The 72,089-nt window shown below is 42.3% G+C and overlaps 3 protein-coding genes across 5 annotated transcripts in view; all 3 read left to right on the top strand.

Annotated features, from left to right (window-relative positions):
* The window catches only part of LOC306706189 (lysine-specific demethylase 4A-like), a 14,967-nt gene extending 11,275 nt beyond the window's left edge, over positions 1–3,692 (top strand). For both annotated transcript variants that reach the window (XM_079173146.1, XM_079173147.1), the window contains exons 19-23: positions 684–875; positions 1,973–2,143; positions 2,316–2,435; positions 2,896–2,988; positions 3,141–3,692. In XM_079173146.1, coding sequence (XP_079029272.1) covers positions 684–875; positions 1,973–2,143; positions 2,316–2,435; positions 2,896–2,988; positions 3,141–3,278 — 714 coding nt within the window. In that variant the 3' untranslated portion in view covers positions 3,279–3,692. The remainder of the gene's footprint in view (positions 1–683; positions 876–1,972; positions 2,144–2,315; positions 2,436–2,895; positions 2,989–3,140) is intronic.
* Positions 3,693–18,253: 14,561 nt separating this feature from the next.
* LOC306706545 (CMP-N-acetylneuraminate-beta-1,4-galactoside alpha-2,3-sialyltransferase-like) lies at positions 18,254–54,094 on the top strand. Its single transcript, XM_079173666.1, has 13 exons — positions 18,254–18,381; positions 20,798–20,945; positions 26,478–26,540; positions 27,040–27,111; positions 28,278–28,320; positions 29,645–29,737; positions 33,302–33,396; positions 37,632–37,695; positions 37,791–37,886; positions 38,088–38,274; positions 48,090–48,236; positions 49,866–50,012; positions 52,664–54,094. Exons 2-13 carry the CDS (start codon positions 20,837–20,839, stop codon positions 52,751–52,753), a joined length of 1,206 nt encoding a protein of 401 aa, XP_079029792.1. The 5' UTR covers positions 18,254–18,381; positions 20,798–20,836; the 3' UTR covers positions 52,754–54,094.
* Positions 54,095–61,600: 7,506 nt separating this feature from the next.
* LOC306706664 (uncharacterized protein) overlaps positions 61,601–72,089 on the top strand; it is a 16,056-nt gene continuing 5,567 nt past the window's right edge. For both annotated transcript variants that reach the window (XM_079173815.1, XM_079173814.1), the window contains exons 1-2: positions 61,601–61,713; positions 62,638–62,950. In XM_079173815.1, coding sequence (XP_079029941.1) covers positions 62,836–62,950 — 115 coding nt within the window. In that variant the 5' untranslated portion in view covers positions 61,601–61,713; positions 62,638–62,835. The remainder of the gene's footprint in view (positions 61,714–62,637; positions 62,951–72,089) is intronic.

Here is a 72,089-nt window from a genome sequence, read left to right as displayed (position 1 = left end):
TTCCACTGCCAAGTAGTTTGGACCCATGCACAGATACACAGATTGGATTCTTGGTAAACAGAGTTGTGCTCTGTGATGGCATCTGTTTGTGGTTCTCACCGAGGACACGCATTTCACAACACTGAAACTGCTGTGGCGCCTGTTTGGCTGTTCTTACCCACTTTCACTTCTCAATCGGGCCCCTGCATGTTTCCGAATAATGGATGCCGTTTCAACTGCGTAATGGAGCTGTGACAGTCTGACCACATTTGGTATATATTTATTGTTAAAGGCGTAACACGCAGACAGTGTATACTTGTATTAGTCACGGTCAGTCTGGAAATAACGCGGGACTCTGTTCTAACAATGGTTGGCCTTGTCTCCATTGTTATAGGTCTGCATCATAATGAATTTACTTCTAAATAAGTACCTATGATGTCAGAACCCTGTTAAATTCCCCAAAGGAAGTTGTGTAATATCCCTCTTAACATGTCTGTGTTCCAGTTCATGTCAGGGTCTGCCTGCCTTTTACTCCCTTTGATAACTTTAAAAAAAAAATCTTTCTTCCTCTTATCCTCCCCACATGGCTTGTTTCCTTTCTCCTCCTTTCCTTCCCCTGTACTTCCTTTGCTTTAACCCGCCACCCGTAACTTTACCTCTTGACCGCTATGCCTGATCCGCGCTTGTCTTTGTCACTCTGGTAGAAGTGTTCATACTGCAGGAAACGGATGAAGAGGGAGGTGAATGGCTGCTGTGTCCAGTGCTCCTACGGGCGCTGCTCGACGGCGTTTCACCCCACCTGCGCTCAGGCAGCTAGAATGATCATGAACCCGGATGACTGGCCGTTCATAGTGTTCATCACCTGCAACAGACACAAAGCGCCCAGCATACCAGAGGTAACCTAGTGGAACACAATCAGGCCAATAGTAATGAGTTGAATGCAAAAGGTTACATACATTATACATACTTTATCATACTTTTTCTTTTAGGAAAAGTGGGTTAGTGTGCACCATGTTGAGGCACACTAACCCACTTTTCCGATATTCTGATACGAACACGTTTTATTCAGCAATATAAAAAACAGCACTTTTAGCTTTTTGAAGTGTGAATGCGATTGCCACAAGTACAAAAGCTAACGTGAGGCTATAAAGGAACTACACCACGGTCGAAGTATACACACCGAGGATGTGAAGGCAGACTCGTCGGCGTGTTTTGTAGTCTCATGTAGCCACTTGCTAGCAATCGCCTTTTTAAAGACATATATGGTAGAACAAAACGTTAAAATCTCTTAAACGTTTGTTAACCACAGACCTTATTTCAGGCATCTAACCAAAAACAAACATTGATTGGATTGAACAGGAAGTGCAGAAATGCAAACTGATTTATGGATTACAGTTACATCAGATCCCAGACACGTCACGTATGTCAGGAATACGTTTGTGTTTATACTCATAATTGAAGTGTTTTTACGCTGCTGTTAAGAACGTTGTTTGTTTTTGTGCTTTCTAGAATGTGACATATAACATATGATTTCTAGTCACATTTTAATGATTGATAAATACACCTAATTTGGCGCCAAGATCTCTCTGTGTTATTGTAGTTTAACTTTTCACACTCCTAAACTCTCAAACTACCGCAGGGATTCTTACTATTGTTCGTGCTGCTCTGCTTTGACTCACTAATTGGCGGAGGGAGACGTCTTTTTGTTTCTGTCAAGAGATAAGCAGCAACAAAACTAATGTGTCACTGAATGTAAATTTACTTGCTGCTGTGGTATCATCTTTGCTGCTGTGGTATTGAGCTTTGTGACCGCAATCTATATTGTACCATAAAGTAGTTGTTTCAGTCTTTACAGTAGACTCATCGTCGCTGAGTTATCTTTATAGACTCCTGCTGTTTGTTTTGCTCTACAACCGCTTCTCTCTCCTGTGACTGACAGCGCTGTGGAGTGATAAGCTTTCAAGATTAACGCTCAGTTTCTGTCCTCCCCCAGCGCAACAAGGCTTCCATGCGTGAGCTGGCAGTCAGGCAGAGGGTGATATGCAAACACAAAAACGGCCGTTACTACCACAGCGATGTGGTGGAATTGACCGCAGCCACCTTCTACGAGGTGGTGTTCGACGACGGCTCCTACAGCAACAACCTCTTCCCAGAGGACATCGAGGTTAATGGAGTTGCTTCCAATCATTTACTCTGTCAAGTGCAAAGATGTTTGGGGATGACACTTAGTGAGACTTTAACAATGTTTGTCAGCGGATATAATTGAAGTTCCCCATTTTCAGAGAAGTTTTCCAAACTAATGAGTTTAGAAAGCTCACCTTTCGCTCTCTTTTCAGAACCGTGACTGCGTCCGGCTCGGTCCACCCGCCGAAGGAGATGCTGTTCAAGTGCGATGGACAGATGGGTTGATATACGGCGCCAAGTTCATGGCGGCGCACTCCATCCCGATGTACCTGGTAAACCCGCCTTCATGTCTCTCTTTCTGCCTCACTGGCATAGACTGTATCTAACAGGCTTACTCGGTTTCTTCAAACCACATCACGGAGTTGGGTTTCTCAACCCTAAACTGTGGGTGGTCTTGTATGGTGAAGAATAGGAATGACTAAATATGCTCATGTGATATGTTAAAGGGAAGTGAGGGAAGTGCTTTCATGCAGTTTCACCTCTTATGTCTGGTGGTCTATGAGAGAGAAATGATGATGTGACACAACAGCCTGCTTGTTATTGTCTTATTACCACCCAGTTAAACAGTTGTGTAAAATGTACATTGATTGCATGCGAGTAAAAATGTAATAAAGAAACTATTTAAAGCAACATTCATAAAAATGTAGATGAAAGGGATTTCCATCCACGTGATATGTATATTAGTGGTTTAACTTGCTGTGTGTGTGTGTGTGTGTGTGTGTGTGCATTCAGGTGGAGTTTGAGGATGGATCACAAATCACTGTCAAGCGAGAAGACATCTACACTCTGGATGAGAATCTTCCCAAACGAGTCAAGTCACGAATGGTAACGTACAATCCCCCATTTTATCAGAAGGTCTCTGAACCTTTTACGCTCAGACGAACGTGTTATGAAGTGTGCAAGGTGTGGCTTATAACACTTATTCTATGTTTGAGATCTGCAAGCACTAATTTCTATTTCTGATGTTTGCTCCACAGTCGGTGGCGTCAGACATGCGTTTTGAGCTCTTCTCACAGAGCGACGTCAAACAGAACTCCAAAAGGCAAAGAGTCATCAACTCTCGATACAGAGAGGACTACATCGAGCCCGTCATTTACCGAGCCATCATGGAGTGACATCCATTTCCGTTTCTCTCTCTCCTCCTCGGCCTCATCGACTCACCGCAGAGAGAAGCAGCTCCAGATCTTTGTTTCTTCATCTGGCCTCTCTGTTTCTGGCTACTGCTGATAGAAATGACCCTCCTCCTCTTCCTCCTCTTCCTCCTCCTCCTCCTCCTCCTCCTCCTCCTCCTCCTCCTCCTCCTCCTCCTCCTCCTCCTCCTCCTCTTCTTCCGCTGCCTGTCAGGCTACATATTTATAAACTACGGCTGGGACTTTAAATTACTTCTGTGTGCATTAAATAATATTCTTTCACTTGCGTTTCCCATCACACTCTGTAGATTATTTTTTCTTCCTCCATTTCATTTAGTTTCTTTCTTTTCTCATCTAGAAGCCATCAATTGATTATTAAAAATGGAAAAGGTTGGACTATCTAATTGGGGAAAGATATTTATTTCTCTACCACCACATTTAGCAGCTCTAAAGGAAACTTTACACGTTATACAATCGGCAGTTAATCTATTTTTGTGACATTTTTTCCATAAATGACCGTTTGCGCTTGATTTACCGTCTCATGTTTATTTTCATAATAATTCATCATATTTTGCAGGGATGAGAAGTTATGCTTGTGTAGGAGGTTTTAAAGGAAGCATCATTTTTGTTCAATGTTTTCACTCATGAACGTTAAAGGCTAAACTATGAGCCAATCAGCTGTTGACCACAAAAACAATTTGATTAATCTAGAACTGTGTTAAGTTGTTACCCCAAAGAAATTAAATCACATCTCACGGTCCCCTTTTGACACATCTTTAGGTTGTACTTATGAGTCATGTGACGCGTTGCATATTGCTTCTCATTGGTGTGTCAACGTGCATCTACTGTGAAGATGGAAGGAAAATCCACATCTTTCAAAGGCCCAAGCCTTACATTTCAAAGGGCCAAGCATACTTGGTTTTTTTTGTAAAACTCGGAAGGTTATTATAACTATTTTAATTACTCATTATCACACTTTAATTATGCGAGTGCATTGAGTTTAAGAACAAAGATATTTTTGTCATGTCCTTTACACAATCTGTAGAAAACCTAAGATGTATTTATATTTATTATATTGATAGGTTTTCAGACATCCTGTTTAAATTGTGAGACTCTTCCTGAACTGGGATTGAAGGCTGTGATTGCTAATCTGGTTTAAATCCCCCTCTAAACAAGAAGCACTTATTTTCACCTCCTGCCTCGGGAGGTTAACATTTTGTCGACACATGGCCTCCACTAAGATTACATTTTTTTTTTGTGTTTTTGATAAAAGCTAGCTCTAGAGGTGAACATTGTAACCAGGTTCTAGTTTGCTCACAAATAAATGAAAAGGTGGTAAGTGGGTCATTTTAAGAAGTTTTCTGAGTCCTTTCTATCGGCCATGTGAGTAGAGAAAAGTTGCAGCGTTCTCAGGAAGACGTCGCGTTCAGACACGTTTTATCTACACTTCAAACTGCCTTATTGGTTTCCATACGGGCCCATGTGCAAGGCCGCTTTAAGTCTGTAGCCTACTCTCTCTGTCATTGAGTGTTTCTATTAGAACTAGTACACAGTTTTTCATTAGGCTGTCATCTGCCTTTCTTCCCTTGCTCGTGTTTTTGAGCTAGTGTTGGATGTCTCAGCCAGAGGGCTTGCAGCTGTGCCAAAGCAGCATGAGTCGTGTGAGCTGGAGACCACTGCTGGAATTTGACTAGATGGATGGCTCCTGGCTCTCTGTATCGCTGATCCCTTTAAACCTCTATGAACGTCAGGTTATTCGACGTCTCAGATTTATTAGGGCTCTATTGGAGTCTGACAGAAATATGTCACAGTATTTAAGACAGGAACCTGGTAGTTATCCGGTATTTAACCTTCAACTTTTGTGCACACTAATGCTTGGGTGGTTGCTCATAATAGTATTTTACAGTTGAGCATGTTGAGTGGTATCCATCCAAAAAACTACATTCCACTAAAGCCAGACCAAATGTTCACGTGTGGCGGACAAGTCATCACAAGAAAAACAAGTTATATAATAATGATAGCAATTTCCCAAATAGTAACAGCTGGAGTTTTTGGTCACTATAAGTTTGTGTCGGATCACATCTGTAAAACACGGGATGAAGGTTTGCCATCGCCATCATTTCAGTTCCTTAGAGATAGGGATCTCTTATCACATGTACTTCTTCCATTCTTATGATTTAAAAAGGTCTTGATCACTGTTTTTGCAGAAAGGGTTAGATACGTACTGCTGAAGTGCGTGTTTCGTATAGTTTAACAATTCAAATGTTCAGATTTTCAGATAAGGCCTTTGATTACATTTTTGAATAGTCACTTGTCTACGTTTTTTTAATATCTCAGCCACTTTTCCAACTGTCACTTGGACAATCTATTTATTTTTCCTCTAAATCTCTACTTCAGCCTCTACTTCAGCCCAGAGAAGTAAGTCGGTTTCTTACACCCTCTTATGTTACGCTTGTACGACATTGATAATATATATTTTGTGTATATATAGATATACACACACACATGTTCAAAATTGGACAGGAGATTTGCTAAATTCAAAGTTGAACATTTGAGATGTACTGTAATCCCCTCCCTCCTGCTCTTCAACGTAAAAGAGGAATCGTTTTCTCTCCTCACATCACAGGAGCAGGTGATGAAGGGGGGAAGTTTCCCCTGGGCACAGGGTTGTCAGCTGAGTTCTTTCATAATGTGTGTGCCCTGAGGAAGTAAATAGTTCTTTAAAAATGTATTCAGGGATTCAAGTTGCTGTCCTGAACTTTCTGACATTTCAATTAAATGCCTCCGGGGAATTTTTGTACCGACCGAGCTTCAATTTAAGGAAATGCCCCGAGAGTGGCATTTCAGTTTCCTATCACGTAAACTCCATTAGTGTAGCCTCAGAATTCTGCTTAAAGTTTGATAGAAGTGTGTCGGTTTGATGTGGTCATTCACTTGTGGGCTGGTATAGTGAGAAATGAGAACTAACATCCTGCCATCTTCACTTTCATGCAGTGCTTTTGCCCTCACTGTTATTGCCTTCGAATCACTTATGACGGGGAAGAAACGCCTCTGTAGAGCAGTAATTCCCCTGCTTTGGTTTCACACCTTTGTTGGTTTAAGAGTGGCATTGCTCAGCAATGTTGGTTGGTCTATTGGTCGTCAGTCGGCTGGAATCGGATGGATTATCATCACATTTTAGAAATACTTTGACCCCCAACTTTTCCTGTAGTGCCACCATGAGATTCATTTTTTATTAAGATTGAAAAATCTTTAGCAACCACTGGATGGCTTGTCATGAAACTTGGTCGAGACATTTACTTCTCATTTCAGATGAATTGTCAGGGTGAACACCTGATAAATCAAACAATTCCACAATCAGGTCAAACTTTTCATTTGTCCTTTATTCCCAAATACTTTTACCCCATCAGCCTCAGCTGTACTTTGTGTTTAATGCCAATTACCAAATGTTAGCATGCTAATGTGCTAAGTTAAGACGGTGAACAGTATACCCTCTAAACATCAGCATGTTAGCATCGTCATTGTGAGGGTGTTAGCATGCTAAAGTTAGCATTAAGTCATAGCTCCACTGTGCCTAATTACAGCTTCACATAGCCGCTAGCTTCTTGTTTTTTTACTTAATTGTGACTTTAAAAATATGCGTGACACATCAAAATGATGGGCTGCAAGGTGGTGTAGTGACTAGCGGCTAGCCTCACAGCAAGAGTAGCCCTGGTTCGGTTCCTGGGCTGGACTGCCCCTCTGTGTGTTTGCATGTTCTTTCAGGCTTCCTCCCAAAGTCTAAAGACAGGTTCCTTCGGTTAATAGGTTACTTTAAACTGCCCGTAGCCGTACATGTATGCATGAATGGTTGTCTGTCTGTATGTGTTAGCCCTGTAATCATCTGTCGACAAGACCAGGCTGTACCCTGCCTTCGCTCAATGTCAAACTTATAATTATTTTTATGGTTCTTCCATAGTATTTAGGATTTAATCTGATTTAATCAATGTATGTACTGTATCTCCATTTTATGTCATGAAAAGAATCAAGGCTGAGATAGGAAGGCAAGGCCCATCACCACACAGACATGTGGCAGGAAAGCACAAACCTGTTGTTCGTGAGATGGAAGGGTATCTCACTCATGCACACGCACAGGAACAAAGACGGTCAGTAAACTACCTGCAGCCAGATTCCTCATCCACCACGTCGACACAGGGTCATAACAGCTGTTGACAGACTCATGATGGTGCCAGCTCGAGCTTCTTTGTTGGCCCCGTGAGCCTCTGCCAGGTGTGGGGAAGTCAAAGCTACCGTGTAGGCCTCCTAAATTTAAAATACTATAACAGTAACATCAAGTTTTCAAAAATTTCCCCCTGGGGATGAATAAAGTATCCATCCATCCATCCAAGTTAATACATATGGAAATGTTTGCAAAAACCTTAAGACATGAACCAAATATAAAATAAATCTTCCATAACCTCTACGAAATGTAAAGACGTGAAATACCATGATTGCGAATGATACAACTGAACACGTACACTTCTTCAGAGGTTGGAGGAAAGGCTCAACCATCTTTCTATTATCAGCAGTTGTTGGAGCTTGAATTAAAAGTAAGTGCTACTGTGTGGTTAAGTACTATTCAATAAATACAATGCATGTGCTGATGTGGTCATAACAAAGAACAAAGTGATAGGGCTAATAGAGAAGGGTGTATCTTGCCATGTGAAGAGTCTTGCCTATTCAACTAGACTTGGGCATTTAGTGTAAAAATAAAGCCATACTGCTATCAACAGGAGTCATCTCAAATGTAAGATTTTTTTTTTTTAAACCTTTGCTGTAATATAGTTTAGGGTTGGAGAAACACAGTTTATTCATTATTAACTTGTGCATAAAGATTGTTAATGTTGTCTGACATGCCCTGAATATTCTGCGTTCACCAAATCTTTGTATATATTTACCTCATATATTTGCTCTCTTTCTTGCTTTCTGATTCTTCGTCATCTGCATCAGGCCTTTTGCATTGTTGATTCCTTGATTCACTGTCTTGATAACAATAGATCGAATGATGAATTTGTAGGTATTCCTTGTAGTGAAAAACCGACAGAGACTTGCAGTTCTCTTCAGCCCTGCAGATTATTTTAGCGTCTTTCGGCTCATTGTTTTGCTTCACTGCATGGCCCCTGTGCTGTTTTGGTTTACTCTCACAGCTGTCATCAATGTCAATGTTTGCACCAGGCAAAACCTTCTGTATGCCGCTATCTTCAAACTGCATACAAAGTTAGCAACTAGATAATGACCCCAGTGGAACACCTAGCTGCTCAAGAGGCAGGCCTTAGGACTTGGTGGAGACCAAAACATGCTAAAAGTAGAGGGCATATTGGGTTTGCACTCATTAGGTGGCAGTCTTTAATTTTCAGAACCGAACTGTCTGTTAACATGTTCACCATTTGAACTTAAAACGTTATATTATGTCACTGTGGGTCAGCTTGTTTTGTGGCCAAAAAGAGTGTTGAATACAGGCATTAACAACATGCAAGCAAATGGCTATAGCTTATTGTTTTTACACCAGTGCTCTATCTCTGCACGCCTCCATGTTTAAACTCTCACACAATCTTTCACCCCCGTCTGTGACCCGGCAGCTGTGGCTCCCTCAAATCCCTCTGTTCGTAGGGTACTTTTGTCTGCAATAACTGTCTGCCTTAGACCAGTCACATGGTAGTCAAGTGACAGGGCTCAGGTTGCTTTGTGCTATTGATGTCTGATTGTCAGACCCTGGTGTTAATCAATAATTTGTAGAGCTTGTTTCCTTCAAACAGCAGTGAATATAGTGGTGTCTTTGTCTTTGTCTTGGTGCGCACACAGCTTGTGGAATTCCACTAAGTGTTTAATAGGCAAATAACCAAAAGCTTTGACTTTTTCCATACTAAGCAGTATACAGCAACACACTGATTACGCTTATAAAATGGTTTATAATACATCTTAATGTAGAAGCACATATAAGAACACTGTATTGTGTTTTTGCTCATGTCTTCACACAAGGATTCATTGCTTGCAATATTTTGTTTAAGTGTAAGACTGAGGCAATAATTACATTTAGCTGGTAATATTAATTGCATGTGAAGCGGCCTTGTGTTCTTTTGTCCATTGATCAGACAGATGATTGGTGTAGCTTTTTTATCTGTTGGTTTGCAGCCGTCATGAGACCACAGGGACACTGAGGTTGAATCCGTTTGAAATATTTGATCAGCCTTCTGTAAAGACACTTCTTCACGCTGTTCATGAAAGGTCGTGCTGCATGAGGTTAGAGCAAACAACTGCATGCACGGTTTCCTCAGTGAGGGACCTTTTTAATTTGCAAGTATGTCAACTGCCAACAGTCCCACTTTTATCTTATTCATTGTCACATTGGAAAGTCAAACTACACTGTGTCGTCACATTAAGACAGTGATTACTAGTAAACCATTATAGTTTAACACTTGGAGAGGATTATGATAGTTTCCTGCCTTTTATCAGGAAAGCTGTTAACTGCTTTTCTGTCCACACTGTATGACTCCCAGTCAATGATGAAAAGTCATAAAATGTAACTGATAACTGACCCATAAATACTGTTAGTTAAATTATTCAAATGGTATGTAAAAATAAATATAAAGCCCTACTTTTCCTTTCAACTCCACCTGTGTGGCTGTTTTGTATTTCCTTTTACACTCAATCGCGATTTAACTTACTGCGTACTTTTTTAATGAAGCCAATGGGTTAGGGCCTAGTTTTATGTTTGAATTGGCTAATAACATTTTACAGCCGTCCATGGAAGACTGTGGTTTGACACCTTTTTTTTTTTTTTACTGTAGGCTACGGATATTTTTTATCTGAAGTAGGCCTATTTCAGATTTGACAGGAAGGTGTGGTCCCATGTTGACTGTGGGGTTTGTGGGTATTTCCTGTAATGAACATACAAATGTCAAACTATGTTGGTGAGATTAAGCACTCTTGACACAAATGATACTTTCAGGTTTTATCAAATTTCTGCTGGTGTCTGACATGAAGATAACTCATCAGTTAGTTAATTACAACTGCTGGGGGAAGATACTGTATTTGTACCAATCTTTCTGAATGATATAAGGCCTTTTCTTACCACATGAATAGAGGATTCTTGTGCTGATGCTAAAGCTCTGTCATGGGGTGTGTTGCTTGCAAAAAAGCAAACATTATCCTTCCTCAGTGAAACTCGTTTTAATGAGAGATGCATTTTATGATGATAGACATTTAGAATCCACTAGCTTCAAACAATCATTTTGTATGTCTGTCATCTATGATTACGGTGGACCAGAAAGCTGACTGTAAATGACGTGTTTTACTCAGAACTGGGTATGATACTGGGAACTATACTTTACATCTAAAGGTAAAGCAGTTCCCAGTATAATTTGCTTTACTTTTAAAAAACATTTCTCTCGCTTCCCCTGGTGAATGTTCCTCTTTTGTAGATATTTGTTCATCTTTTAGGTTTCTGATCTGTTATCTGTGCTTGTAAAAGCTTCTTCCACCAATGTTACTCATTACCACATCAGAGACAGTGGACTTTTCTTCCTATAGTCCTTCATGAGATGAAGGATTATTTGTCCATTAGGGGGACACAGTGGTTCATGCCTCACAACCTAAGGCTGTTGACAGCTGACCTACAAGCCACTGTCATGGTTACATAGCTCTAAACTGAGGTGAACTGCAGGTCGGAGCAAACAGGGATTACTGTCAACCTCGTTCACTCCATTTATTCATTCCTTCCCAGGCTGATAATGGTTGCTTTTTGTCTGGCTCAAATTGTATTAAGCCTGCATTATTAATCAACAAAGCAAATGATATTAAAAGGTCAGAGAACTGGGATTGAGAACCTGAGAAGTTCCTTATGTCTTGCAATCTTGCTGACTCACTTCTCAGTTTTGAAATTTCCACAGGAACAAACAAGTGGCTTTAAGTGAATTTGCCAAGCCCAATAACAGATGCAGGATCTATAACGACAGCTCTATAAGACAGAAATCTGTTAGAATGTATGAAATCAGACCATGTGTGATACTGAATTGCTGCTGGCAGAGACCATAACCTGACCTTAGGCTGATCTCTTATATTTTCTACAAGCATCAAGTATGTGCATGTGCACACATACTAGGATGTGAAAGAGAGTGTGTGCATGTGTCTGTGTGTATATGGGTGGTGGAGACAGAAAGTCTAGATGTGTCAGAGTGGGAAAGTGTGAGTTCATATATAGATTGACACATCATGAGAAAACTGGGTGACAACCAGTTTTGTACTGTCTTTTCGACTTTGCTGTTTATGGAACCTGTACTATATATTTCAAATATATTCTGCTGTGTAACTTATTTTTCTGGCGTCATTATTAGCATATTTGTTTCCTACAAATACTCACTGTTTTTACTTTCTATACAAACTATGTTGTGCTGCCATTAAGATACTGTACAGCACCATTCTTATTTCTATCTAATGGGACTTCCTGTTGTTTCCACCCCATTAAGCAGCAGATTGCAGCAATGTAAGCCTATAGGTTTCCCCCAGGCTCTACTTTATCACATGATGGATCGAGCCCATAATCGTCTTAGCAATCTTTTGTCTGCAAACACGCAGTCTTTCCCGGCTGGAAATATAATGTGTGATACTGATCCTTCTACAAATTAAAACTATGGCGGTTTGAGGAAGAGAGGCTGTTAAAATAAGTTTTCATACAGCAATTCTGAATTGATAATGAAACCCACTCTGGTTAGCATGTGGTCTGTATAACTCAGTTCTTTGGCCTCATGCTTGCTGTTCTGCTTTGTGGGTTGTGGACTTATGGCCCCCGGGGGGTAAATGATTGAACATTTTGGAAATGTCATGAGAACCAAAATGCTATTTTTGCTGCAACAAACACATAACTCTTATATCTCATGCTCCTTTTTATGACAGAATAAGTAATATGACTGGTGTGTATCAATGTATTTTTGTTTTGTAACAGTTTGACTTTTGAAAATGTCTTCACATTTGGTTGATAGTAAAACGCATGTTCAGCTTTACGCATTTACATTATCATTTAAGAGACTGATTTGTTAAGTTTTGCACAAAATCTTGTTACTTAGACAAATATACCAGTATTTGTTCAAAGGATCCAAATCCCACAACATATCTGTCACAATATATGCTGATTTACAAAAGTGTGCAGTATACCTCTAGTACAAAGGTCGCATCAAAGTCCTCCATTTGTCTCTGGGTTTTCTGCTACTTCCCCAGACCTGTTATGAAATGAAACTGGATAACCAGACATCAGTTAATTTCTTTGTTTGAAAGCGTAACAGGCTAAATAGAGGTTCCTATCTTGTCACTGGTTTACAATTGTTTGTGTGTGCTGCTTGTGGTTAATTGGGATCATGTTTCTGTTCTTCAAATCCTCCCTGTTATTGGTTAACTAATGTTTGCAGGGAGTGTTAAAAGGACAGAGACCACATACTATTGCGTTTTCGGCTTTCCTCTCTCTTTTGGAGAGACTGCTCTATGTGATCATTTCTTCCAGTGGACGAATACTCGGGATTAAGGACCTGACAGCCACAGCCGAAAAGGTAATTTGCTTTTCTACTTTTTGGGAAATTTTAGGTCATAAACCACAGGCACATATATCATAAGTCATTTGAATAATAATAATCGAATGTGTCACACAAATTCATATTTAAAGCAGGATAATCAGTGTTAAAGGAAGAGTCTAAAAGTCACATTCACAGCCCAGAAGCATCGCTCAGCTGATCATATGCCGATAGAGTCTTACACTATCAGACATGACAAGGGTGAAAACATTTTAAAGGCCCAAATAATGCACATTATATCGTCCCAAAAAAATATATATCCAGCATTGGAGATGTAATCTTTGTTTTTCTGTTTGTGTGGGAATGTTTTTTTCCTTGTAATCTGTCTCCTAAAATACAGTATCTGCATGAACATTGATAGAGGCTTGAAAGAAAAACAGGAATTACTTGTTCGCCAGAAATGAATCCATGACCTTGGTCGTGTGGGACTGTAAATAAGCTCCGCGGTGAAGGTAGAAAGTGACTCGATAAGCAGAGTTTTAGCAAGAGGTTACATTTATAGAATTTAATTAATCCTCAACTTTGGATCTAAATTCACTACTGTTCCATAATTAAAGAAACAATTTGGCATTATTGAATATATACGGTTATTTGATTTCTTGCCTAGAGTTAGACGTGGCAATCGATACCACTTTCACCTATGGAGCTGGAGCCAGCAGGCACCTTAGCTTGGCCAAGAAACAGCTACAGCACATACACATCTGGTCAATTTTATATTTATTTAAGTACAAACATGATAACATTGTGGTATTTATCATTCATTTCGTGAGCTGTAGAGGAGCTGGGAGACTCCTGGTTTTAGCATCATTTTCAACAGATAAGACAACATTTTAGGTGATCAACTTGTTTTCTTGCAGAAAGCTGGTTGAGAAGATTAATACCTAAAAACTCAGTATGGCTGTTTATGACTTAATCTGTTGATTCATTGCTGAATAACCTTGCTTTCTTGTGTTTACTTTAATTGGAGTCTTGAATAGACACATTACTTGTGTTTAATGAAGTCGTGCATGGGCGAGAGATTGGATGTAATTGTTTAAACATGAGGACGATAAACAGAGAGGGAAAAAATGAATGTGAATGAGATCTCTGCCAGGTTTTATACTTCTTTAAGTGTAAAAACTCTTGACTTGAAAGGTGACTACTGCTTTGCACATCACCTCACAAGCTCATCTTGTTGACTACAAGAGTGCATTTGGTTATATTAAAGGGTGGGTATCATTAGTCCAGTGAAAGCCGGACACGCTCACTGTATCGTCTTTTATTACCTTATGTATGAGATACTGCTGACTCAATCAATACCATTAAATGAATGCCTCTTTAGCAACGTCTCGTATGGTCCTATTTAGCCCTCTTGCTCTTTCATTCCACTTTGGTTAATTGCTCTCATGTCTGTATGCTAAATATGTACCGCAGTAGAGCTAGCTTAACTTATCAGCTTAGTTTAGCTAGCCTGGTTCTGTGTGCAGGTAACAAAATGTGCCTACCAGCACCCTTTAAGCTCAATAAGTAACATATTATATCTTGTTTGTTTGATTTATACAAAAAGCGTAAATGTATAAATGTCAAGTTGTGGTTATAGGCTACTACTAAACTAAAAGCGTGACAACCTGCTAAGCTAACCCGGCTCTAGCTTCATATTTAGCATACGGATATGAGTCAGTCCTCTCTTTTAACTTTTGGCAAGAGAGCAAATGAGTGTATCTCTCAAGATGACAAAGTATTCCTTAAATCACTACACAGCAGCAGTTACATTTTGACTTAGTCGTTAATTATATTATAGTTGTGTAAGAACAGTTCAGGTTTCTTGACATGCTGATCACTGAGTAGCAATAAGTGTGTTGATGGGAATAGCAGAAGTCCATTAATATCTTTTTTTTCTCAGAAAGCCATGACCCCAAATTATTGCAGCAATGAAAGGATTTTTAGTTCCTTCTGATAAAGGAGGAAGGACAATAAGCCAATCTTAGACAAGATTCTATTTTGGCTGTGGTCAAGATGTGGCCCAACTCAGTACTTATATTGAAAAGTTGAGAAGTGAAAGTGTTGTTCATTTAGATGCACTCATCTGCGTATGGGCTCTATTAGTAACCCATTAGCACTTGTTTATTTCCTGCTGCCTTCCCGCCAGAGCAAAAGCAACCCTATTGAGCAGATACTTCCGCTATGATTCAGATGACAACAATCAATTATTTATTTTGCCACAATAATATCTGGCTCTGGTCAGATGATGGGATCAAACATGGAAAATCTGCTTCAAGATATCAGTCATTCTGTTAAGCAGTTTGACGTACTGCAGGCTACTGGGGATAAGAATACACTTGTCAATGCCATGGCTCAATAGAATTTATCTGCATGCTAAGTTAGATGATGTGATCGCTTACAAGGTGACGAGGTGAAAGACACAAATTTAGATTAAGTTCCATTAAAGTGGAATTCATGACTCAGCTTTCATGGATAGTAGGGTTAGAAGCTATAGGCGCAGCACAGGTTTTATCCTGTGGTTTACAATCTCTACTTTTGTATAATTGAGCGTTTGCCGTCTCCCGGTATTCTCACTTACATGTGAAATATTTGCCAGTTTGATGGTTAATTACAGCATTAGAAGAATGGGGCCTGACCAAGGAAAAGCAGGAAAACCCCAATTATAAAATGAATGAGTCACGTTTCAAACCCAAAAGGATCAAATTAATTTGGGTGTTGCTTCATCTTGGCAACTAGACTTGGGATGTACGGTGAAGTGAATGCTTGGACGTGTGTGGGCGTGCACATTTAAACAGGGCTTTTCCCTTCAGGAACTCGGCTCTTTACTGGTTGACAAACAGTGTGCTTCCCAGACAGGGTTAGAGAATGGAACATTTCAGCTCCTTGCGTTGTTTTCTGTGGCTGATCATTCCATCTGGTAAGTGTAATGTAAACGAATGATCTGTGGCCCAAGGACCATGAAGTGCTGCCAACTCATCAGGAATCCCACACAAGCTTAGAAAAAGCAACAACTATGATCCTTAGACACTTTATTTAGCGTGTGTGTGCGCGCATATCTTGGTGATTGCTTGTGTATGTATTTTATTCTCCTGGCCCCAGATGGAGAACAGTGGGAGAGCAGATTGTATTTCCTGCTTGATTCAATATTAATAGATTGGTATGCTACTCTGCCACACTCTCTGCAGGGCAAATATGAAAGACTGCCCCCCCCTTAACCCGCCCCCCATCCACCCTCTCTTACATTGGCTCTCAGCCCAACAACTGATTATGTAGGATACAAGGCCCTGTGAATATCAGGGCGCAAATAAAACGTAACATCCGAGAGGAAAACTAAATTAGCAATGTAACCTGAGCAAGAAGGGCAGGACTATGGATCTGCTGCCATACAACAGTTTGCTGTGAGAAGCCACATGATATGTCCCAACTGGTATTGATGATGACATACAGGACCCATGTTTATTAAGTTCCTTATCAGAGTATACGTTATGCACATATTGAAATAGGAACTTCTATTCTTAGAAGCGTGAACCACCTTGATAAACATACATTTGTAGGAACACCAGTGTGTGAATGTCTTATGCCACCTCTCTACGCTGCTCTTGTTATTAGTGCTCTTGGGTTTACAATGAGATTGACAGCGAGCAGTGTGAGGACTACATTAGACAATTGAATCTACTTATACATGACCTTGGCTGTACATGTGTGCACATGAACATGAGGTGACAACTCCTATTTCCTGTGCAGTAATTCATCGCAACGACTAACAGAATGACTCATCAGTCTCCTTAAAATGATTTTAGTAATGGCGGTTTTACTTGGTCCGGCACTGACACAAGAATATTCATAAAATGGTAGGTCTCATTAATAACAGATAATTAGAGGAATTAAGGTATTTATATGTTATCACAAAATAATATTGGTTAAAGTGTCTGAAAACTTGAACGCTTGTCTCTGTTGAGATTATGTTTGAAACATCTATCACATGGCATTTGAAGTGCACGATTTATGGAGAGAGCGAGTTTTGTTTACTTCATATACATGAAAGTGTTCATTGCTTCTCTATGGATGCAGGCATGAGCCTGGCTGATGGCTGATGAGTAGTTTTCCAGTAGACATTAGTGTCAATTGCTCCAGTAGGTGTTTGATGCTTTTCCAACATGATCTTGGACCAATCATAATAGACATTATCATAGACTTAATACAATGTTGTTTTTTTTATACATTTCATACCTACAAAATATGAATTCATCCAATTGATTTCCAATGGCAGCCAATGGGAGGAGTGTCCAAACCCATCCTACTTCGAACCTTTACTCATTCATCATTTAAGAAAGAAACTCAATCAAAACGTTTAACGGACGACTACTTTTGGATCTTTATCAGCTTAGTTCACCTTTGTTTTTTCTTCCCATAGATTCCTGTGTAAGTTGCATGCATTTCTTTCTCTGCAGTCAGTTTTCAGGAGTGATTCTGTTTGACCACCTGTTTTCTGACTTCATGATGGCCGAAACTGTAGAAGCCTCATTGGATACAAGTAATCTATATACGCTCAACAAGAGTCCAAATTACAGCTTGTGACAAACAAGTTTACGGCTTGAGTGGATACGAACATTATCATCCTGGAAGGTATCAGAATGAATCAAGGAGCAAAGGGGCTTACACTTAAGTAATGTTTATCTGTAGTCCTCCAAGGCATAATTAGGGCTGAACATTTCAGAAAGAAAGACAGTCACTTGATGGTGGTGTTTAGACACCCACTTGAAAAACTATTTAAGGTCTGTGGGATAATGATTTTTTTTTATCCCGGACAGACCCCACAGATATATTTTTACACCACTTATAGTTAGGTCCTTGGATTTAAGCAAACTCTAAAGACTACCACTAAAAACAAGCCTCTCACCTGTACAGCCAATCAATAAATAGTGCTGGAGGATCACAAACCATTATGGTGGTTGTTGTACATGGAGGTGTACACATTACTGCATCTCTACTATTACTACTATTATGACTATTACAGTTGGGTGGAGGGTTGACGTGTCTGCAATAAATGCAGAAGCAAACCCAGCTACAATGGGAAAGAGAGGGAGCACCACGTGAAGGACCACATGAAAAGGTGCATTCATTTAAACGCTGTAAAAGATAGAAGTGTGGGGGGGGGGGCATCGAAATTCACAGAGATACCCCATGTGACTGTGGCTGAAAAACTGTGTTGCTGTAGAACAGAAAGCTGCGGCTGCTGCCGCCGCTGATAATGATGACATTAATGGAGGGGGCTGTTTTTATTTCTGCCAGTCTCGACGTGAACTAGAGCTGGTGAGACAGAAGGGGAAACACGCAGTCAGACTGGAGGACTTGTGCTTAACGTTACAGACATCCAGGACACTTCCACGGATTTCATCACGATGGCTTGGAGAGGAGGGAGAACACGGTCGTTCTATCGACCAGTCCTTTATTTAAACTAAGGCTGATTATTGTTTCTGACCCGAGGACTCAGAAGAAACGAAAAGGTAACATCTATGATCCCACCAATCAATTGGAAGCGACAATGAGACGCCGCCGCGCCGTGTTTTAGTCGACAGTGATGGTTAATGTTGGCGAACCGGTGGTCCATGATTCTCCTAACCTCCGCCGGATTACCTCTGCATTGTTCTCTTCTTGTCAAGCTTTGGTACACACTCTGTGTGGTTTCATACTATTATTTATCTTACGTGTGTGGACTGTTTAGGCCACGGGTAGGGCTTGTACCCAAGCTCGCCTCTGGCCACACATTTTCCCAACCAGAGGTGTTCTTTTACGCGGTGGGCCTGCCGACCGGATCAAGGCAAACATCCCACTATGCCAACGTAGCGTTGTTAGCATAGCGACCGGGGCTAAGCTAACGTAACGGTTAGCAGCTTTAAATTCGCTGTTCTTTTTATCTACGTTGATTCATCCGTTTGTACATATCCAGTATCCAGCAGTTGTCATGTATTCGCGTTACAACGGCAGCGCAAACAGAGTTTACGACGAACCCTCCGGTAATCTGAAGTAGACATTGGCGAGACTGAGGTAACCTAACTTTTAGCGTTGTATTGCGGGGACCTCAAAGTTCCGTTATGTTTGTAATGCTAGCTGCTAAACTTCGTTTTGCCGTTAACGTAGCTCGCTCGGTGAACTAACGCGGCACGACTAACGGTAGTAACGGAAAGTAACCTTAGATACCTTTCGACACGGCATGAAATGCAAAAGCTTTTTGCAACTAGAAAGAAGTGTGATGTAGGAGCAGAAAGTCACCGCTGCCACTGAAACCCGTGACACAGTGATGTTGTGATCAAAGCGCTACATTTTAAGCCATTGTGGGACCATTTCAGGCGTTTTTTTCTGCTACGAAATCACATTTCTAGTCTTTTCCTGACACGGATATATATATGTTGTGTTTTCCATTTAACGCTAGTTGCGTAAAGTTATCGTTAGTGTTGGATGATGTTCTGTCTCAAGAAGGCTAGTGAAATGCAGGAATGCAATATCCGTAGCAGGAAATAACCCACCGCTTGATCTCAGCCGCATGTTTATGTGCATTTGGATAAATGATACTTTACAGTAAATACTGTTCAATGTACTCCACAGGTGTCTATTTTTCCATGCCTAGTCTTTTTAGGGTGTTAACAATTTGCAGCTTATTTAGTCAACCTATAGAATTATTGTTTGTTGAGTTGCATTGTTTTGCATTTTATGTGTGAGGATAAGTAGAGTATTAACGAGTTTCATTTTAACCAGGTGGATTGCATCTGCTGGATTGTGAACTGAGTAATGCATGACTTTGAGGTCTTACAGTCTTATCTGAGATCAGCTCTGCTCACACTCCTTGTACTTAAGCTTTACAGTTCCTCATTTGCACTTGCCTGTGTTCCTTCTCACAATGACACAACAAATATATATCTTTATGCAACATCTGAGAAGTTCTGCACTGCATGTTGGGTTTCAACATTTTGAATGAAAGATGTAGATTATGCTGAAATACAAAGCATCTGGGATTGACAGCAGTTGGACAGTGCTGGGTTCATAAGACTGTAGACGACTCGAGTTAATTAGCAGTTTGTTGAAAACATGGGCCACACATCGACACGCTGATGACTAATGGGTTGTCTTGTCTGCTGTCAGGCACTGGACATGATTCACGGTGTGTAGTGTGGCCTGTTTTGCTGGTTCAATACATGTATAATCTGGACAGTCCATATCTAGATCATCTGTGCCTGAGGCAGTTTAGAGAAGTGCGATTCATTGGATGGAAAAGTAATTTTGTATCAAACCGCAAATCAAAAGAACCAGCGACGATAGGGGAGCATTGAGCGCCGTTATCTTGAAACTGTCATGCTTTCTTCAGCACCGAGGGTGTGGTTTCCTGTAAACTGCTAGGAACGTTGCTGTTTTGGAGACAGATATTTTTAACGGATGCTTGGCTAACTGATAAGTAGCAGTGTGTAGACATCATCACCACTCGCTGTCATGACTTCCACAAAAAACGACTTTCTGCATCTCCTTTCTGCTTCTTCTACAGAAACAAGTTCATTAAGATTCACATTTTTTTTTTAATGCCTTCCTCCATATGCAATTGAATACTTTTCAAGGAGAGAGGATGGTGTCTACAATACACCCGCAGGAAGATATTTCAGATTCAACCTAGCTGGAGTCAGACCAAAAACAATCTTTATAAAACTACCTTTCATCCCATTTACCTACATTATATTATCTCATTTTATATATATATATATATATATACCTTTTCCCTCCAATCTGTCTTCAATTGACTCTTCCCTCTTGCCACACTCTGTGACTCTGTGTTCTTCTTTGCTCTCCCTGTATTTTATGTCCTTGTTGCCGCCAGATGAGTTTCTCTTTTGTGATGTATAAATACAATGTCCCTGTGCCCTCTCGTCATTACAGGTGATGACCTGGATGGTGCCATGTGAATGACTGAAGACCATGAAGCCCACTCACAAGCTGATGTTCGTCCTGTGCCCCATGCTGGTCCTAGGCTTTATTTACTACTCCTCTGGGAAGCTACATCTACACGTATGGGGCCAGAAGCCTCGTAAGTGACATCTCCAGTCCGACTGTTTGTAACATTGATTCATCACCTGATATCACCCATCCGTCATAATCCTTTTGAAACCTACATGTTATTGAGCACATGTGTTTAACACCTGTCCATGTTGTGCCTCTCTGTGCTGACTGCCAAGTAACCGTCCGTCTATCTGTTTGGTTTTATTGTGCAGAACCGCTGGTATGTCAAGCTTTGTGTTGTTGTCTCAAAACCTATATATCTGTCTCTGAAATTAAATTCGTTTTTCATTCACTTCACCAGAGCGTCGGATGTGGTGGGGAGGTCTTAATCAGATTTTCTTGTACAGACAGTGTTAGTTGCGCCATATCCGCCAGTGAAAACCAGCCCATGCAGGTTGTCTCATGAAGGGAAAGCTATTGACAGCTCTCTAACTTGACTTCAGTAAGAATACCTCTCTGTTAACCAAAGAGATGATTTTCTTACTCTTTTAGGCTTCGTACTTACGTTCTCGTCTGCTTTTGTAGATTAAAGGAAATGGCGTTTTGAGATCTCCACGCTTGGATGATGAAACCATAACTCACAAAACTGAATATGCAGTTTTGCTATTCCCTTTATAACCCCCCGAGGAGGCACGTCGTCCACTTCCCACTCAAAGGCGCGAGATCCGAGATTGGGAGCATTTCGATTGCCTCTCAAACTACGGCAAAAGTGCTGACGGCGCTAACCGTGTTTACCTGAGGGGGAACCAGAGGGTGGGTGCAATGCTTCTGCGACGATGCTGTCGGTCGGGTTGGCATTATCAGCTTTTACCGCCATAGAGAGCAGTGCAGCGGGGGCGGCCGTGAGCTAACCAGCAGGGCATGCTCACATGCACTTAAAGCTGAAATGGTCAGAATGTTAAATACAGCTCATCGGTGGGTGGTGGGTGGGGGGGGGGGGGGTCACACTGTGTGGGTGCCCTGAAGCAGCTGTTAATATCCAGCAGAGGGGGCCAGAAGATTTCTCAAAAGTCTATTTTCTAGGAAAACATTCGGAGGGAGCAATTTCTGACAAAGAAAACACAAATGTCGGTGTTTCGGATTTTGTTTGGAGAGCATACCTAGAGGGACACCATGCTTTAAAAAAAAAGATCTCTCCATGTGTTGGTTCATGGATATCTTCACACAGGCTTTAATGTAAACATTTTGCTCTGGAACTTGAGGTTAGCGGTGGAAGAAAATATTGATACTTTTGAGTATTGCAATATTCTAGTTGTTGATACTGTGTCGATTCACGAAAAAGTAGTGCTGTGATGTAATACATGCTAAGATGCCACTTTTCTGATTGCATAAAAGCTCAGATACTCAGATTTTATTCATGGCGGTGTGTTCTTAATAAATCTATTGAATTGTAACCCCTGTCTCATGGTACGTATGGCATTGACAGATTCTTGCCAATACACAGCCCTGCTGGAGTTGGGATTGTTTTCTGTAGTCCCAGCCATAACCAATTTGGATTAGCCTGACGTGGCAATGTGCCCACTCCTGTCAGCGCCACTGCTTTCCCAACTGGTGCCTGTGTGCTGCAAAAATAAAGTCATGAGCAACACTGATATTGGGTAAAGGGATTACTTTTGTGGTTGGCGATATGATGATTCAGGATGGCGTTTTGAAACCATGGCTGATGTTGTTGTGTGGGCCCGTCAGTTCATACCTCTCTTTGCTCAGTCTCAATTATCAGCAGCTTATTGCCATTAGTAATATTTCTCATGAGCTCCATTCAGACATGTTTGTCACTCCTCATACATGGCGATCTCATGTTTGAACAGGTGCATTAATCCATTGAAGTAAATTATGTAAATTATGACATTTATGACAAAATGTATTGATGCTTAAACAGCTGATGGGTGTCTGAAGCAGTCATTGTACTGCTAAATGACTCTGATCTTTGTGAGAAAACTGAGAATCTTCTTTGGTGTCATTACTTTCCTTCCAACTCATCCCTGTTCTCCAGCATTGCTTCAACCATGCGGAGAAATGAGACTAATACGATTTCCCATGTCTCATTTGCCGGTGGCGCAAGCATCGATTTTCTACCTGTAAATGTATTCTGGTACTCCCGTTGTTTTAACTGACCCATCCCTGTTCCAGCAGGCTCACAGTCAGAGGGTCTTGTGCCGTCCAATGTGCATGAATTGTTGTCAACCTCGGCATTTCAAACCTCAAACCGTCTGTATTGTTGAACTGGATCTTACTTTTCCCTTCTACCTTTTATGTGTTGTACTGTTGCAGTTTGTCCACTTTGTGGTAGCCGTGGAAAACTGCCTGACATAAATAAGTCCAGATATCATTGTCTCTATATACTTTGATTATATAGTTAATACTTTGTTCATTTGCCCATATAGCTAGGTCTGCTAAACTAGACATTTGTCTTCAATATTGCTAAATGACTCCTCTTTTCGTGTGTTGCGTCACTGACCGTACGCCTGATCGGCAGATGACCGTGGCTGTGATCCATGTCAAAGTGATTTCTCAAGCTGGGAACAAGGTCTCTGTTTAACAAGGCTCTTGTTTTCTGTTGCGTCACCTTCCAGTTTGTCTACATTTTGCCCGAACATCAACACTCCAAAGCAGTGAAGAGATACACTTTCAACCTTGTTTTGTCTCCTGCATGGGATTGAAATAATATGCAGTCAGTTTATTTTAATAGCCACTTGACCCCCTTTTGATGTGAGTAGAGCGAAAAGAACAAAGCTTATATTTTTCCTCACTTTCAGTTCAATAGCACAAAGCTAAAAGAGGGGAGCTCCGAGTGCAGTGTGAACTATTGGCTTTCTGCCACGCTGTGGTGCCAGATGTTTGGCTCTAATACGGTCAAAGGAGATAGAGAAGCATGTGGATGGTCTCTCCTGCCCCCTGCCCTGGTCAGCTAAGCTATGCAGTCTCACTGAGAGGATCAAATGTGGATGATCTCTCTTCCTCCATTCTTGAGTTGCAGACTCGGTCACACACAAATGGAACATATAGATGTGGGTGTGTGTGTGTGTGTGGGGTGCTTGCCACTGTGGGCTGTGACAGGAGCTGGGTTTAACCAGCTGCTGTATGCAGATCCACCTGATGCCCTATCCTGTTCTTCTTCTTTAGCCCCTGTGTTGTAATGTATCCCGACTTGTTAACGTAATGACGCCTGTAGCCACTGATCAGATCAGTGCTCAATTCCTGTTTCCTGTATTTTTATGTTTTTCAGCCAACGGCCAGATGTAGCGTTTCCGTTTGGCTATTTGTGTTACGCTATCTTTTGACTCCTTGGGATGTCAATTTCAGAGCAGGTTCATGTTGTCATTCTGAGTGGATGTTGGAGTGATGAAGGGGAGGGCCTTTTCAGCTAACCTGTGTTCTTTCAACTAAAGAGTTTTTTTTTTTTTTCCTCCACCCAATCCAGCCAGCTTCTAAATTATACACAATAGCCTGTTCGCTGTCCCGTGTATCTCTAGTCTGTGTCTCATTTCACTCAATCCACAATTAAAGCTGATGCAACTACTGCACGATGAGATACAGTTACACCGCCAGCTGAATTGCTGTGTGTATACTTCAAACATGGACTGTTTGTTGATTCGTATTCATGCAGTGGGCGCTTGGGTTGGGAACCGGAGGGTCGCCCGCTCAATTTCGGACCAAGCACCAAGTGTGGATTCGCTGGTAGCTGCAGAGGTGCTAGTTGGCACCCCTGGGCACCGGAGACACCCGACCCCCAAACTATTCCCGGGGCAGCTGTATAGTAGCTGCCCACTTCTATACCAGGATGGGTTAACTGCAGAAGCAAGATGTCCCTGTGTGCTGTGTTGTTATACTTGTTATCACATGACATACATTTGGTGTTTTGGTCACAGGATAAAACGTTTTTGTGTTTGGGAAATACACAGACAGTATACGGGCAATACACTGGTATTACAACCGTGTGCTCAGATGTTTGTGTCAAACTAGTATTTCCAATGTCAACAATGAAGCTCTAAGCAAAACAATTTTGTCATTTTTCAACTGACCAATTTTTTGCTGTTTGGTTTGAGTGCAGTGTGGATGGAGAACTTAGTTATTTGAAAATTAGTTTTGACGTGTAAATGAGAATTTCAAATGTATTTATTATTATCACATTTACAAGAGGGCTCCTAATGGATCGTCCAACACCTGTGGGACTTGTCCTGTTCAACCTTAGTTGAAGGAGGGAAATAAAGTGTGTGTGTGTGTGTGTGTGTGTGTGTGTGTGTGTGTGTGTGTGGTGTGCAATGCAATGCAATGCAGTAGCAGCACACTTACTTTTGAATTCAGAGCTTCCCTGCAGTGCAGTCACTTATAATGGTTTGCTTTCTTGCTAGAGACAGGAACACCGCCCCGGGGTGTCAAATCACACTTTAAATAAACACCTGCAGGATGTGAAATGAATGTGTTCCACCAGCCAAGCTGCTGACATTTAGGCAAAGAAGCCACAACTTGCAACCCTCTTGATTTCACCCCAAAACTGAACTGCATCAGTTCATTAAAATGTTGTTATGACATGAATCCATTTTTTTTCTAATAATGATTCTCTGTGTAAGTCTTGAAAAAAAAAAAAAGTGTTTTTACACTTTGCTCATAAACTATACATGATCTTTCCAAGCGGGTCTCCTATTCCCAGTGTCACCGTCAGTGGTTGATTAGCAGTGAGATCAACAGTTGCTCAATGAGCGTGCTCTAAGTAATCCCGACCCAGCTTGGTTTTCAACATTAGGGATTGTCTTGTCTTGTGGTCATCGGTGATACCCGATACCGTTTAAGCTGCAACAGAGTTCGATGCTTACTAACTGGGGAATTTGATCTGCCACGAGCCCTCGCTCGGAGAGTCTGTGTTGTGCCTGCAGTCTATCGTAAAAGAACACAGTTCTGTACAGCAAGTTTCATTGGCAGAATTAGATGCCAAGTGTTTTTGGCTGAAACAACATGGCAGATGTCCTCTTGATTGTTTTGATAGAAGTGAGAGAGACATTTCCAAAAACCTGTGTTGGTTTTTGTCTGAAGCTAACCCTATTCTCTATTGAAGGTCCTCCGTTTTATCTATTTGATAAAACAAATTGTAATGATTAATCTGAAAGGTGATGTAGACGGGAAACGTGCAGCAGTTGCCAAAATCTTTGAGCCGAATAAACACGGCTTTAAGTACGTTCAGAGCAAGTCACAGTCACTGCAATAAGTCATTATTTTACATTCCTAAACGTTAATCTTGTATTGTTGCTATACTCTATGCATGGCACTACTGTGGTGGTGGACTTCGGAGGATCAGCATTAAAATGTTGATGTTTTGTTTCTTTCTGTCAGTGTGTGTGTGTGTGTGTGTGTGTGTGTGTGTGTGTGTGTGTGTGTGTGTGTCTGCCTTTTGTGTGCATCTGTTTTTGTGCGTAGCCACGGTCTGTGTTTTGCTGACGCTCGCTGATGTTAAACACGTTTCTTTTTTAAATATTCTTACTTACTTTGGTCTTGGTTACTAGTTGCTCTCACAGCTCCACAGTGATGATCTTTGTTCAGTATCTTAACCCCCTTTTGTTTTCAGAGAGTGATGCAGAAGAGACAACTGTAGTCCTGACTAAAGGGTCTGAAGGGAAAAGAACCACAGGTAGAGGCACTGAGACTCTGCCCATTTATACTGGGTGACTGTCAAGCGAGTGATTTCACACTGGGGTGTTGAGGTTTTATTTTTCATGGAATATACATCTCTGCTAACTCAACAATGAAAGCTTTCCATTTTGACCACTTTCATCTACCTATCATCATTTTCTTTTTTTGTTTTACAACCAAAAATGTTTGGGCTCATCATTCACTCAATCAGTTCTTTCGGGCAACTGTCAATATATTTCTGCCATGATAACCTCGAAACACAAGGGGAGCTCTCTTAATTTCCCACCTCATTGGGCTTTCCACCTTTGAATAAAGATTGCAAATCTGTAGCTTTAATCCCAGTAGGTTGAATTATAATTCTAACTTCTCCTCCTCCTCTTCTTCTTCTTCTTCTTGCTCTGTAATGTCTGACATTTGCAGTTGGCATTATTTTCAAACCCAATGCTGCCATAACAGACTGACCTCAAAAGGTGCTAACTGACCATTTTGTGTTTCAGAGTTGGAAACGGACATCACCGTGGGACGAATAGTAGGCTCAGGTACATCTGCAGCCCCACCAACCGAACCCCCTATCCACCTTTTTATAACACTGAGATTCTTCAGCAGCCACATTTTGGTTGAGAAGTTAGCAATTTAAAAAGATTAATCAGATGTCTATCCCTATCAGGGAAAAGTAAAGTACATTTAAGTTGTTGTTGAAGTAAATTACTGAATTTGCCCCCCATGACAACTAGTGAGGAATTTAACCTCTGCTCAGTCTTCGTCCTCCATATGAAGCTGTAGTGTGATACAACACTGCCCTCTGTTGTCTTGGCTCAGTAACAAACAGTTGGCAAGTGAAGGAGTTTAGGAGTGTAGGTGCATAATACTGTACGGTTCCACACAGCATTTGTCTTACTGGTAGAACCCTGCTGCTTTAATTTCTCCCAAGCTGTTTTCTCGACTTGGCCCTTTGGCTGCTTTATGCTTCTCAACAGAAACATAATGCTCGCTCGCTCGCTCGCTCGCTCATCTTAGCTGCCATGGCAAAGTCCCCATCCTCCAGGGCAGTGCTTGGATCCTTCCCTAACCAGCCGTCACGCATTCCCATTGTCCTTTTCTTTATCTTTCTCCTCCAGCTTCTTTGTGAAGACAAGATCCACAACCACAGGAGTAATTCCACGCTCTTCCTACTTTCAACTAAGGCTCATGTTAAACGTAGTCCTTTGTCATGCTAATTACACAATTTTACTGACAGGAATTGAAATAACCATTTTGTAGACTCTAAGTATTATTGTAGATTATACGACATAGATGCTCAAATGACTGCAATGACATTCTCATTTCTTCATAAATATTTACCTCTGTGCTTCTTTGTCTTCTACCTCAATGCTTCACCAGGCACCTATAGGCTGCCCCTTTGGTTGTCCATAGGTGATCTCTAACTTCTTTTCTAACTTTATTTTAAAATCAACAGATTGTTTTGGCTGGCTTCTCCCTAACCTTGCTTGTTTGTCACAAATCCTTAATTCTAATGCTTTATTTTCTTTCACATTCGCCATTTTGTTTCCCCCCCTGTGAGCGATGCACAGGTTGTTTACAACTACAGCCAATGAGCTGATAGTTGAAATTATGTACATTGGATGAACAGTTCTAATAATCCAAATATGTCAAGCTTCCAGATGCCGTACTTTCTATTTATGTTTTGTAGATCTGCGTAGTAATTTCCATCCCTGTTCTCGTTTTTTTTCCCTAGTGTATGATAAGCAGGGCTTTCTGCTGCAGCTGGACACAAAACTGTGAGTAGAAGTTTTTCTAGTAAACACTTTTAGCAACTCTCCATCATGTACTGCGTGGGATATGTCCAACTTGTTATATTTAGAACAGCTGAATTCCCAGTTAGACTCTGACTCCATTAGTTCACCTTTTGTTTTACAGCTTGTTCAAATGAATACTTATTCATACAGGTTTGGGTTGATCAATTGGGAAACATGAAAACATAAACCTTCAACCAATTAATCTCACTTGATTTTTGTTAAATAAACACATAGCAATCTCAATAGGGATCTAACCACAACCTGGTGACAAATGTACAGATTTAATTGGTGGTCTGAATTTAGAGATTTGTGTGAGTTTCGTGGTACTTGGTGTTTTTATTCCAGAGCGGCTGTGGTCTGTCAGGGTGAGAACATGCTACATTGAGTCATTACGCAGCTGTCATTGTGTCCGCGTGTCTGTTGATATGTGTACAATTCCCTGAATTGGTTTGACACTCTTGCTCTAAACTGCCATGATAAGGCCCTCTCTCTGGCCCCCTCATTACCATGCAGGCAATAATCATATGCTCCCATCACCACCCCGACTCTCACAGGGCACGTCTGTCCACACTCTGCACACACACACACACACACACAGTAAGCACTACGTCAGCACACACTTCAAGGAGGTTTTCACATGGGTTCAGTTTATATAATACAACTCCTTGCATTATATCTTTGGTGTCATTAATTACTCCATTAGAGCACATGCGTACAATAGCGCAATTCATCTTAAAGCTGGGAATTAGTTTCGTGACCCGCTGGTAGTCTGATGGAAAAGGTGGCCCCTAGATTTTATTCCCACCCAATCACTTCCCAGCTTCAGGCCATTTAAGGCCAAGCTGCAAGTGAACAGCATTCTAGCATATTGAAAGATATTATATTAGTGTGAAAGAGTTTTTTAAAATTGTGCACAAGCAGGCCCCCAGCCAACTGCCAACTCAGATTTCGGGCCGCACATGGAGCTAAGACTCGGGGGGCCTCCCTCCCTTCTCCCTGTTTATTTGAACTAGATTCATGGCATTCATCAGGTTATTAATGGACATGCTAGTAATCGGGAGGTTCTAGTTTTAGCACTGCCAGTGTGATTATTTGAACAAGGCCCCTCTGATTTGTCTCGTCACACACAGGTGATCTGCTGAGTTGTTGCTGAGCTCTCCAACTTCCTAAGCAACCCGTTTTTTCCCTATCTCTCAAGCTAATTGTTTGACAAGCTCAGTTTTCGGGGCTTAGAAATGTGTCAGCGATAATCAGTTATCGCGATGTGTGTGTGATTAATAGCTCCCTCTCTTCTTTTAATGTGCAGGCCACCAGAGTTGGCATACAAGTATGGCAACATCAGCGAAGGAGTGTGCAAGCCAGGATACGCAGCAGCCAAGATGACCGCCATCTATCCTAAGTGAGAAGGATTACTCTTTCTTTGAATTTTATATAACAGCATTGAGACATATTGGATTCCTTTTCTTTTATACTTGCTTTAAGAACTTCACTTGCACAATCGCAAGCTTCACAAACAAACTGTTTTATTGGATGTTAGCAGGAGAAAAGCAGAAACTGTCACCCAAGCATGCCAAGACGCATGATGTCACTTCTCAAGCCAACTTGGCCTTGAGGGTTTGAGTCAGAAACAGAGAAACCGTACATTCCTCTCCGATCTTCCCCAGTTTTCTATCATGTTTCTATAATCTTCTCCCCCATCACAAAACCCTGACTGTGTCCTTGTGATTCCCCTGTAACACAAAAGAATCATTGTCACCAGAGTACAAGGTCTCCGATCTTTCTCCTATCGCATCTTAGAGCCTTCGAGGCTTTCGCTATGAACGACACCAACCGACTTCCTGTCGTGACTCATCATGAGCTTCCTGGTACCCAGCCCACACGGTCCTCACAGTCCTCCATGGCCCTCTCTGATGTCATTGGCTCTTTTGATTTTTCTATTTCCCTCTACTTGCCGCCCATCTCGGCTCGATCTATAGGGCATTGTCCCAGCAGCATTCTGGGAGCTAGGCTAATAGAGGGGCAATTTACCGCATTGCCGAACAATAGCCAATGGCACTTCAATGCAGTACTTGAACTAGTTATGGGACAAATTCGCCAAGTGTTGAACCTCATTTATCTATTGTCGGAGGATGCACAGTTGGGTTCAAAGCTTTACAAAATACAGTATACCAGTTCAATACAAAATTCCAATACATTAAAAAATGTATAAACTTTGTTTTGTATATTCAAATATTTTTCTATTTTTTGTATACAATCCTGCTACCAACCTTCCTATTAAATATAACTGTCGTTCTCTCCCTGCCTGTGTGATAAATCTGCCCAAATATTCTGTTAAAATAAGATGCTCTCGAAGTGTTTTGAGTGAGGCTATCCAAACCATATGGCATAATATATACAGTATATATTGAATAAATTGACAAACTAACTCCAAACAACAATCAGCCGCGCTGTCGGCAGTAAATTGCAGCGCTGCTTAACGAGACAGACGAAGTAGTTTTGTGAAACTGCCCTCTACCGATCCGAGAGACTGTGTGTAACAATGTCCTCCCTCTTAATGACTTCCTCTAATCAGCCGCACGTGTCGGATCAAAGTTCTGTACGGCACAAAACCCCAGCGGGAGCCCGATGATTACTACCACCTTCAACCCAGTCACACGTAGGTCAATGACCACAATTAATGCCGCACTTTGTGTAAGTTTGTATGCAGGAGTGTAAGTGTACGGTTGAACCGACACAACCGAGCAGTTTGTGATTTATCACGTCCTCTCTGAAAAGAAGTTAACCAATTAACATCTTGTTTGTGAACTCAGTCCGCGTCATATGTTTACCGGGCAAAAACAAACCAATTTAAAAGTCCTTGTTAGCATTTTGCTTAAATAGGTGTGGCCTGAAGTTCAGCTGTTTGAGAAAACCTACTTAACCTCTAGCAGTGAGGTCCTCTTGTGGCTCTCCCTCTAATCATCTCCTGCTTCCTCCATGTTTGTCTTCTCTGAAGCCTTCTGCCCTGCAGAGTACGATTTATTCCCCCCCCTTACCCAAAACTTTTTGTGTTGGAGCCCTAAATCAAGTGTTGGCAGTGAACTTGAAGCGGCACGGTTATGAAAATATTGCCAGTGAGAGATGGACCAAGCAAAGGAAATGAGCACAATGCGTCCCCGCCTGTTGGCTGTTTTGGGAGCCCTCACTTTGTATTAAACAACAAGCAGCCCCCTGTCTCTCTGCTTTGTCAGGATGTCAGTGACTGACTATCGGTCAGGGCTCAGCGACTTGCAATGGTCCCGTGTTATTTATAGCCCCCTCTGGCCTCAGAAGTCTTGGGTTTAATGAATCTCCATTTGTTTTGGCAGGACAGGAGTCTCTGAGTTTGTGTGTCCGTGTGTGCCACTGTCGGGTGATGTGAAGAGGAGAGTCCTACATAACTGCCTCTCCTCTCAAGTCCTCTTGCTGCTTTCCCGCTTTAAACCTGGAGGATAATGAGGGAATCAAAGACTGATTAGGGTGCTTGGAAGAGTTTTGAGCTAACCGGAAAGCCTCCCAATAATGTCTGCCATGTTTGGTCATTGTGCTTCGGAGCTCCACATATTTCTTGTGAACCCATGGCAGTGTTATGGGAACAAGCTATCCCAGATTCCTGCTGAGAAACAAGGGAGTGTGACGGTGCGTGTGTGTGTCCTCTCCTGATTCCAGTTTAAATGCCTTTGTTAGACACTGTAGTCTGTTGGCTGTTGGAGCCATAATTTATGGTGTGTGTGTGTGTGTGTGTGTGTGTGTGTGTGTGTGTGTGTGTGTGTGTGTGTGTGTGTGTGTGTGTGTGTGTGTGTGTGTGTGTGTGTGTGTGTGTGTGTGTGTGTGTGTGTGTGTGTGTGTGTGTGAGAGAGACAGTGACACAGCCATCCGCCCCTCAGCAAGATGCAATGGTTATGTTGCAGGTGGTCTGGTTTCTGCTAATCTCTGTAACTGTCTTCTTGCACAAACAAAATAATACACACCAGTTCAATATATATCTCTCCAAGGCGCCTAGCATTGTCTCTCCTGTGTTTGTGCGTCTCCTGATTGATTATTTTAGGTTTGACACGGAAACACATAGCGCTCCATGCATGTTAACGTCAGAAAAGAGACAACCGGAGCGGCTGTCTCTCCCCTCCCTCCCCAGTTTGACAGCAGGTCATAAAAACACATTCATCGTTGGAGCCACACTTGCAGAAGTGGCACGTAGCCCGGCACTCGGGTCGCAGGCGTGACTAAGAGGAAATGGCTTCTTTTGATTTTAAAGCTGCAATTAATCAAAGCGGGACACACTCGTACAGGCACACAAGATAAGGAAGAGGCAATGCTGGGAGTAGCAGTTCACAGGGGATTAAAAACACTGGTCAAAGACATAATGTTCAATATCAAACTCGGTACGTTTTTGATTGGGGAAGAATGACCTGCTTCTCGCTGTCTGTTCTGTCTTGGGCAAACGCGGCTATTTCATACTTGAGGCGTAACCAACTTTTTACACACTGATTCGGTTCATTTGAGGAAAAGCATTCTGGCATGAGTGTATTGTCCCCAGCAGATGTATCACAACTGTAAGTCAGCTGTGATGTGGGCCTGGGTGGAGAGGTTATGTTGATGGGTTATGCACTGCAGCCGCCTTCTGTCTCGCTCCCTGCCTCTCAGTTTTTATTACCCACTTAGATTTTTAGCTTCCTTGCTATTGTAAGTGCAGTCTCTGCTTGGGAGCCTTTAGCAGGGGAGGAGGTGGGGATGCTGTTCGATTAATGAACAAGTGATTTTGTTCATCTATTTGTGGCTTAAACTTTGCCCAGGTCATCAACCCTACTGCCCGACGTGGAGCAGGGATTTCTGGAAGCCACGTGGAGCCTCTCTATGGAGAGGAAAAAAGGTCCGGTGGGAGAATTCGCAACAAAATAAATAACTTATTTGTCTCCTTCTGTTTCTTTCCTGCGTTTCGTTGCAGGTTCATGAAACCAGCACCCATGTTTCTTGATCGGAACTTCAAACGTTTGGCAAAAGTCAGCAGTTACTTGCCTCCATTTGGATTCAAAACGCAAGGTAAGAACAGTTCATTCTATCTGTTGCCTTCCACGAGCGACATCTACTGTACATTTCTTGAACAATGTAGTCGAGGATGGCGTACATAGAAACATAAATTCTAATCATAGTTTTGATCTGATGTGCAGACATGTTGGTTAAAGCCAACACTGTTCCTAGTGCGGCTGTATCTCCGAGGTTTAGATGCTGTGTGGGAGCTCGTAGGGCCTGCATGTTACAGTTGTTACTGCTTGCAGTACCAAGCTCAGATTTGTGTGTTTTCTAATAATGCCCAGATGATTTACAGTTTTGGTCTAAGTTTCCAATTGACATATCAAAAGGTGATGAGATAAAAAAAAGTAAGGTCTGCCAAACTTCTTCCCTTCATCAGCTGCCTTCTCGTACTGTTATCTACATCATTGATGTAACTTGTGAGACTCCTCAACAAACACTTATCCTGTCGCCTGATGTCCACACTGAATTGTCATTTTGTTGCTCCGTTGTGAGTTGCTGAAATGAATCAAAGATGTGGATCCATAGGTATGAAATCAAGCTAGTTATTTTGTCCAAATATCTGCTCTCTTTAAACTCTCATCAGAGTTTGACTCTGATGGTTGAGCAGTGGATGATGTCCTGCCACTTTGCACGCTTCATCATTTGGTGGTGGCTGGTGTTTTTGGCAGAATATAGGCAGGTTTATTACTCTGCCTTGTCCTGAGTTGAGAGAAAGTGAGATGGGTAATCCATCACAGCTTACATTTAGTCACCTTTAGTCTTTGCCATGAGTTGCCAAAGTGTTGGATTACTTTTGAAAACCCCTGCTGTCCAACATTAGAAATTCCAGAAGCAATGTCTGAATAACAGCCTTTTTAATGCAAGAAATTAAATAATGTTGCGTCATCCATGCTTTGCTGTTGTTTGACTTTTGGGTTAGGAATGGATTCCATTAGCTGGTTCCATTTTGGATCCGGATCCTGGTTGGCAAAATTTCTTATCAAACCTTTCATAGCAAAGACCAATGGAAAACGTATAGGTGGCTGGTACCATTCATGTGGTAATGGTTCAAATCATGGTTTAACTGGTTCTCTGGTTAATGTGCTTTCTGTAACTGATCCCCTCAACTGGTTTTCAGCCTCAAACTCAAAGAGTTCTAACCTTCTGAGTTCATAATCCTCTTTTTGTACCATACCCATAGGTCAGAATGTATGGATATATTGTAGTCATTGTACAGTGTAGGCACTGCAGGCTTCTGTGTTTGTCACTTCATCAGTGATATTCATTTGTTGTGATATGAATTCTATCTTGGGACCCGAAAAACTCATGTCTCCCAACACTCCAACTTTAATGTTTCCACTCACAGTGCTTGTACTTGTTCTCTGACCTTAACACACTCCAGCACTTCAGATATCAAACTAGAACACAATGCCATGGGAAGTGAAGAGATAACATTAAGCTGGCTTCAGTGACATGCTCTGCCACATATTTTCCAATACTTAAAAGCAGAAGGTACAGTGAATGTTACCTTTGTCCTCTGGCAGGTTCTCCGCTGTCATACGAACACACACACACAGTCTCAGTTGCCATCAAAAGAGCACTCCCTGTGTGAGTGCTACACCTGGTTTCTGTTTTCTCAATGGACTGCAATGGCAGTCGGGTTTCCTTTTTAGTGGTACTCATGTGGAGAGATGATACGTGTGGATCTTGAATAGAACGCCACAAAGGATTCCAAATTGGGAACATGGAGTGGTGGTGGAGCTATCTTTGGCACACATCAACCACAGTAGAGAACAGTAAAGCTGTGTTGATTCGGTCTGAGAGGGAAAAAAAACTAGTGTTGAGTAAAAGCCTATGTTTTGCATCAATTGTTAAATATTATTCTAACTGTATATAAAGTGAAATATATCAAAATGTACACAGTGCTTTTAAAATGTGCATCACAGATATTGACATTAATTTAGTGCAGTGCAGATTGCACTTATATTTAATTCACTTTGATTGTGAATATTGTTGCATCAACATAACCAGACTTATGATGTTTACACAAGCTCTGCCTCGGTCATGTGATCACACTGTTGATGTAGCTCACTGCTCTATCTTCTCTGTAACGTGAGACAAGAGCAGGTGCTCAAGAGTGAGTACGTTGGTAAAAAATAATGTCAACGAAGAGTCTTGCAAAAACACGGTAAAGCTTTTGACGATAGTGTATCGACCCTCTCGAAGTGTGATTTGTAGGACTATTCGCAAGTGAAGTTGTGCCCTCGTCAGCTAATTCAGAAGAGCCATTTGGTTTTCTGTGCAGATATTTGTTTTCATCTCACTTGCCCACCACCTGAAGACACACACACACACACACACACACACACACACACACACACACACACACACACACACACACACACACACACACACACACACACACACACACACACACACACACACACCGTTATGCAACTTGAAATATGGTTAGGGCAAACATGATTCAGCCAACAGATTTTCAGTCTTCAACAATGTAATAAAGATGATCTGTGTTTCAGAATTGTTCAGTAATCAACATCCTTGATAAATTAGTCCTCGTACTTTGATCAATCACATAACAACTTTTCACCTTTTTTTCTATGGATACACTCTGATCATATGATTTTTTTTTTGTGTTATTATTGTTTAGACTACATGCTTCCCAACAATGGGTCCGTGATTATGTGTTCGGCGATGCTTCCGACCTACCTCAGTGTTCCCAGTAAAGATGTTTGTCATTTCAAGAGTTCCACGTTAGACCAATGTCTGAACCTACAGCCATTCGTCTTCAGCTCTACCACGAGACATACTTAGCTGAAATGTTTACCCCGGGTACTTATAATAATCAGCTTCCATGTCGTCCTCTGGAAGAGAGTCCTGCCCATTGTGATTTTTCACTTCTCACCCGCTTGGATCCAGGTGTGGTCCTCGGCCTATGTTTATGCTGCTCGGGGTGATGCTTGACGCCAGACATCGACACCACATCCAAACAATGGGCTGTTGCTCTGCTCTCCTCTCCCCGACAGGTTAATCATTAGGGTCGTTAGCCAGGGCGAATGGGGCTGTAATATGTCTCACAAACTGCTTTGAGGCCCCAGTCTAAACCCTCTTGCTCTCACTTTCCCTTTACTCTCGCTTTCGCTGTTTCTCTTGGCCCCTTTTTAACAGAGTATGTGCTGTATGGCCATTATATTAAGTGAAGTGGAGAGGGCAATGAAAATGCCTCTCATTTTTAAAAAATGTGACGCAGCGGGGACTTTTTTTCAGGTGGGATGCAAATAAAGCAAAGATGATTAACTACCATTATTAAATCCAAGTAGTCCTTCTATGGTGCTTCCTGCATCACTACTAATGTAACGTGGATCAAAGACAGTAACAGCTGTAATGGAATCGGCACATTTAGAATGTCATGGTTATGAATTATGTATGAGAGAAGTATGAGAGGCCTAAAAATGGTCAGGGGAAGAGAGAAATGCATGTAATATCTAATGCAGGGAGCATGACTCCAGCAGAATGCCCCTCAGAACATGGCAGGAATGCGTGCTATGGCTAAACATCCCCGTTTCTCACCCTGCGATCGGAAGGGTGCTGGCCACGCAGGGAGACAAGCTCAACGTCGCCCACTTAACCAGGAGAATGTGCTTGTTTGAAAACAGCATTCCTCTCTGAGTGCTTTTATGGGAGAGTTTCTACACACACACACGCATACCATCCGGAACCCTGTATGTCTGTTTCTCCCAGATTCACTTCTCAAGAACACAGCAGCTTTTTTCTCTCCATGATCCCATCATTGCTATTCCTGAGGGCCGATTGGTCACTCCTTATCTGCGACTGAATAAACGGAGAGAGGTGTTCTCTTCTCCCAACGGTCTTAAGACCACCTAGATTGCTGTATCTCTAGTGGTATGTCCAAGTCATTGGCAGTTTGTTCGTCTTTTTAAAGGAGCAATTCCCTCAGTTTCACATTTTCGAATATTTCATATCCATTATGAGCTGACATCACCTCATCTGGGATTTTCAACTGCCCCAGTGACGGACCCTGGCGATTGTTTTCTGACCGAGAATTGGCACTAGTTGTATTTATCCAGTCTCGCATTCATTGCCAAGAAAGCAATTATCCACCCATGTATAAATAAATAAACTGCTGTGGGCAATAAAATAACCTACACAAGTATTTACAACTAGTACGGTCATCTCAATTGTCCCCTCATGATGGTTATTTCTTTGTTTCGTCTCTGCAGAGAGAATCATAGACAGCATTTTAACTGCCATGAAAAATTATGGACTTGGAGAGGAACTGGACAGGTAATTGTTGCTACTCACCCACATCTACAGGTTTTCCTGTTTTTTGTCTATTCAATCACTTCCTAATGTCACTAACGGACCCTTCTGCCCTGCAGTCTCGGCTGTAAAAAATGCATCATTGTGGGCAATGGTGGAATCCTGTTCAACAAGTCTCTGGGCTCCCGTATAGATGACTACGATGTCGTAGTGAGGTAAGATTAACGGGAGGACAAACAGTACCAACAGGAAGGAAACTATACCAATTGTGATATTTAAAAAAAAAAAAATTATTTAAGTGCATAAACGGTAGAAGATGAATCAATAATAACTTCCCAGGTGCTTAACTTCTGTACCAACACATTTTCTTAAACAAAATTCCACTCACTTTTTTTATCTTTTTTTTGCGCGGGCAGGTTGAATGAAGCTCCAGTAAGCGGTTATGGCAAAGACGTGGGGACCAAAACCTCCATTAGGATCACCTATCCAGAGGGAGCTATCCAGAAGCCCGACAACTATGAAAAAGATTCACTATTCGTCTTTTCCGCTTTCAAACCACTGGATTTCAAGTGGCTCAGACAGATGGTCTTCAAGGAGAAACTGGTAAGAATGCTTTTTAAATCATTAAGGAGTGAAAGTGACAATCTTTAACATAAGAAACACACAGATATAGGAATGGCACCTCACAGCCACTGAACGACCAAATGTTTTTCATGTGCGTTTCATCCGGCTCTCTTTCTAATTTAGGATTCTTTCACATTATGCTGGTATGTGCTTCACCTTCACGTACTGCAGAGCATTTCTACTTCTCCGGGTGTCTGTCTGAGTTATGAGTTTTGTTTTAGCAGAACATAGCAGTCCAACCTCTGATCACATTCTGTACATTCCTTCGTGTGGAAATCTAAAATGTTTTTTTAAAAGAGTTGGGGGAACAACATGAATCTTTTACTATATAACTGGCATGTTTTAGATGGTTTGAATGCTTAATGTGGAAAACTCAGTTGAGAAATACCCCTCACACATGTTTCTTCATGTTGTTATTGAGAGGTGGTCTCTCACATGTTCTGATGTTGCTGAACTAGTAATTATAAAGTGGAAACGGCTTTTAGTGATCACGTCCATCCGGGTCAAATTGATCACTGTAAGCGGAGGATTATTACGTCTGAGTCTTTCTTTATTTCTCATGAAGATTGCCATCGAGTTAACGTTAGTATATCTATTGCAAAGTAGTAAAGTAATGCAATGGACAACCTCGCTATTTATAGGCTTGCTGCAAATGCTTCTGCCTTCTCCGTCACCAAGTGCTCGTTTGAGGTGAGGTTATGCTGCTTTTTGTTTAGCTGTGTGTCACTGCAGTGTGTGCAGTGCATGCAGAGGAATGCCCGTGCTGCCGTGGCACAGAACCAAACCGGATCGGCAGAGTTTCCCTCCGGGGGCATTACGTGACCAGGCATTATCGATCCACTTGACGAGGGCGTCTTCAACCACAGATGCTTTCCCTTTTGCGCATTTGTTCTTCATTGATTTCAATGAGCATGCAGCACCAGCCCTCAGGTAGCCAGCTGGAAAGCAGATGCGTTACTGTCTGTGAGGCAATTGAGTATCAAGGAAGTAAAGCAAAACAAATAACGCTAGCCTACCACCGGTTTAACATGTTTTTCCATATTTTGTCACGTATTTAAGCAAATTATTTCAACGGCATTTGCATAGGAATTAATAAGCTGTGTCCATTGTGATTAATTTACCTCTTAACAACTCTTTTGGGTGTCCTTCAGAACTGTATGATTGTCGCAGTGGATGTGAATTGGCCTCTTAATCGCAAAGGTCGGACCGAACGACAGAGCTGGCTTTCCCTTATCTTTCTAAGTACAGAAGGCAGGCAGTCATATTTAATGACTCCCGTGTCCTTCTTTATCCATTGACACTAAAAAAGCTCTCATGAGCACTTTTCATATTGTTCTCGTTGAACAGTCACTAGTATCTCTTTGAGATTATTTTGAGTCCATTCAACTCCAGGACCGTGGGAGTACTTAGTAAAAGCTCTTCATAGTCATTAAAATAAAGGTTGTCATATTTTAATAAAGATTTTCATATTTTAAAGAACCATGTTCTTTTTTTAGCACATTTACTACAGATCTTTTTTTTTACATTTCTTTATATATATATTTATTTATTTATTTCTAAAGAATGCAGTATTAAAGGTTGTAAATTCCAAATTCAGAGCGTTATTATAGCAGCAAATGACTACTGTCTATGTAAAGATATGGTGGAGTAATGGCCTCCTGAGCAGCGAATGTCTCCCTCTGTGTGATGTAAGCGGAGAGTCTCTGCTTTGTTAATGTAGTCGGGATGGCCGTGTGCGCATGTTAGTGCATGTTAGTGCATGTTAGTGCATGTTAGTGCATGTGAGTCACAGTGTGTGTGTGCCCCACTCGCTATAGCTAATCGCTGCTGCCCACGCTGATGCACACTGTTAGCTCTGTCAGCACTGTTAGCACTCTTACCTGCTAGCCGCCGTCTCAGCCATCGCCATGTTGAGAGCTGTGTGGAGTCAATTCTGTAATTATAGATATGCTCTAAATTTGGAATTTAGTGGCCTTTTTAATGATTTGTAAAAAATATATTTACTGCTTTGGCATTATTTTATCTAAATTATGAATATGTTTCTCAGGCACTTTTAAGTGTCACTGCAATATATTGTAAAATAACACAAAAGGTTTGAAACTGCAAATTTAGTTCTTTATATGAAAGACGCTGTGTGTATGTTGGAGCAAATGGGCTAAACCAGGGGTTTCCAAACGGTTAAAAAAACACTTGTAAAATCCTTAAAGATTGTACACAGGCAGAATATCTAAACTCAGTTTTACCTCTTTCTTTGTGAGGAATGTCTCTGTCTAATATGGCAACGGAGAATTGGGGAAACCGGCTTTATTATCCAGCACAGATGTGTGACTTTGAGGGAGCCCCTGCCAGCTGGGCTTTTTACAAGGTGACATTTGTCAAAATCAAGTGAGTAAGGGAAGGGGGGAGAAAACACAAAGTGGAAAGGACAATACCATTATAATAGGGGATGGAAAGGGCATACAATGTCAAGCTGAAACTAAGTGATAGTGTGAAGTTGGATTAAAGGTTGAGAGAATAGAGGAAAGCTATAGATGGAAAGGATAAAGGGAAATAGGGTAAAGGGATAATAGCTGGGGAAAAGAAAATGAGCAGTGGAAGGTAATAGTAAAGTAAAATGGAGGAAAATAGCTTGCTTGGCTGGCTGATGGCCCCTTCAGTGTTTGATAGGGCCCAGACTTGTCTGGCGTGTCAGAAGGAGAGGACAGTGGAAATGGCTGCTCGGGGATAATTGATCTGGCCCCTGGCGTCCGACTCGGCCCTCTTTGATCTGCTGAGGAGGGAAGAATGTTTCTCATAGGTTAAAAATCAGGGAACATAGAAGAAGAAGAAAAAAAAAGAGCCTTGATGATGATGATATGGAAGAAGAGAACGGACAGATGTGCAGAGATTCCACCTTTGACTGATGGTTAGTCTCTTAATTATTTTTATATAAATCTGCAATAGTTAATTTACTATCATAGAAATATACCACTATATGTACATTTGTCCTGTGTGATTGACTCCACTTACATGTTTGCATGACGTTAAGGATCATTTGAATTACAGCTTACTAGATAAACTCAGTTAATCATGTCGCTGTCAGAAAAGTCTTGCACCATAAATACATATGCACATATAAAAACAACACGCATAAATGTCACACTAACCATTTGTAGCGATGCTAGTAAGAATCCGAGCTGCAAGACTGGCAGTTTTGGTCAGTTGCTCAGTCAGATGGTTTAAGAACGACTGCAAGTCCCCTTCTTTATGTTGTTCTAGTTATATATGTATATTACGTAGCAGGTGTCAGGTTCTTTTAAATGATAATTTAGATTAACTAATTAAAATACCATAGCACTTATGTGCTGATTTAAAAGCTTGTTGTTCTACACATCATGTCCATTTCTCATTCAAAAGGAGTATCATGTAGATTTTAGCATAAACGCAGAGATAAATGCTGAAATGACGACCTTTCTTAAAGAAAAAACATGTTACCGGGCCAACAATATCTGTTTACTATGGAACGGGGATTTTCAGTCTTAGCAACAACATGAAAGGAGTTGAAGTCCCATTAAAAGGCTGTTTTCTTAGCTTCATTGTATCAGACTCACACCATGCAGTGGAAACATAAACATGAAGAAGTGTGTATGTACATGTGCCTTCTGGGAACTCAGAGACACATTTTCCCCCCAAAAAAGTGACTTATAGAGAATACATTTTTTACTATTTTTCCCACTTATTACCAGACAACAGGTATCTAAATCAATAAAAGGCAACTTGGTTTGTGAGAGTGATACCATATACTTTGGGACATGCAGCCGGAAATCCTCACCAAGTAGCGGCAAGCACGGCTCCCTTTGCTTTATTTCCACTTTAGTCCATCCCAGAGGGAGACGTAATGTAACTTAGGTTAGCTGTCCTTTGGGAGCTTTTACGTGTCTTGGGGTTTCTTTGTGTAACCTGCACACTCACAGCTGCGAGGGATGCAAAACCTTTTCACTCTCCTTCTGCGGTTATGAAAGAAAGTGTATTTTGGGTGGTGCGCGGTTGTTGTGCAGCCGCAAGTGACTCATCCAGCCAGTTGTGAGAGTGCTCGACTATCCTGCGCTATTGTGCCTTTTTTCAGTCTTGGATGGTTGAACAGAATACAAATTAGGGAGGCGATTTCCCAATCTGTTATTTAGTGTTTTGTACACTCTCACAAACACAAACTCCCACTCAAATAGTCCAGATTTGCCAACCTGCCCTTAGTCCTCATCAGATCTTAGACTTGCAGCGCTCCCGCTGAATGTGTCTTGTATTTTTCGATCAGTGGAGTCCCGCTACCACACATACAATTACTATACTGCAGCATCACAGGGCTTCCAACTTCCCTAATCCCTCATCACCGCAGGTCTACGTGATTACGACTCGACTTTGTCACTCCGCTGTAAAGTCCGACCCCACATACGCAGCCGCCTGGTTGATTGCCCAGTTACATGCTGTTTACAAATGTGCTCAAACACGATTTCCACAATTGTCGATATTCTTGTTTTTACCCGTTTGTATAGTTCTTGATTTTGCCCGCGTGCACGGCACACGCTCACGGCTCATGCACACGCGGCCGCAGTTGTTTGTATATGCGGGGATATTTTCAAACAGAGCCGGCGAAGGATATACAGCCGGCGGTAAACACTGGTTCGAAGGTGGAGTGCCGGTGTTCTATCTTTCCTGTTTGTTTACAGGAGCTCTCCCTGCTCTCTACAGGCCAGAGAGATCAATGATGGATGGAGACGATTTGAGTGAGAGAGGGCTTCTCCTTTTAATAGAAATACAGCCAGGGGTTCAGAAATATCAAAATATTGTGGTTAAGCCAATATTAAAACATTTCACATCTTAGGCAAAGGCAGAAATTCAGCAAGAAATGATCAGAAGAGCCCGTTGCTTCACATCCCTGACAAATTCACGAATGATCTCCTTCCCGCTTGCATATTGTTTTGAAGCGCTTCCTACCGTTGATCTCTGTGTGACCACCAGGTTTTTCAGTTTACAGACATGCCATTTTAACTCTATCATTGAAGACACACCGGAGGATAGAAATAACAGCTATATGTCTCGATTTTAAGCCCAAACATCTGTGCAGAAGCCCAAAGTAGCATGCATACGTGCATTCATAAACATTTACATACTTGTAAACATGGATTTTGAACGTGATCCAAGTGACTAACATAGGGTCCGGATGTCACTGATTACCATGAGTGTTGTGTTTCAAAAGTGAGTCACCTATCTACCCTATAATGACCCAACACGCAGACCTGTGCTCTGGCTTCCTGTTAGTGGTGTGTTCTTCTGATGCAATGGCTGTTGGGTTAATTAAGCTTCAATGCAAGTTGAGGGGAACTTTGACATGTCAGAAATAGGTCATCAGAGGGATTAATTCGTTTTTTTGAGTCCGATACCAACAGGCCCTGCCAGTGAGACCATGTTGAACATACAAGTCTTCAGAGTCACAGTGCTGTCAAGTGTTGGCCGTCATGGGAGTGTGGAGACAAGGGTTTCACACACTGGATAACCTCCGAGAGGCCAGGAAAAGAGAAACCACCGTGACCTCAATGAGGGCAGAGGTCTTGGTATGTGTCGAGGAAAGCAAAGGCAAATTGGCGAATGCTTCAGATTCCTGGCTAACAAAAGACCATAAAACAACCAAAGCTGTACAGAATTTTACCTCCAGGATTTTAGAAACTGCAACTGTGCATCTTGGCATTTACCAGCTATTTTCAACATTCTTCCTGAAATGGTTCCTCACTAATGTGGTGAGACACTGCAACTTGTAAACTCAAAGGTCTAACATGTACACAGTGCTAACGACCTCCAGAACAAGCTTAATTGTGATCGTTAGCAGTGCGGGGCTGCCGTTTTTTGTTTCTAAATTGCTCCAAGTCTGACTTCCGGAATCCAGTCCACCTCGTTTTGAGTCGTCCTCTCCCTGAACATCAAAGACAGACAGACAGAGCTGACTTGTACGATGGCTGCACATCTGTGTCATTCCAGCCGTATTATGAGATTATTCTGGAGAACACATGAGAATAGGTCAAAACATTGAAATCCGGCATATACTGTATCTGGTGACAAGATTGTCTTTATTACATGTGGCCCACAGAGAGCCAAATTTGTTTTTGTTTGTTTACACTGAAGGGCTTTAAAGCCACCTGTAGTAACCCAGCAGATGTGAAACGTTTTGTTCTTTTCTCTCGTATTACAGTTCCACATTTCTACACTTTCCACTCTGTCCCATCTGCTTCACTCAATGCATAGAAACATTTTAGTTTGAAGGGGAGTTAAGTTTCATTGGCCACACTGAAAACCATAAACGCAAGGCTGGATGATAAGTCCAGGCTCTAAACCAAGCCGTTTCTTATTTAGGCGTTTTACAGTTGTGGAGTGTAACTGTCTTTTTTTTTTTTTTTTTTTTTTCAGTTGTCTGCATCTGTAAAGGATGCATGTCCTCATGTTTATACCATGCCTAATTTAAGTCTCCACCACCACTAGCCCATCGTTACTTTCTTAAATCTTTAGTGGTTTTCATTTGCATTTCTTTTTCCATTTTGGCATTCCTGTCATTATTGTTCTTTACTATATAAGTCACAGTCCACATCACTGTTTCCATCGGTTTGATCCCTCACTTGTCTCTGACATTGACTTGCTCTGATCCTGTGCTTTAAGCTCCTTAGGTGATGGTTTGTATAGCTGTGATTTTCCTACAGCTGTGAAATCACAAGACAAATATACTTAGCCCTTGCAAAGCTTCTGTTGTAACTGACTACACTGACGGAGTGCTTTTATGGTATTAGTGTACTCTCAGTGATGCATTAACCTCATTTTGCATCAAATCCACTTGGGAAGCAAAGCAATGAAATGGACATTTTCTACGTTACGCATACTCCCATCACAAGTTTTCATTAGTTTGAGGTTTGAATGGTTCTCTAATTACATCATCTTGTTCTGTCCTCTTCTTGGTCTCCTGGCAATGGTTTAATGTCACCCGACTGGAGAATTAGCACCACCAGCTGTTTGTGACGCACCCCAACTCCTAATAGTCTCACAACAATGGCGGATGGAAATGCGCTTTAATTCCCATTTTTATTTTTAAGCTAAATTTGGATGGAAACTTGACTAATGTCAACACGAGTGGAATTGTAACGTCTCTGCTTACTTTCCTCTGACTTGAGTGATGTCGACCTCGCTGCGGTATATCTCCTTGCATTGCAAACAATTAACTCTCCCAGGTCAAGGTTGTTTTAACAGGTGCTTTATTGGAGCACACGGCCTTGCGCGCTCACTTAAATCTAATAATCCAGACCAATTTATCCATAAAGCTGTCGTAGGAGAAGGGAAACAGCCATTTCCTCTCTCCATAGTCCAGCGACAGCCCAAACACCAAAGCCCCACACTTCTGTTCACCTTAGTGTGTGTGTGTGTGTGTGTGTGTGTGTGTGTGTGTGTGTGTGTGTGTGTATGTATGTGTGTGTGGAGCAGCACTCTGCAGCTTCCTGTTCTCTTATGGTCAAATGCCACTGGCTCAACAGTGTTCCTCTTGACAAACTAATACACACTCATGTAGAGTTTAGGGGTCAGTCCGCAGTGGAAGCCACATCCTGTTCCCTGGAGGCTATTTGCTTTAAGCTTTGAGTACTACTTTGAAAAAAAAAAGTTCCACTGTTGCTCATACGGTATAAGTCTGTTTTAATCTTTTATTTAAGTAGATGAGGCTTCTTATTAAAACTCCCCGTGACACTCTACAGCCCCTCTGGAGTAGTTTGATGAGGATAAATGAGGATGGGGTGTTATCATTAACTTTCTCTCCCCTGTCCAAATCCTAACGGGTGGAGGTTTGAGTTTGTGACCTTTTTTAATGTAAGCAACTTCCCACATTCCTTAACTCATAACAGTGCCCACGACCCTCCTCCCTCCTGACAGGCCTGAATCCTTACATAGTAATTGCTCTTACATTTCTCCAAACCACCTGTACTTTGCCAGTTGTCTGAATATCTTCAAAGAGATCCCCGCCCCGTGACATTTGTGTCTACCTACATGTCGGGTCATTGCTGTGTAAAGCGAGGGGCGTGTGTTGTGTGTGTCATTAGCTTCTCTCCTTCCTAGAATAAAGGGAAAAAAATGCACCACTTTCTTTTATTCGGCGTATACACAGACGCGCACACATCCAAACAGCGCGGCCAAATAGATTCTTGGCAAACACAAGCTGTGTTGACAGGAGAGATGAGCTGCTGTTCCTGTCGCAGCTTGCCGAAGGCACAGAGCCGGGCCCACGTTCAAAAAGAGCCGCCACTGTTGAAGCCACAAAGCCGGCAGACTTGTTGCTACTGCCTCTGCCAACACACACAAACACACACACGCACAGTCGTGCATTGCTGTATCAAAGGCGGCGAGGCTGATGCTTGACTATTTGAACAGGTGATTCCCATTTGCATCTGCTGACCGTATTGGCTTCATGCCTTTTAGGAAGAGTCAATCACACAGTGCTAGTTGGTAGCACATTCATTTAGTTTACCATTGGAAGTGATGCTGTAAAGGGGACCGATTTGTTGGGGGTTTAATTGTGACAATGACAGTAGCATGATGTAGATGCCGTACTTTTTAAGGGGAATTTTTTTTTTTACAAGTTTGTGTCTCTGTCTCCTAATACGTAGTGTCTGTACTGGTAAGACTTAGCTGAACATGTGCATTTCATCAGAGTTGCATAATTATATTGGGATGGCTCCGACGACCTGTCTGACAGGTTGCCCTAATAAATGATAATGATTCCTTTGTGACATAAGACCGGAGGTTTCTCAGAGCGCCCTCAGGTGTGATTTGAACCATTTCCTTTCAAATGCCATATTAAACCATGGATGTTTGATAGGGAGACAATACCAGCAGATGCTCAATGTATAGGGAGTTACTATGCATTCTTTGGGGGGGGTCATGTCTCCCCCAATGCTAATAAAAGACCAATCTGCCCCCCCCCCCCCCCAATATACAGTAAAACACATGTTAGATATGTTATTTGTTGAGGCCTGTCAACGGATTTGCCTTTTCTTACATCTTATTTATTTTCAATTTATTTCCGTTGAAGGAAAACATTTTTTTGTGTTTGTTTCCCCAAATTCATTAAGACATGCACTAATTAAGATCAGTGTGTATGATGGAATCGTAATGTTAGAATGGTCTCTGGGCCAACAAATTTGGGCTTTTACAGACAAAAAGTTGCACCCCTGGAAAATGTAAAAATGTGTTTTGAGATGCATTTGGAGCCACTTTGTTCCCTAAAATGGAGACAGATTAATGTAATAACAATATTGTGCTGGAATAATAAGATCCTGCTTATGAATCCGTCCCCAACCTTTTCCACTACAACTAATGAAACCTCTAAGAGCTGGACTGTAAAGTTCTCAGCACTCCAGGGCAGCGTCGCCCCTCACCCACTGCTGGATTCTCTTCCTACCAGGAGTAATTACCGATGTCCTGCGAACCCTCACCCTGACTTCATCCATTGAAGGCCCAAAGCCATTTCCCTAATCAATGCTAGTAGGGGTCTGGCTTCTGGTTGGCTTCTGTGTTTTATGTCAGTGTTACGGAGGATAATCTCCCTTTGATGTTGGGTTGGTAAATTGCAGTTGGCTGTCCACCCTAGAGGCGGCATCATGTGAATGTTTGTGTTTTATGCGCATGACTCTGGCCTTGCAGAGAAAAACAGTCCAGTATTTATGTTAACGACTAATTCACCATTTTCTTTTTCCCCCCCTGTGTTACTGTCCATTTCCTCGCCAATGCTTCAGAGGGGTACGGAAGGTTTTTGGAAGTCGGTGGCTCACTATGTGCCTCGGGAGCCCACAGAGATGAGAATCCTCAATCCGTACTTCATCCAGGAGGCTGCCTTCCAGTTCATAGGCCTGCCCTTCAACAATGGCCTCATGGGCAAAGGGGTAAGACGCCTGCAGGCATCAATGTCACAAAATCATGAAAAAGGCACACACCCAGAAGTTGGATTGTGTTTTTCAAGGGAACCAACCGGACGGAGAAATCTGTATGCTGCACTGAACAAGTATTTTACATTTATATTCTACACACCGCACAGACATCGTGCTGAAATAATCAATATCAGCAATATTACCCAGGAGCCGAGGTTGTACGACGACAGCATTGCCCTGCAATTGCACATTTGTCTTTTTAAATGATTGGTGGAAGGAAAAATACTAAATGTTTCTGGAGGCATTCATTTTATCAGGTCTGTACCAAAGATACTGAATTGGAATTTACTTTTTGTCAAGATGTATAGGATCTGCTCCTCAGTTGTATTTCACTTTTTAGTGTGTTTCTACTTTAATTATTGTTTCTGGACGAGGTTTTTAACCAGGAAATGGCAGCGAAGAGGAAATACAAAACAATTTGTTAAATGTTGAAAACCTGCTCCAGTCTGCGTTCTACAGCACTCTATTGTTTTTAATCAACGTTAGAAGTTGATGTTTGTGCTTTGCTCATGGAACACGTTTGTCTGGACTTGAGACTGCTCAACCAGAGAACATTTGGTTGGAGAAATCAAATGAGCACATTTCAGTTGGTGACCAGCAGACGGAGTACAAGGCAGACCAATATAAAGTCATGGTGTTTGTATTCATGTGTTATGAAGTTGGGAGTGTTTTTTGGTAAGTAAAGAGGAATATTATTAGAGAATTGGAGAGGAGTGCATCACCATAGCTCTGCCCTCTGGGGCCACCAGAACACCCCTGCATGAACTCCACTCTGCAACATGTGTTCAACATGTGGGCATCTGGCCTGTGTGTGTGTGTGTGTGCGTGTGTTGGCCATTTGTGTGTGCAGGTTTTGTGTCTGGGTGTTTGTAGTGCTGTCTCATACAATACAGGCTGCCGAGTTGTATGATTTGGCACATTCTTTCCCCAGAACACTTTCCTGTCTATCTTCTGACCATCATAGTTTATGTTTATGTACGTGGAAATTAATGAGGAGGCCTATTTGTTATCCTAGTGTTTATGTTGAGTGTGTTTTGTGAATGTGTGTGTAAATGAATCTGTATTAGAACACGCAGTAGGGGGCTGGCCAGCTGCTGGCTCAGCTCCACCTACCCTGAGGGCTGCAAATCAGGGTAATGATTTAAATGGGGCCTCCCTCCGCTCTTTCTTCTGCACCCACTTTTTTTTCCAACACCCCCCCCCCCCCCCCAACACAGCCCCTGTACCCCCTAGATCTCAGGCTGCTCTAGGCGGTTAGGAAGCACAGCTCAACCCTGTAGATCACGGTGTCGTAGCAGGGGTCTGCAGGGGTCTGCAGGGGTCGCGTAATAGTTAATCACCAAGTGCTCAAAGTCAGTTAGCAGCGGTGGAGCAGAACAAAGACAGAGGTACAAAGGAGGGAGGGAAGCAGATACATGAGAGGGATCAGACATCGGCTTCAAAATTGTCCGAAAACGATGACACTGCACATGCTTTCGTCAACATGAACCCCTGCGTTAGTATAGATACATTTAATCGTGTGTGTGTGTGTGTGTGCGCGCTGTGATGTTCTGACCGCCTGCATCTCTGTTTCTGTAACTACAGAACATTCCAACTTTGGGAACAGTTGCTATAACGATGGCACTGCATAACTGTGATGAGGTGGCGGTGGCTGGTTTCGGCTACGACATGAACACGCCCCACGCACCTCTGCACTACTACGAGACTGTCAAGATGTCCGCCATTAAAGAGGTGAGTGTGCGAGCGTCCGGGCACAGCGCTGTCCGCTGTGTTTTGGTGAGAGTCCATCAAAAAGTTACAAAATCTTTGTTCTAAAAAGTTGGCACATTTGTAAATGATCAAGGCACTCTTATATTACCAGCTTATTCTTTTTTTTTAATGTAATCTGGTGTGACATTCCCTCCATGCTAATGAGATCAATATGTTCTGGCTTCTCTCTTGCCACTGAAGAATAACTGAAGAAACAAATGACTGTAATCTTTGATGAGGAGGGACCACCACTCCTGTGGAGGAGAGGTGAACTGACCTAGAGCCAAAATACATTCAATACAAAGCCTTCGCTGTTGAGTCTGATGGTAATATTAGTATTAGAGTTGTGCATGAATTGAACTTCTCTCAGCTTTTGTATTTGCATCCAATGACAATTGATGAGCAGTTGATCTCCTCGTTCTCTGTCTGATGTTATTCAGATATGACCGTTTTAATGGCAGGCTCGTTGGTGCTGTTCAGACTGTGAAGCTGGGAGGAAAAATGTCTGCAGCATGTTGTATTATCATATAGTGCAGTTTATATTTCCATTGTACTGTCAGTTAAACTGCTTATTTGGCTTAGATACCAGTTTAAAAAAGCTTTACAGTGCTTTGAACTTGAAAGAAATTGTAACAAACTGTAATTGCAGCACCCGGTGTAGTTTTTGCATCATGGCCATGTGACGGTATCTTATCAGAAGCCTTTTGGCGATGATTACATTTCACTGAAACGTATGTTTTGCATAATGCATATTCTGACCTTCTCTTGTGTCCTCTTACCTTAGCAGTACTGAGGACATGAAACTATAAACTACGCTAAAATTAAACAGCGTGACTCTGAAACGAAATAAAAACTAAAACAAAAGAATGAAATCTGCAATGGGTTAAATGTAATTTCCCCGGACTGAAGTGGCACTGGTCCTTCATCAGTCACTGTGTCAACATGCTAACTGTTAGTGCGTCGTTTGAACAATCGTTTTCTAAACGCCCTCATGACTGATCTCCCTCCTCTCCATCAGTCAAGTCTTCCTCTCGGTGTTTACACTGAAACCCGGCGGAATCAAAGATGTCACCCGTGTGCTGACGCGTGTAAACCATGAGCTCAGTATGATGATAACCTTTGTCTGAACTCTCAGTGAACCGTTGGCATTTATTATTATCATCTTCATCAACATTGTCATCAGCCACACATGGCTAAATAATGGGAAGACTTCTTTTTTTGTTTGGAACACTTTAAACCGCTGCCGCTCTCTAGGGCTGTTTGATTATCTGGAACCACGAGAAATGATCCTTCTTTTGGAGAAAGAGCCTGTTTCCTATGTGGATGGATGCTTTGAAGCTTGTAATTAGATGAGAAACACGGAAATTGAGGATAAAATGTCACATACGTCCCATTTTAGAGAGTGTGATGCTGCTGAGGTCATCTGCTGTGATTATCTCAAGGCTGATCAAACGTAGTGACGAAGTTAAAGCTGCCATGGTCAATATTTTTATATCAACAATGAATTAAAATATTACTTGTGTGTGTGACTGCAGTTCCCCCTCAGCTCTACTGAGCTTTTTGTGATTCACTCTCACAGCTCTCATCAACCTCAATTCCAGCCGCAGCAGGCAGGTTTTCATCAAGAAAAGCTCCGATGAATCCACTGAACGCTACCTGCGCAGCAGAAAGACAGACATAGTTAGCAGCTAGCTGGTGAACATAGTGGAGCATTTAGCAGCTAAAGAGACAAACATTTCCCTCAGATGTTGGAGAGGAAAACGGAGCTAAAATGGGATCAATCGAGAGGCCAGAAACATGACTCGAAATGAATGTTGATGTTGTTTTGTGTCTGCTCAATGAGTGAATAACTACGTAACTCTTTACCTGCAAATGTCAATATCACGTTCTGTCCTTGACTTGTAAACTATATACCAGCGCTCAATTTGTATGTTTCTCTGAGCCCCTACCAGCTCAAACACAAGCACCAGCCTGCCATCCCAGAGGCTCGGGGGCTACATATGTGTCTCTGAAGGCCTTTTTTTCCTTTCAATAATACATTCGAAGAACCAAGAATGGAAACAACCCTGTTTCTTATGTTCATTTACAATACAATTGTATCTTATTGTTCCCTTTGGTCCTATTGTGACCCATCATGTATAGTGGTACGAGGTCCGCTCCAGTCAGGCCTAGAGCATAGGAGGGTCTTGAACCAGCAGGATAGACCGAAGGCAGCTGCAGGGACGACCTTCTCTAGCGCTCCACTTTTTTTCATATTCCCTCCTGTGTGTTTCTTCCTCCACCCTTTGCCTCCTTCATTTGCTCTCTGGCTGTTCCTCAGTCTCGGCATCCCAAAGCACCACACAGGAACCACCGGCTCTTGTTACATCTCGGCTCACAGGACCGACTCCTCATAGCACAGCAGGGAGGAAAGCTGACCCAGAGTGGCTTTATTTATATATATATATACATATACATGCACACCCACATGTATAAACACTGGGAGTAGGAAATCCTAAACCTACAGGTTTCAGTGCATATAGCAAAGCCTTTAGAAGAAGTTCTCTTGAATGCTAATGTCGAAGTGTCCTCACAGTGATCATGGGTTATTTTTTGTGTCACCGAATTTGTTTCTTCTTCCGATTCTCCCACAGTCATGGACACACAACATATCCAAGGAGAAGGAGTTCCTCCGCAAGCTGGTGAAGGCCAACATCATCACAGACCTGACCAACGGCATCTGAGTTTACACCCACCCACAGTCTGCCTCTGCCTTTCCCAAAGGACTACGAAACAGGAAACTGAGAAATGGGTCGACTCTGGGAGAAAGAACCCTTAGAATCCGGGTGGCCTGCACACTGTCTGGGTTTTTCATATCAAAGGAGATTATTAAATAAATTAAAAAAAAACAGATACAGGAGGGTTTCTGTGGTGTGATGCACACATGTGCCTTCTGAACCAAAGACTATTGCTGATTGAAGCAGGGAGTGGAGAGGGTGGACACGGGGAGGGCTGGATCTGCCCGGTTCCTGTCTTATCAAGGGACAGTCGCAGGGACAGCTCTGCAGGCCCCTCGCTTCAACGTTTACCACTTCAACCCCCTGGAGTATCCCGTGAATGAATAGTAAAGAGTAGAAGTGACATGTTGATACACAGATGTCAGGATTTAGCTTGACTCACTGGCTAACTTGATGAAGGCACAGAAGGAAAAAGGTATTAGCAGGAGTATTAGCAGTGCCAAACGTACCTCGTACATGGGAGAGGCCGTCCTCCTCCTTTTGCTGCCTGAATGTATTCACTTTCTTCAGTGTAAATATCAAAGGTTTTTACTGTGCTTTTTAACAAGCTGCAGCAGCAGCCCCCCCCCCCCCCCCCCCCCCCCCCCCACACACACACACACACACACCCATCATTTGTCAATTCATTCATTCGCTTTTTTACAGCCTGTCCAGGGTCCAGAATTAACAATTGCCAAGCCAGTTGACGGTAGATAAATCAGCGCGGGGTCACCTTTCACACAGACCGGTGTCACTTTGAGACACTGAACAGTTGGTGATACACAGACTTCAGTTTTTTGCAGTTTTCTCTGTAAAGTCTTTGTCTCTAAGGGAATTCTATTAGCGGAACTATAAAGCAGGTTCTTTCTGCTTGTTAAGGCCGGCTCTACACAGAGTGGCTGTGTGTTTTCCCCAATGTGTCGGCTCATATCAGGTGAGAGCTCAATGAAAAGATTATGCCTTCTGACGTGCTCGACACAAAACAGCATTGAAAGCACATATCAGGAAAATGTATATTTATTTTGGTCAGTCTAAATGATGTTAGTCATGGGACTATTTGGGTTTAGTTTACCCGCTCTGAGACCAAAAGTTCAATTGGGACACGGCATTTCTCTCTTCCGCCTCTCTGCTCATCCACATCACGGTACTGACTTCATCCCTTCCTCAGCTGTAAAGCCTCCCGGCTGCAGCGTAGACATACAGTAACGCTTCCTGATCAAGGATCCCCTCCAACCTCCTGTTGCTGCAGATTTTCTTGTTTTTTTTTGGTAAATGGTGAAATCTCGGACTGTAGAATATAAATATATATATTTTTGTTTTTAGGTCAATTTTAATTTATTTGTTATTGTCACTAAGTCCCAACGTTTTGGTCACAGGCAGGCCTGCTTTCTGTTGCAAGAGTTTGTGTTTTTTTTGGGGGGGGGGGGGGGGTTCTTGATATCAAAACCGCGTGTTTCCTCAGAGACTGCATCATCATTTAAGTTTGTGGCAGAAGCAGTGTTCCTAAAGCCAAACAAAACGGACTCGTCAATGAATTCAGTAATAAACATTAGACAGCAGCCCTACATTTCTGTGCTGTATGCAGCTTATGTTAACAATAGACACTTTCTTTCAATTGATAGAATCCATGAGGTGGTAATTGCTCAATCTGAAAGGTACCGTGCTCATCAAGCCTTTGCACTTTGCAGAGGACGGATCTGCTACATGCATTTCAGTATTTACATAGAAAGGGTTCAGTATTACACAATCAAACCTTTTGCTTCTCCGTCTGCACCCCTTCCCTAAAAAAAAAATGATGTGGGAATGTCAAAATGTCACATCTGTTTTCCTGTCATTGCATTAAACGAATGCGATAATCATCTCTATATAGTGATGGTGCATTTAAATACTGCTTTACCAAAGCAGGGTTTTGTTTTTGCAGTTTTTGTCAGATGACATTTCAATGAGGTCTTCACCTATTTCCTGTTTCTACGTCTTCTTTGGAAGTGCATATTTACTGTATATTGAACACAGGTTCACTTCCAGTGCTCTCAATCAGTAAGCTGCTGCTCTTGCATCGTTTTCATTGCTCCACACGTTCCTGTTCTAGATTATGTTTCACAAACACCGATGGGATCGTGCAGCAGTGTGTCCTACCCAGTCCCTTAAGAACGGCTTCACAGGGTTTGAAGAGACGGATCACTTCTTTTGGAAACTAGGCCCCGTTTGGGGCTTTTGTTGAGAACAAAGGTCCGAGGAACAGCTGACCATTGCACATCGCGAGGCGCTCTCAGTGCCTTACACCTCATCACCTGAAAACTGTAGCGAGGAGTTTATCGTGAGAAAGTAACCGCAGCTGATCCAGTATGTAAGATCAGCGCCGGGTCAGGTCGCATCTCATTTCTCTGATGTGGGACCAGTTCATATCTGTGCTGTGTATATATTATATACAGTTTAGGAAGACTTTGTGTGTTCTAGCATATAAACTACATATTCAAGCTTATTTTAAATGTTGCTGCTAACAGCAGTTAGCAGTTGCTAAATTCACTTTTTTTTTCATCCATAGCTGCTTATCGTTTTTCTGCAACATTGCTCGTCAATACTGTTTTTTTTTTTGCAGCACCCTGAGAAATGGGCCCTCCACTGATTTGACACATGTAGTTCAGGAGTAGTACTGTGAAAACAGTTGTTTGTCGTCTGTGGCTCTTGAGTGAGCTTTCTAAAGTCTGAGAAAATGTAGGATCCAGGTTTTTTTGGGGGGGGGCCTGACTCACATTAGGGTCATAAAAGTCAGGATATCTTCCTCTCTGCTGCTACGATTTTGATTTGATTTATTTCTTAATCACTCTTGTGAGACCCCCATTTTTATGGAAGTGTAATGCAAAATCACTGGACTGCCTCTTTAATGCTTGAATGTTGGAGCATCCTTGAATGCAAGGAGAGTTTGAAACTCGTCCCTGCTGACTGCAGCGGGGCCATATCACTATAATGAATAATACAAATACATGAGGCTGCAGTAGATTATCTATAGCAAAGAGGGTAGAATTATAGTGTACTGAAATCATTTGAAACCAGTGACTGCTTGAAAAACAGGAAATCAATCTAAAATCTTGTATGTTTTGGAAAATGGTAATTCATTTGGTAAAATATGTGTAGTCAGCGGGCTAAAACATTCCAAAGCACCAGTATGGTCTTCAGAGCTTTGAGACTAAGCAGACCCTCAGTTGGACTTTCTTTCTTTTTTTTTTTTTCATCTTCTTCTTCTTCTAGGTTTTGAATTTGTGCGCATGCTGGAGGAGTTCAAAGGGATTGGACTCAAATCGCCTCGTCTTCATAACCTGTTCGTGTTAAAGCAGAATGTATTCGCTTTTGTCATTCATCATATTTATAAACATTCTTTTTTTAATTTTACATTCCATCATCACGAGGAAGTCGTAGTGATCAAAAGTGTTTTGATTTTTTTTTTTTTCTATACAGTTATAAATGGCTTTCTGCAACTCAATAAATACGTTTGTAATGGATATTTGCCTGTGCATGTTTCCATCTTTTGACAGATTGGTGCTTTTTTGTATTTGTCTTTTTTTGTATATACATATTTCTGTACACTGTGAATTTTCAGTATCTATAGTAAATATTTTTGATGTATTTGGTCTCTGTTTAATCTCAACAGACATGCAGTACTTCATCCTTGCTTTTGTCAAAATGTGACAGCGGGTAGCCTGAACATCTTTGCAAATGACTTTTATTAAAGCCCAGTGTGGCCTTCCAAGCCACATTTAGTTGAGGAGGGCCTCGTGTTATGCAGCACAAGTCAGGTGCTATTCTGTCTGTGTGTCACAGAGAGGTTATAAACTGCTGGACACTCACAATAAAGATGAAGGAGGGATGGAACGGAGGACCGTGAAGAAGGGGATTTCCTCTCCGGCTCTGCAGGTAGGAGATACAGAGCAGGAGGAAATCATTTTTCAATCCTACAGCCACCAGACTTCCTCCCTAATGTACTCTCCTGTTTTCTCCTGTGTGTTTATATCGGTCCTACTCTGTCCCCTTCTCCGACTCTCACTCTTCTCCCAAGCCCCCCTCACCCACTCCTCTAACCTCATTCTTTCCATTTTGCCTTGGGTTCCCATCTCTGTCGTGCATTTCTTTCTCTTCACCTGCGCAACTCTGAGGCAGATCTTGTTTCATTGCTGCAGCCACGAGGGACCCATTCTAGACCTGTTGCGTGCACACACACACGATAAACACACAGGCTATTCAGCTGCAGCCGTTAATCTCTCACTCACTTTCGCACACCGCGACATCACCGTAAACCAGAGGAGCGTTGCTGAGAAGGAGCGAGAGCAGGCCGTCCAGCTGTGGCTGCTGTAAGTTGGTGAGAGAGGACGAGACGCTGAAGGCCCTTAAAGCGCCGCTGGACTGTCCCATCCTGCTGTTAATGGGGTGCCAGAAACTTTCGGCCCCCGCAAGTCGCGCCTCGCCGATCACCAAAACCACCCTGCTCCGGCTACTCTGACTCCACAGATTCCCTGACCTTCACAGGGTGGGATCGAAAGCTCACTCCCTCGCAGCAGGAGGATATTTGCCACCTGGGATCTCCCCGAGGCAGCTGGACCGGCCGGCCGGTTGGAGGCGGTCATTCCTGTTCATCCGGCAGACAAGGGTTTGAGCACGCCTGCACCTCTTCAGCCGACGGGCCTTTTATTCTCGGCGACAGGTTCCCCGCCCCACCTCCTCTCAGTAGGATTGGAACGGAGGGGCCACGACCTCCGGGGCCTGAAATTTAAACTCCTCGTAAAAAAAGAGTTGGAATGGGAAGAGAAAACACCCATTCAGGCACCTATTTGTTTCCCTCTGTTTACTTAATGTCGGGTCAGCTGAGATGAGGGAAAACGACATTCCCTTCTTTACACTGTGTCCCACATTCTGTCAGTTTACCTTTGTCTGTGGTTGTGACACACCTTCAGGGCTGTCATGCACCTGTACCGCCGAAGTGTTTTGTTCTTGTCCCGTCAGCCGCTAACCTTGTCGTGTTCAATGATCCTTACTAGTGAATAGCAATAAATGTAGTTTCAGAATGACTCCTGACATTTCAAAGATTACATAAAATTGTTAAAAGATAACGATAGCTTGTTTTCAGTGTTTCTGATGGTCCTGCCTGCTGTGATGGAAACGCACTCACACGGCTCAGAGGCAAGGAGCAAGTGTGAAACATCTGTAAGTTGGAGAACACTTCTCAGTCAGCTATGTGGCCTTTAGGATGAAGTATGAGGACGACATACAAAAACCTTTTTTACAACTTTGGCAGAGCGCATTTTGCAACACCTTGCTCTAAAGACGGCAATAAAATAAAATGTAGCCAGCTGACAATTTTAATGTCTGCAACTATTATATTCATAAATATATTACACTCATGATAGATTGATCTGTCAATTATTCTGATGGATCATGAAAATGTTTTTCTCTTTTCAGTCTAGAGAAAGTTAAAATCCCCAGAACCCAAAGTGACATGTTCACATTGATCTAAAGCCAATCGACCTAATGGACATATTGGTCCGTTTAGCAGCTGTTGTGGAGCTTTCAGTCATCTCACATGATCTTCATCAGTAGAGGCAGTTGGCCCAGTTGTCATGAACTTCTTCAGCAGATGGAGTTTGCCACTAAATGGTAAGATTATTTTGTCAATCGCTGTTTCCAAAGAAATTGTGATTTGAATTTCTACATGTCCATGACAACTGGACGAACTCTCATGCCGTAAGACTGAAAGCTCCAGAACGGCTCCTAAACCAACCGTTTTGGTGAGATTATTGTCAAAAAAAAGCTGGAACCAGTGATCCTCTGACTTTTACTGCAGCGTCTCATTGAGATGACGACTTTGATTCAGACGTTCATGTCCCCGTCTGGATGAATTGTACTTTTTTTCTACTGCCACCATCAGGTCAAAATTGCAATTGGTCCAATACCGTTGTTGAATGCTGAACGACATTCTCACCATCCTCAGCTGTACTTTGAGTTTTGTCTTTGCTAGTAAATATTAGCTGACGTTAGCACTTAGCCTCAGTTTAGCCTCTCAGAGCCACTGTGGCTGTAGACTCTTAGTCTTGTTGCTTAATATATACTTAAATGATTAAGTGATTATCAGAAATATTGCTGATTCATTTTTGATTATTCAACTCATCATTTTTGCTGTACTTCTTTGAGAGAAGGCTGAAGCCAGAGAGACCCACTGAAATACCACCAGTGCACACTGTTGTAGCTCCCTGTTGTGTACTCTGCTCACCCACCATCCATCCACATAATAACGCCTCTAATCAAGCCGTATGCCGACACTTTGCTTTATGATTTGTTTGTATGAACAGTGATACAACAAATCTGGAGGACGCCTGCAGGAACGCAGCTTGGAAATGCTCTGATGAAATGTAAATTACTGCAGATTTATCTGCGCTTCATTCACTTGTTTGAGCTAATGTGGAAACAAACGCGTTGTTATGGAGTTCACTGTTTTGCAGCTATAGTAGGCTATGACTTTGTCCCACAGATTTGGCTTTGTTTTACAGATTTGGCCCGAGGGTTTTGGACAGTGTGCTGGATGAGGGGAGTTCCCACTAGAAAAGTGAAAACAAACTTTTAAAACTGGAACAGGACCAAGAAAAGAAAAGCACCTTTAGATTGAGAGAGCAAAGAAGAGATGGAGGAGGACGGAGCTGTGACCTGTGCCTCCAGAAGAAACCGGAGAAACCTTGGAGGGATTTTAAAATACCCTTTAACTGTCCATCACATCTGGAACAGTCACTCTCCTTTCTGTCTTTCCCTTCTACCATTAGCATCGCCACCCAAAATCCCCCCCCCCCCCCCAATCCCCCACCCGGTCCTGAACTTGGATGGACTCAGCCAGTCCAAAGTCCCAAACCAGCACTCTGTAGCCATGGAAACATGTGTGTACATCCCTAAAAGAAAGAGTCGGCCTTAACTAGACACAAAGAAATAGATACATTTTATATATTCTTGTTAAAAAAGAAACAAGTTCATAAATTCAGTTCTATATTCTAACAAGGAAATGTAATATTCCACAACAGCCATCATGTTCCTGCAGCTTGCAAGAGACCGTGTGTGTGTGTGTGTGTGTGTGTGTGTGTGTGTGTGTGTGTGTGTGTGTGTGTGTGTGTGTGTGTGTGTGTGTGTGTGTGTGTCTTTGTCTTTGTCTTTCTTTCTGTGCGTGCGTGCATGCGTGCGTGCGTGCGCTGAAGATATATGTGTGCTGTGCTTGCATGGGGTTTAACTGTGGGTGTACAAACAGTGTCATGCAGCAAATCCCTCTCACAATGCCGAACAAGTTCATCGCCATTGCTCACATTGATGGATGATGTAAACACACTCGTTAAATTTGTGGCCCTGGTTGCAGTGTGGTGCCGTCCCCTGAAACTCCGCCACTTGCCTGCTGACTTCTAGTTTACACAGTGATTCATTTTATTGAAGGACATTTTTCTCAACGGAGGTTATTATCTGATCTTTTTAAGAGGAGGACTTTTTGGCAGCCAAGTCAGTTTGATGTATGCGATAATGTGTGTTTAAGGAATCTATATCACTCCTTGTTCTGGGTAATACAAGGGAAAAAAGTTTTACAAAGCCTTCTTTCACTCATCTTGGATCTCAACATGTCACAAATTAGTTAGATTTGTATGATCCTGGCAAGTCTCTCTTCCCTCCTGTTGTTATTAAGCTCATACTTATTTTCTGACGGTACATTCCTGCATGTCATGCACCTCAGCTGTGTGCATTGTTGCCTTGTTGGTTTCTACTATTAATAGCGCCGCGCTAGAGACCAGGGATCCTCCCTGCATTTGTCTCTGCCTCGACGTGGAGAGTGGGCCCAGATAGGAAAGCTAAGGAGCTGTTTACCCAGCCTTTGTGCTCGGCGGGCCTCAGTGTTTGCCCTGCAGGGAGTGCCTCAGCCAGAGGGCCTTTCCATGCGCCAAAGGGTGGGTGGGAGGAGTGGGGTGGCAGTACAAAATGAGACCAACCTGCAAAGTGGTGGGGTGGAGAGTGGCTGGGAGCCTGGCCGGTGGAAGGTGCCTGGTTGCTGGGGCAGGGGTCTGTAGGTTTGACAGCAGAGACCTTCACTTACTTCCAGTACTCACTTTGCCCATCCTTCAAGGTATAGACCTGTGTGTGTGTGTGTGTGTGTCCAGGCCTACATGTGAGTGCAATCAATCAAACATACATGGGCCTACAGGGCACAGGCCCGGTGGCCCAAGGGGTCAGTGGCCCCCCTGGACCAGAGCCTCTGTTTGAAGTGACTGTTAATGTTTCTTGTTGGAAAGTCAATCAATCAAGGGATGCAAAATGACTACAAAGACACACTAAACGATGACAAAGAGATACAAACGACTACAAAGAGATACAAATTTGGCTACAAAAGAGACATGGCTGCCTCTTTTGTTGTCGTTTTGTGTCTCTTTCAGTCGGTACCCAGGGGCCGTTGTCTCATAATCCATCCATGCATGTGTGTCCATTCCATGCTTGCACTGTATGTGTGTGCACACCCACACCTGGAGCACAGTGAAACACTCGATATTTATGAGTCAGGGAGTGTAAACACTGAAGGACAGATGTCACCCGACGGTTTCTTCAACTGGAACACTTTTCCAGAAAAGCTCCATGACCGTCCTGTGTGACAATCACTCCCCTCCCTCCCTCCTTCCCTCCTCCCAGCGCAGGAACAAAAAGACATCTGAGCTATGTGGATGGGGAAGAAAAATCACAGCACTTTGTACAGCGGCCACCGCTCTCCGGTTTCACAAAATATCTGACAGGCAGCGCGGCGCGCTGTTTTTACGCATAGCCTCCAGTCCTGCGAGGCATTGTAGACTGTTTAGTCGCTGTGTAGTAGACTCCTGAGAAGACACCGGAGCGGCACAGTCTCTGATAACTGGATACCTGAGACCACAGTAAGAGTTTTACTGAAAAAAGAAAAAAAAAAACAGAAGCTTACTTGGAGACGCGGACGGTAGCTGCGTAAAAAGCGTGACGCGTGGACTTTTTATGTTTAAGAAACATTTTGACCGACAGAGCAGCGTTTTTTCTTCACGTTCAAATCCTCTTTAAGACCAGCTGGCGCGTAAAAGAAGAAGGAAACAAGACTTTCGTCCTAAATTAGGAGACCGCGCGGAGTGTCTCCTCTGATGTTGTGACACTCTGTCGACCTTGACTACACTTTAAAGTGACGCAGAACATGTTGTGAGAAATTTCCCGCGGTGTTATTTACTCAATAACCATGCAAGCTGTTTGGAGGCAAGACTGAACAGGTTACTAGGAGGTAGGAAGAGGGGAGTCATGCCTGAAAAACTGGCTTCATTTCATTAAACGATGGTTGGACGTGAGTCAGCCGGTAGACAGCACGAGTAGCAAATTGAGGACAAACATATTTTACACTTCTGACTGTTTGACTGTCTCTCCTTCTCTCTCGGTCGCCGTGTTGCAGTGTTTATGTCACTAAGTTTATTCTCTTGACCTGGATTGCCTTCTGTCTCTGCAAATGTCCCTCTTAACAGTCATTTGGTCTCGTGTTCTTTCTTAAAATGCACATAGATTAAAAATAAATACGTTTGAGACAACTTCATTCATTTCCATTAGAGTTGGACATATTTCAGGATTTTCTTGAACATAGGAAGTGAAAGATGAAGAACATGAGCTAGGATTCATTTGACACAGAAGCATCTGATTTTTGTAAACACTTGCTTCAGGATATTTGTTGGACATGTGTTGTGAATATTCCACTCAAGCTTTAAAACTACTAAAACTCGAGAGATGGATAGTATGACTTTAGCTCGCAGGCCGACAGTCTGTATTCACCACTCTCTGTTCTTGTCCAGGCTGCTGAGACTCTGCATGAAACCGTGACAGGAGACGGGCCAGAAAGAAAAGGATTTTGGCCGCATAAAAAAAACGAGGAGGAGGCGCCTCTTGCGTTGAAGCAGAACCGCTTTAGATGGATTCTTCATGTTTGCTTCAGCCTCATTGGAGACAGCCTGCTCTGAACACTTACGAGCCGTGACAATAAGGTGTAAAACATGGCACATCGCAGCGTATGGATAGCCAACAACATGAGCTGCGCCCAGCGTGGAAGAAGCTGCTCTCCTGTCCCCTCCTGCGCGCACTTGGAGCAGAATGCGCACAGGGCAGCTGGTAAGGCGCCATTCAGATTCTGTTAAGTTGTCTATAGGGATATAAGACAATACCGTTTAGAAGAATATTGTTGGATATCTTTATGCGTTGCTGTGAAACCAGACCTGCGCCCTTCTTGTCTTTATGTTTGCTGTGACAACACTGACATGGCTGTTTGATCTTTGATTTCTTTTCACATCAGCGGCTTTTTTGCTGAGCTCCAAACCTCCCTGCACGCACCTGCCAGCTGTTTTAGGCTCCTCTGACTCTGGGCGTCATTGTGACCTGGACTTAATTTAGTGATTATCGGGAGCGTTTGTGAAATGCAGTCTGGGAGGAGGATGGAGGAGGTGTTTGTTCTCAGTGTTTTATGAAGTGAAGTTTTGTGATTCATGGTCTGACGTGTTTACAAGGTGCCGGGAGGTGACTCTGAATTGTGGAAAAATATAAATCAAAGTGACTGTGACGTTGTGCTGTGTGTGTGTGTGTGTGTGTGTGTGTGTGTGTGTGTGTGTGCGTGTGTGCGTGTGTGCGTGCGCACGTGCGTGCGTGCGTGCGCGTGCTTTTATGGATGAGGAGGAAACGGTGGCAGTCGGGAAGTCTTCCAGTGTGACCCTCCTCTGTGGTGGGCTGCAAATCTAAATATCAAAGTGCTGGACACACACACACACACACACACACACACTTACACACATTTTTCAGCTGCATCCATCTCCTTCCTCTCCAGTACCCCTGAGGGGATCAGTGGCAGATCAAGTCTTTTAAGCTTCAGGTGTTTTGACGTGCTGGAAGTCGAACACATTTCTTTGCAGTTTCAGATGAAACTTTTGATTGCTTCAGCTTTGTGAACATGAACCCACTCTGAACTCTGTTTTATTGGCACACCCATCTCCAGTTGTCTGTACTTTCCATCCCAAAATGTGCAATTTCATGTAAATGCAACTGCATGATGCATCATTGAACTTTCATGCTTTCTCTCTGACTCAATGGCCCACTGACTCACTGAGTCATGTACATACAATGTTACTCATGCACGCATACGAGGCTCAGTCGGAGGACGGCAGGCCTCTGATCTTCAGAGTTAAATCCTGCTTTTTATTTCCTCTCAAAGCTGTTGTACTTTGGGATTCTGTGTGTGTGTTGGTGAGAGCTTTGGCATCACCTGAGACATGTCACACATCCCCAGCAGGCGTCCCCCACTCAATGCCTGTAAAATGTGCGAAAACATGTCGTGAAACAACCTTGTTTTTCTTTACTCATGTTGTTCAAAATCGCCCGTTTGTTCTCAGGCTGAACATGAGAGCATCGCCTCTGCTTCAGGCATCTCGCACTCCCCCGTCACGCTGCCACAGCTTTCACTTCCTCCAGTCAAAGGTCACAGGGTCAGCGGCCCTGCCAAGGGTCAGGTACAGCGGGCCGGCATGTTCTCTTTACCAGCAGCCTCCTGATGTGTGGTCTGTTTTGTTTAAACTGGCATGTGGTTTTACGAGAGCTAGCGTGCCGTTTGCTGGTGTTATGGGTTTGACTCTTTCTTGCTCTCATGTTCTGTGTTGCTAGTCAGACGCACACAGAGTTGGTTGACCACTCGTGATTCAAATGACCAAATAAGTTATTCTTATAACCACTCATTTAGCATCCTCATAAAGATGTTTAGAGCCATTGTGGTTGAAAACAGGCTGTTTGTCTTCCTCGTCCAGTGGTCTTCATTACACACTAAGCTTTCAAATATTACTTTCATGTGTTTCCTTAAGGACTCTGAGTCATATTAAAAATAAAACCCAGACGATTGCATCTTTCCCATCAAATTTGCGACGGAAAACACAACATGTACCTCACCCTATAACCAAGGGGAATGAATTGGAAAACAATATGTAGAACTAAATAATATTACATCTTTTGGCTGACCTTGTTTTCATTTAACCAAATTCTTGAATTTCTTGATTTGAAAAGGCATCATTTTGCCCTTTTTCAATTCATGAAATTTTAGTTTTGAGGGAATATCACACACAAGCAAGTACAAAATATGCAATCTGGATTTGTTTCCCCTGTGTGTGGATTATGAGATTATAAAAGCACAAATTAATGTGTTGTCATCTAATTAATCTATAAAACAACAACCAAATAAACATTACGGTATACTTTCAATGTTTAGCAAGTTGCCTTTTTTACCGTTTTTGTTTTTTCCAGCTGATGGATGTGTACATTTCAGGATCAGTCATTCTCATAGCGCTTCATAGATTGTTACGAGACACGATTCTCGGTTCTAAATCTTGTATTATAACTGTAATTGCTCTGTAAAAAGATAGAACAAAGACAAAAGAAGTGTCTCCAAAAGAAAAAGTAGGACTGACCTTAATGGAAATGGTGAAATGAACGATTTGCTTACAGGCACAAAATGTTACGGCACATCGTCAAACACAGTGACAGGTTTCAATTCTACAAGCAACAGATTCGAGCACTTTGCATCTTAAATATTCACCAGTTATAAAGGAGGGCACGATCCTTTCAGATTAGTGGAGATCTGTCAATAAAAGACAGACGTGTGCGCTGCGCAGGGAGCCTCATCCTCAGCTGTGTCTCAGCCTCGGTGTGTAACGTTACTCTGGTTGTTTTGTCCCAGCACTAATGGAGAGAGTGCAGTGAGAGAGATTGATTATGCAACCTGAAGTGCCACAGGGCAACTCCAATCTGGAAGTGCTTAGAGTACGCAGCGAACCACAGTGATTCCTTCAGGGCAAATTGAAGGAGGCATGATCTGACAAAAAGGAATTTCAATTTGTTAGATGTATTCCTTCAGACAAATGTCTCCCATGCTACTTATGTTTTCTAGGTCCTCGCTTTTTGTAGCGGTGGACAATCTTGTGTAAGTACACAGAGGGAATTATTTCTGTCTCTGATCTTGAATTGTTTTGTTGTTGTTAAGCATTTTGGCTTCTTCAAGTTCAAACAGCTTAAATTATTTGGAACAAAGCAGCAGTTAATACTTCTGGAGCCGCTGATGAAACGTAAAGCAAACTCCTGTCCTTATCGTCAAATCTCCCTCCTTGAAACAACTTTTTCTCAAAACGCAGAAGAATGTTAACTAGCCCAGCGCTGTGTTTGTGTCTGTGAGAGCGTTTTTTTAATACAATAAGCTGTATTCTTCTGAAATTAGCAGGTCAGATTCATTAATCATAGCGTCTGAGGGCTGCTTTGAACTATCAGGCCAGGTCATTAAACCCAGTCTGTCTGGGGCGCGAGCGGGCGACACGGAAACACTTTGGAGAGCGCTGGTTCACCCACAAGACACACTAATAATGACCAATGTGTGTGTGTGTGTGTGTGTGCGTGCGTGTGTCACAGATGGCCACGTTTCTGAGTGCTACTCTCGGCTCAGTGTGGGCTTAATTTGGAGAAATAACAACATAAGATGGGAGCAGGAAAAGGTCGCGAGGGTGGGAGAGGGGATTTCAGTGGGTAACTGTGTATATGTGGTTTTGTATGAAAGGTGAGGGATTCTGTGTGTGTGTGTGTGTGTGTGTGTGTGTGTGTGTGTGTGTGTGTGTGTGTGTGTGTGTAACGCCACTATGTTGTGGGTATTTCAGCTTTACAAAGTGTGTTTGAAAGAAATCGGCAGGAAGAGACAGAAAAGCAGTTGTTCTGTGTTTGAATGTGTGTTTTCTGTGTATCCCTCTTCATCCCTCTCCATTCTTTCCCTCTGTTGTCTCTGCGGCCTTTTTATGCGCCGTCACTTTCACAACAACCGGAAAGTGAAATCCTACCCTCTGATCATCGCTCCAACTCTGCTAAATTGTGTTCCCATTTAAGGTGAGGCTCACCCAAGCGCTCTCTGTGTGGTTCCCTTTTAAAACCAACTTAATCAGGCAGGAATTTGGGTTGTTAGGGTCAGGGTACACTGGGGAAACTGCCTTAGCGAGAAACAAAGTGAGGAAGAGCGAGACGGTGAGGACACAGATGTGTCGCATCAGGACGCTGTCTTCATCTCGGCACTCATGGGGAAAACTGATGGTGGTGCCCCGTCTAATTTAGCTGATTGGGTCACAAGACTCTTATAACTCTGTTGCACTGTGGGTTTCTATGTGGCTAATTAGTTCTAACTGCACATTAGCTAAACTTTCCACTGACCCTGTACGCTTAATCTTGTAGAGGTCTTTGGAGAAGTTACAGCTGATGTGGAAAATCTACAGCGAGTTCATGACACTTCCTACTAGAAACATATATCACTCCTTGCTTTCAGTTTCAGTTCAGAAAACTAATGCAGTTTTTTTGTTTGTGCATTGCAGCACAATTGTAGTTTATAAGAACTTGTCTTATTGTCGTATTTTCCCAACCGTGTTAGGAACCAATTGGTTACCTACATCTAGCAGATGCAGAGCATTTTGCAGTCATGTTTGTGTCAAAATGAAAAATGTAAATCCTGTTTTCATTCTCCTTTTAGCTCTGTTTTTTGTCTCTTAAGCTGTTAATTGCTCCACTATGTTCACCAGCTAGTCACTAACTTTGTCTGCGGTTTGGTGTTGTGCATGTAGTACAGAGTAACAGCTGCAGGCTGTTAAATGAGGTGAGAGCGTTGAGAGAACCAAACCAGTAACATTTTGGGGCCTGAAACCAACACAGTGATATAAAAGACGCTTAAATGCTCAGCATGGAGCCGAGAGGGAAACGACAGAGTCGGGTTTGAGACCCTTTACACTTTACACTTAGTGCTTTAATCCATTGCTAATATAAAGATTTTGATTAACGCAGCTTTAAAACAAATTACGGAGCTAGCTGAATTTACCGTCTTAGGTGAGCACCTTATCATAACCGTTAAAAGACATGTTATAAGTAAGCTATTCAAATAAGTAAAATGTGCTTTAACTAGCTGTTCATGCTGTAATACACTACTTATTTCTTTTCTCATCACAAATCAGTAGATGAGGAGATCTCACAAAACAAGCTGAGTTGTATGCCCAAGTATGCCCTAAATTATGAGGTTACAGTGACTCTAAGCCATGCACTTTGAGTTATGCACTGTTGGAAGAATGACTGTAGTTCAGTTTCACTTTTGTTTAATTAAAATGTTATTGACAGGTTGATGTAAACAGTCCTGGGATGAGGGAAGCCAGAGCTCCTGGCGGGAGGTGACAGAGTACCTACCAACAACAGTAACCGCTATTATTTGGCAAATTTACCAAAGAAGTAGTGATTAGTAGGCTAAGGCATGTTTAAGATCAGAAATGTCTAAATACAAAGGAAGAGTTTGAGGTGCAACCAGCCAGCTGGAAACATCAGTTGACTGTCTGAGATATCTGAGCAGCTAAATCAAGATACTATAAATTCACAACTTACAACTCTATTTAGTTGGCAAATACATGGCTAGTCCTGTGATACATCAGTCAGTTTCCTCTCCTTACAGCCTCAGGTTTGTCTATAGCAGCTTCACAGTGAGAACTTGTTTCCTCTAGTGGCTGAGATGATGACAGCAGCTCTCTCTCTCTCTCTCTCTCTCTCTCTCTCTCTCTCTCTCTCTCTCTCTCTCTCTCTCTCTCTCTCTCTCTCTCTCTCTCTCTCTCTCTCTCTCTCTCTCTCTCTCTCTCTCACTGTCTGTCTTTCTGTCTGTAGTAATAATGCCATCATGGTTGCAGCTCAAGGCTAAGGTGCTGGACACAGACGACACTTTAATGCCCCGTGGAAACTCGTATTTTACCGAGCTTGTTGTGACCCGTTGATCCCGGTGCTTTGATGACCTGCAGTAACTCTCCGAAGCACCTTTTGGCCACTTGAACTTGCACGCGTGAGGGCGTTAAACCAGAACTGTTACTCTTCAAACGCGATGTCCGCCACTAAAATCGCTTCCTGTATCCCACTAAAGAACCAACAGACACGTTTCTCCAGAGCTCCTCTCTTTAGTGTGGGGAGAAAGCTGCAGGGTCAGTCGAGTAAATCACTGATCACTCAGGTTTATCATCGGCAACCAATAAGTTTGCCTCTAATAGGTACTTTTAATGAGGTCCAGGTTGGACTGTTTAACCCGACAAGGAAAGCTTGAAAGATCTTCTCCATAATCTGTGGCTAGTTATCCCTGCACATAATAAGATAATCAGAAAAATAATCACCATAATATTGAGAATGTATCTTAAATCTGCATTCATTTTATTTCTTTGTTTGGCTACCTGGGAGCAACAAGCTGTAAGCACATCATCGACAGCTTATCATGTTATAAAGTTGATTTGGTGAACATGTTAGTCATTTGGAGTTGTGTGTCGGTCCACCTGATAAATGTAAGTTCAATATTTACACTCCTTTTGCTCTATATTGGTCTTCATCCTCTCATGAGGGAAATATCTGGGTCTTTACCTGCTAAATGCTCCATTATGTTCACCAGCTAGTTTCTTCCTATGTCTGATCAGTGAAAATGGCTGCCTGCTGCAGCCGGAAAAAAGAAGGCTGATGAGAGCGGTGAGAGGGAACCAGAACAGTAGAGTGGCCTTCAAACCAAAACAATGTGCTCAAAGACATTAAAACGCTCCGTAGAGCTGAGGGGAACCGTAGAGTTAGGTGATCTTTCTCCCTCCTTCGCATTATTTGTGGTCATTTGATCCATGGTTTATAAAAAAAATACAGCAGCAGCTTTAAATATTGATATGAATTGAATCTGGTTGTGCGAATGGTTCATGGCTCACGACTTATAAAATAATGTATTGTACTACTACAATTTTGATTAATCATTAAGTTGAGAAAGTCCAAAAAATGTACAATATTATAAAGCAATTTTCAGCCATCTGTCAATTAGTCTCAACAATAAGACTAAGAGTCTACAGCCACGCTAGCATCTCTGTGAAGCTGTTTGTAGGATCAGCGGTGGTTGAGCTAAATGCTAACTTCAGCACGCTAACACCCTCACAACGACAATGCTGAGGTTTAATTTTGCAGGTGTGTGATTTTAAACTAAAATATGGGACGAATTGAAATGTTGACCTGATGGTGGTGATAGAAAGACCAAAAGTCAGGGGATCACAAAGGTCAGTAAGATTTATCCTCTGGGGACTTTGAACATCTGTGCAAAATTTCAAGGCAATCTGTTAATAGTCGCTGAGGATATTTCCGTCTGGACCAAACGGGTGGGTCAATCGACAGACCGTCATTAATAGATGGAGTCAAACCGGCCCATGTTATTCTAATAATAATAATAGTCTGTCAGTCACCCTGCTCCTGACAGATTATTCCTCTCAGAGTTTCTCTCCCCGCATGTTTTCTGTCTCATTCTGGCCTGAAAGAATCTCAGACACCTACAGGCTCAGATGTTGTCAGTCAGTTAATAAAACCTCTTGGTGGGAGAAACACAGAGTGAAGTCATACAGATTCATTCCTCTCTTCACCATCATCCTCCAGGCTGTTAGTGTCCACACCTCTGATTAGCCCTCTCCCCATGTATGTGTGCATGTGCTAAGACACGACTTACTGTAAGTCGCTTTGGATGAAAGCGTCTGCTAAATGACTGTAATGTAATGTAATGTAATGCTAAATCAGTGTGAGAAAGTGTCAAAGATGTTGTGTATCTTGTGTGTTTTTGTGAGAAAGGATTACGAGAAAAAGGAAGCAGAAAAAGCACATGTGTGCACATATGTGGGTGTTTCGGGTGGGGGGGCCTCCCCACCTATCTGAACCGAGGCATGGGACCTGCTATCTGTTTCTCATTTCGCCGGCGCTCTGTGGTTTTAAAGCAGTGACAGGCCTCAGAGTGGAAACTGGCACTAACGAGCAATTACATCCTGCCTGCCTGCCAGGGATTATGGGATTACAGACTGACCGGGCTTCAGTCTGCGCTCTCTTTCTGCACTCTCATTTTGTCATTCCCTCGCTTCCCTTTGTTCACTTTATCTCTGCCTTTAGACTTCTCCCATTCAATGGTCCAATTATCTTTTTCTTATTTTTCTTTCCCCTGGACAATAACCCATTTTCTATTTTTTAATTCTCCTTCCTCTTATCATGTGATTTATTCAAATTATTATTATCTCCTTCTTCCTATCGCTCCTACTCTCGCTTTTTCTCCTTTGACTTTGTGGCGGCCTCGCATAGTTCAGGCATGCTGTCCTTAACCGCTGGAGAGTGAAATTGTTTTAGCACATTAAACAAGAGAAAAAGACATTCGATGTGTATGAAGCTTTAAATGAAGCATGGTGGAAATGAGGAACAGCAGGATGGGATTAAGAAGAAAGTGGAGGAGAATATGACTCCTTAACAACATATTAATGTCTAAAGAAGTCTTCCTCCCTCGGATAAGGATAAAAAACATTCAACAAGTCAGAATTCAAGGTTACACTCTGAATGGACCACTGTCAATGGACCTTCGCAAGCAAGATTAAAGCAAAGTTACACAACACATTTTCACACTACTCTGGATGCATATATGCAGAGCTTTGGGGCACATGTAAGTACAGCAGATATCATCACGTTTTGTGGGACCTCCGCAGGTTTCTCAGTGTCTGGTAGTGATCAGACGGCTCTCCTGGTGTTCTGCCTTTCTCTCCTGCATCTCCTCTTACACTGCAGGTGTCTTTTATTGAGCCAGAGGTGATTTACTGTACTCTTGTTTTTCTCCTCGCTCCTGCAATCAGGCACCGCGGTAGTGACAGGTTAAAGCTGGAGGTCAGATCATTTCGTGCATGTGCACGCGCTCACGCTCACGGCAGAGAACAGAGTGTGTCTCTAATAGGAGGTCATTATCGGAGAAGTTTTGGCTTTTAGAGGGAGGCGAAACACCGCAGAGCTCGGAGCTTTCTTTCTTTCTTTCTTTCTGCATTTCTTTCTTATTTTACAACGTGAGAGGTTTATGGAGCCTCTGTGGGCAAAGCTCAAGTCTGAGGATGTAATGGTATGCAGTAGGCACCAAGATCACTAATCAGAAACACGTTTGTTATTTCGCCCTGCTTCTTAGCAAAGGTGTTTCTCTGTTGAAAATAGCAGTATTAATAAGATAATTATTTATCTTTGATAGTAGTATACATGGAATTAATGCATTATTCAGACAGCCTAAAAAAGGCAGAGAGTAGTCACTGTGAAGATGAGAAAAACAGTTTGAAGTTATGGTCTTAGCCAAAACTATGTAATCATTGTGACATAAAACAAAAAACGTTTAGATCTATGTTTGGACAATCTAAAGTGCACAAGAGAAATG

This window comes from Pholis gunnellus (assembly GCF_910591455.1).
Source record: "Pholis gunnellus genome assembly, chromosome: 14".
NCBI lineage: Eukaryota > Metazoa > Chordata > Actinopteri > Perciformes > Pholidae > Pholis > Pholis gunnellus.
The sequence above is the reverse complement of the archived record's forward strand: the minus strand, read 5'-3'. Positions and strand labels throughout refer to the sequence as shown.

Excerpts from the sequence above, each read along its gene's own strand:
- LOC306706545 (XM_079173666.1), top strand. The coding sequence starts at position 20,837 with ATGAAGCCCACTCACAAGCTGATGTTCGTCCTGTGCCCCATGCTGGTC. Across the intron at positions 26,541-27,039 it reads TGAAGGGAAAAGAACCACAG|AGTTGGAAACGGACATCACC; the intron begins GTAGAGGCACTG and ends TTTGTGTTTCAG. Across the intron at positions 28,321-29,644 it reads CTGCAGCTGGACACAAAACT|GCCACCAGAGTTGGCATACA; the intron begins GTGAGTAGAAGT and ends TTTAATGTGCAG.